This window comes from Spermophilus citellus (genome assembly GCF_964194105.1).
Source record: "Spermophilus citellus genome assembly, chromosome: 12".
NCBI classification, from domain to species: domain Eukaryota; kingdom Metazoa; phylum Chordata; class Mammalia; order Rodentia; family Sciuridae; genus Spermophilus; species Spermophilus citellus.
The window spans coordinates 115232374-115304462 of record NC_138198.1 but is presented as its reverse complement, the minus strand read 5'-3'; the positions used below and the strand labels follow the sequence as shown (position 1 = coordinate 115304462).

At 41.1% G+C, this 72089-nt stretch overlaps 1 protein-coding gene across 1 annotated transcript; it reads right to left on the bottom strand.

Annotated features, from left to right (window-relative positions):
- Positions 1–48930: 48930 nt before the first annotated feature.
- PMAIP1 (phorbol-12-myristate-13-acetate-induced protein 1) lies at positions 48931–56566 on the bottom strand. Its single transcript, XM_081262633.1, has 3 exons — positions 56327–56566; positions 54091–54255; positions 48931–50167 (listed from the first exon to the last, which is right to left on the bottom strand). The coding sequence occupies exons 1-3, from the start codon at positions 56379–56381 to the stop codon at positions 50061–50063; spliced, it is 327 nt and encodes a 108-aa protein (XP_081118759.1). The 5' UTR covers positions 56382–56566; the 3' UTR covers positions 48931–50060.
- Between the last annotated feature and the right edge of the window lie 15523 nt (positions 56567–72089).

Here is a 72089-nt window from a genome sequence, read left to right as displayed (position 1 = left end):
CCAAAGGGAATTCCCATATGCTAAAAATGAGAAGATGTACTAAGAAACAAACTAACTATAAACCCCTTGGTGATGGTTTCTCTGGATGTCTTCTTTTAAAATACTAACGAACAGTAATAAAATAAATACTTACCTAAAGGTAGGTAAAGACGGGATACCTTGATACAAATATCGTAACAGATGGAAAGGAGTCAAATGGTTACATATAAAGGCAGAATAACTAATTTGGTGGAATTTTAACTTTCCCCAAAATGTAAATATATCCTTGGTGTGCAGAGCTAAGAACTAAGCTCACATATAAAGAGTCACCTATTTTAAAGGTGCTCAAAATATCACTGTTCCAAATATAATTCATAGGTAACCCAAAATGCTGTTCAAAATATATTTTAAAACCTTGAAAATGTTAATAATCTAGCATTTTCCACACTGAAATGCCAGTTACTAGATTGGTTCTGTTCAATTTTCAAAAGCTGGCATTTAGTTAGAAACTCCTCCTTCTGAGTTGTTGCCACAAAATAAACTATCACCTGTGAGGTAAATTATTGTGTTGATATTTGATCTGCATAAACATTCATAACATCACGCACAGCAGTCACAAATTCAGAGTTCACAGGAATAGTACTAAAAAATAAAAACGTTTTTAAAAGGTGTTTAATAAAATCTGTCTCAATTAATACCCAAATCACAGCCAATTTATTACCGTTATCAATCAAAAACATGTCAGACTTCACAAATACATAATTTTTCTTTATCACATAAAATAATTACCTCTAAGAGTACTTTTATTTATAGAATTTCCACAAATACAGTGTGATCAAAATCTTAAGAAAATGCCCCTCAAAATAAATAGCACTTTTTAAGAGTGTAAAAATTTTAAATGCTATTTTTAAAATGATAATTGAATTAAAAAAATTAATCTAAGCCAGTATTCTGTTCCTCAAAGCAATAAGAAAGATGCTATTAAACTTAACAAAATCCAGTCAGCAGTTCAAAAAAAAAAATAGATGGGCTAATTTGTGACTGGTGTCTGGCGCCATCTGCTGACCAGCAATAGTAAGCTATTCTTATATGTTTCTCCTGCTGAAGTGTAAATTGTCACTTAATTTACATCAGCAATATGTTCATATGTAAAAATAATTGCTGTGTGTAAAACACTGTTCTTTTGGAATGATCTTATATTTAAGAAAATAGGCTGTTATGCCCTGTGGACACAGTGGTGCACACTTATAAACCTAGCTACTCTGGAGACTGAGGTAGGAGGATAGCAAGTTCAAGGCCAGTCTGGGCTACTTAACAAGTCTGTATCTCAAAATAAAATTTAAAAAAAGAGCTGGGGATATAGCTCAAAGATATAGTACTCTTGGATTCAATCCCCAGTATTTAAAAATAAAAGTTTTAAGACAACAATGAAAGAAAAGAAAAATGAAAAAGGTGTATTTATGGACTGCACACTACTGAGAGAATTTGCTGTAGATATTACTTAGCGAACCTACGCAATACTTGCTTCGTGTGTGAATAGTATAAATGCATCTTAATTTCTACATAAAATCATAATTTTTCTTTTCTTTTATTTATTTAAGTATTTATTTATTTATTTTGCAGCAAGACTCCTTACAAATGCATGAGTGCAAAAATGCTGCCACACCTGGTGATCAAGATGTTCAATCAGAGAAGCACACCCCACCCCACGGGAGTGATGTACACAGCATGGGATTTATTACACCAGTTGACCTGATGGGACTGCGGTGCTCACTCAATCGTTTATGGGAGCTTCTGGGATTTGGTGTGGGAAAGATGGATGTGAGTGGGAAAGAGTAAGGAAAAAAAAAACAGAAGCTGCTAGGCTGAGAAGGAACATAGCTGACAGGCTGAAACCCACCTCAGCCTCTCACAGCCCCGACTTCAGCATGGAAGATAGTTTCAAGTGAAGCTGGCACCTTGATAGCAAAGCTGAACCCACTCCCCTGGCTTGGGAGCTGGAGCCCCGGGGCCAGGCTACAGCACGACCACCACGAGCCAGCAAAGGGCAGGGCAGGGCAGCTCCGCTGAAAACAACTTGCTGCTCCTTCACTTCCCCTTTCCAATCCTGCACAGGGATGCGGTTCATGGGCCGCACCAACTATGCCGAGAACTCTGCTGCTCAAGTCATGGAACAGAGAGCGACTTCAGTCCTTGGTTGAATTCCAATCTACACATCCACAAAATAAAACAGTCACCCCATAACAACTACCAAGGGAAAAAGCAGTTGCTAGAGAACTGAAAGATGAACAATTTCCGAAGCTCATCCTGTAACAGGAATTATTTGACTCTCCAACCAGAATAAGGGGAGAGGGACCTTCTTGGATACAGAAGCCAATTTCCACTGAAGCCAGCCTCAGTGGAAATCTCAGAAAGTCCATACCTTAAAAGTGGGCCGAAAGTAGCTCTGGAGTAAGTATCACCCTAGAACTAATGTAAAATAACTTCCCAACAACCACAAAAGAATCAGCCACTGTGGAAAACAGGCTATCCTAAAAAACACTTGAATATAGAGTTATCACATGACTGAGAAATTCACTCCTGGGTATATACCCAAAAGAACCTTTCAGAGGTGTTCACACAAGAACTTGTAACTGATTTTCATGGTTGTACCTTTCACAGGAGCCAAAATGGGAAACAACCCAAGTGTCCACGACCTGCTAAATGAATTTTTTAATTAACATTTTACTTACTTGCAATATAATATTATTACACACAGTATTATATTATTACATATTAATATTACTTATATGCAATTCAATGTCATTCAACCATAAAAAAGGAATGAAGTATTGACACACACTATATCGGGCATGAATTTTGAAAACATTAGGCTGGGTGACAAAAGCCAGACACAAAGGGTCATATATTATTATATCATCCCAGATATGTAAACTATTGAGAATAATCAAATATATATAATGACAGAAAGGAAGTGTGTGGTTTCCAGGGGCTTCAGGTACTGGTTCTCTCTTGTTCTTGTTAAGATGTCAGTTTTCTTCCAGTTGATTTATATATGCAATGCTATCACAATCATAATCCCAGCAAGTTTTTTTTTAATCAGCAACAACTAGGTGCCTTCATGCATGCCTATAATGCCAGCAACTCAGAAATCTGAGGCAGGAGGATCCCAATTTCAAGGCCAGCCTCAGCAACTTAGCAAGACCCTATCTCAAAATAATTTTTTTTTTTTTTTTTGATGCTGGGGATTGAACCCAGAGCCTTGTGCATGCAAGGCAAGCACTCTACCAACTGAGCTATATCCCCTGCCCTCAAAATAAAATTTAAGAAAATACTGGAGGTGTAGCTCAGAGGTAGACTCCCAGTACTTGGGAAAAAATAAATAGCAAACAGACCTAAAGTTTATATGGAAATTCAGATGACCCAGAATAGCAAAAACAACTATGCAAAAGCAAACAGAATTTACACTTTTGAATTTTAAAATTTATTAGAAAGCTACAATAAGCACTTTTTAAGTATTTTATTTAGAGACAGGGTCTCACTGAGTTGCTAAGTGCTTCACCATTGCTGAGGCTGGCTTTGAACTCTGGATCTGCCTGTCTCAGCCTCCGGAGCCACTAGGATAACAGGAGTGTGTCACTACACCCAGCCTTAATTTCTTTTTTGGATAATTCATTGATAGTACATAGAAGCAACTGGTTTTCATATGCTGATTTTGTATTTGCAACTTTACTGAATTAGTTTATTAGTTCTGACAGTTTTATTAGTGGCATCTTTAGAGTTTTTTGTGTATAAGATTCTGTCATCTACAAGCAGAGACAACTTTAATTCTTTCTTTCTGATATGAATGTCAATTTGAATCCCAATTTGAAAAAAAAAAGTTTTATGGTTTAGATCTTAGATTTAGGTGCATGATTCATTTTGAATATTTTTGTATATAGTGTAAGGTAAGGGAGAGAGTTATTTATTAATTTATTTTCTGTCGTGCTGGAGATTGAGTGAGAGCTGCTGGCTGATTTCCCTCCTTGGGTGGAAAAATCTAGAAAGGAGACACAGGCATAATGTCACCAACTAGGGTCTGGACAATCTGAACAGACTGGAATGGGAGCCAGATTTCATACCAAAACCATTATAAGGCTAAATATAAGAGTCTCTACTTGGATACAAAATCCCAGTGACACATGTACCGAAGAGGACTCAATGAATTGGCAGCCGTGTGTTAGATGTTTTGAATTTGCTTAACCAGAATACTTACTCATTGTCAGGAAACAGTGAACTATGAGCTAAGAAAAGGAAACAGCCATGCTGGGGGTGTGGCTCAGAGGTAGACTCCGTGGAGAGTCCCTGGGTTCAATCCCCAGCACCAAAACACAAACAGAAAAGAAAAGGTGTTAGGATCTAAAAGGAGGAAAGCTTGTGCATACTAGGTCAACAGCAACCTTATCAGCCTCTGGGGCCTTGTACCTTGTTCTAGACACCATGTTTTAAAAGCTGGTGTAGCCATTTAAAACATCAGTAAAAATAATGAGGGAACTAATAGACGTTTTATGAGGAAGAATGGAAGAAACATAAAAAAGACAGCTGAAGTCCTATAGAGTAAGCAAGAAGTTAAATCAAAGAGCAGCCCTAATGTTGCTGGACACAGGAAACATCTGTGGTGACAATGCAGGGGGCTGTAGAGTACTGGGCAGCTCATAGGAAAAAGGATTTCTTCTACTGGTATTAGACCATGACCGGTTTATCTTTCTAAGATGGATTTTTTTTTCTTCAGATTCACCCACTTCATGTAAATCAAGGGCCTCAGAATAAATACAAATACAATCTCCTTTAAGATTCCATATGTAGCTGGGCATCTTGTACGCCTGTAATCCCAGTGACTCAGGAGGCTAAAGCAGGAGGATCATAAATTCAAGGTCAGCCTTGGCAATTTAGTGAAGTTCCAAGCAACTCAGGGAGACCTTGTCTCAAAATAAAAAATAAAAAGGCCTGGGAATGTAGCTCATAGTAAAGTGCCTCTGGATTCAATCCCCAGTTCAAAAAATAAAAAAATTAAAAGATTAAATATGCAAAGGGTCAGATAATAGCATTTTGGGGGATGATGGCACTTCTCTGTATTTTGGTTACACAGTTATATATTTGTCAAAATTCATAGAATCCTCCAAAAGTTTAACTCTTTATAAATTATAAAATAAACCAAATATTTTGCTTAAAACAAAGCTGGTGTTTTCCAGGCAGCTTCTTTACACCGTGGCCACACCATGCGCTAATTCCAAACTAGGAAAAAAGCATCCATGCATCTCATCTCCTTGTTGCTCCTTTGGTGGCTGATGCACATTCTGGAGGGATTGAGAGAGAAAAGTCCCTTTTAGGTCTTTGCCCATTCACCCCAGAAGGGGCTGCCAAGGAGAGGCCAGCCTCCTCTGGTCTCAGTGGAGAGCCAGATGGGAATCAACATGACTAAACTGTGACCTAAGTCACGTAGACTAGGCCTGGTTGGCCTCCCAGCCTCTCTAGCTTGTCTAAACAGGAAAATAAAACAAAAAAAAAAAATAAATAAAAAGAGAGAGAGAGAAAGGAACAGGTCCTCCTGCCTCTCCCCCCTTTAGCCATAGAGGTTAATTATTGAGTTTCTGTGATCTCAGCCTAAAAAGTACAAACATAAGACTACTTACTTGCCTAGAAAGGAAAAATAAATCTATTTATGTATTTATATGAGCTTAGATCTGTTTTTCAATGTGAAGTACTTTTATTTTGTATTTTTGTCCCAGAATCATAAGACCCTCTCTTGGGGCTGGGGTCGTGGCTCAGTGTTAGAGCACTTGCCTAGCACGTGTGAAGCACTGGGTTCGATTCTCAGCACTGCATATAAATAAATAAAGTTCCATCAACAACAAACAAAATATTTTTTAAAAAAAGACATGCTCTTGCATACCATTCCTCTCTCAGCTTTGATGCCACCTCCCACATAACCAGCATTCTATCCTAAATAGCCCTGACTCACTTCCTGTTAACCTACTTTAGTCCCCTGCATGCCCCAAGGGTAACTGGTGTTTCACGTGATTATTTATAGATTGTCTCCCCGACAATAACACACATTCTGTGAGTACCCTGACCTTGTACAACGTATTCATTGTGTCCCTTTTAGTGCCTAGATGCTGCCCTATCTAGTAGGTAAGGTGACAACAGGTCCTTGTTTGACCAAAGCTCTCCTGGCTTAATGTAGATCTCTGGTCCAAGGAGGCCCCTCAGTCCCAGGAAAACTGGAACAGATGACCACTCCATGAGTAGAAGCTCTCAATCCAGTTACAATGAATATTGGAAACTGAATGAATAGTTTTTACTCCTTAATCTAACACAACGTAGTTGAGTATTTTAGTCACAAGGTGGCAGTAGACTACTAGATTTATGAACACCAACCACCATTAAAATTAGCTTAATGGGAAAAGATATTACATCCTAATTCCTCAGATACTCAACTCTTTTTCATAGTACTCTTGGAGTCTTCATTAAGATCCAAATATAGGGGCTGGGGTTTTGGCTCAGCAATAGAGCGCTCACCTAGCACATGCGGGGTGTTGGGTTCGATCCTCAGCACCACATAAAAATAAATAAATAAATAAAGGTATTGTATCCAACTACAGCTGAAAAATAAGTTATATATATATATATATATATATATATATATATATATATATATATATATATACACCTTTGAAGAATTTTTAATTCCTGTGTGTTTTTGACCACCACTAATTTTTTCCATGTTAAAAAGAGATGAATTCATAACTACTGTGACTAATTTGCACTTTGTATGCTATTTACAGAATATTTGTCACACTACATAAGAAACCTATACTTGAATAGTTAAAACTGACTACATACAATAACATCTTGTATCCCAGGATTTAAGACATAGCATGTATCTATTTATTCATGCTGGTGACCTGAAGATTTTGATAGCAACAGAAGTCAGTTTCCAGAATAATCTCATGTCAGAAATGTTTTGAAAGCAAGCTTTCCCGTTAGGTAAGAGATAACCACAAGCCAGTGTCATTTTCTAGCTGAACTTCATAAAGTCACCAAGGCAAAAGTGTTCATCTCAGAATTCTCCTCTGTAATACAGATTTGCTGCTTGGATTGCTCCAATGATTAAAATTTACTCAAGAGAACAGTCTCCCAAACAAGGGGTTGTAATTTAAAGAATTTCCATCCTCTCCTATCCCCAGAGATCAAGTAGTTCAATCTGACCGTGACAAGATACAATGCCATTTCTATAAACTTGCAAACATGCCCAAACAGTACTTGTATGCTATTCATAAAGAATATGTTTATAGCAAAATTAAAAGCATGCACCAACATAATAAACCATCACGTGGGTGGCCTCCAGGGAAGAACAAAGGGAAACGGGACCGAGAGGAGTTCAGGGGATTTCAACACTAGCAGTCGTATTATTAATTTTATAAGAGAAATGACAAAAGGTTGATTTTTTCTGTATGTGCTGTTCCTTGCTAAATTGGTTTCCCTTTTTTTTCTTTCTTTCTCTCTTTTAACTTTTCCAATCAAAAAAGAAGGAGGAGAAGGAAGAGAAGGAGAAATAAACAGATATTACTCTCAAGGGTCATTTGACTTTCCTGAAACAAAGCTGTCAAGCCAAGGAAAGATTACATTCAATTTGTTTTGTTTTTTTTTTCCTGGTACTGGAGATTGAACCCAGGGGCGCTTTACCACTGAATTACACCGCCAGACTCTTTATATTTTGAGACAGGGCCTCACTAAGTTGCTGAGGCTGGCCTGAAACTTTCCATCCTCTCACCTCAGCCTCCCCAGTGGCTGGGATTACAGGCATGTGCCACTGTGCCCAGCGAGGCATGCAGTTTTTAATATATGGCTTTAAGGTTGCTACAAGGGGCGGGGGGTGGGGTGGGTAATGTATCTTTATATAGAAAAAGGTTTTCTTTCATATTCTTCATTATACTTATATCATTTGGTTTGGATCAATTCAGATTCTATGAAAAAATTGTCATTTGATCATCAGTGAAGCTAACATCCAGAGTGCTGAATTTGATTCAGGAAGCTAAAGCCTTTACAGAGGCAAATAAAAGATATGATACATTTTTCCAACATCTCATGAAAGGTAACCTGGAATTATTCACAAATACATGAAACTTCCATATAATTACAGTCATTACAGATAGCACCATAACTTTGTATTTATTTTCAATTCTTTAAATAAGATGCTTTTTAAAATCCCTTTTATGCTCTAGGACTGCAAGATCTAATCTAATCTTTGCTTTTCTTCACATTCAAGACCATTTCCCCTCCCCCCTTCCACACCCCCCCACCACCACCCCCCACCACCACCCCCACCCGCAGTGAGTGTGGAGTCATTTGAGATGCTGTTTGTTTACTTAAGGTCTTGAAAGTGACTTTGTTATCTGAGCAAAACAAGGGTAGTAGCACTCAAAGAGGCTTGATGGATATTCGTTTTTTTGGTCAAATGTGTTTTCTAATCGTTGTGACTGAATAAGAAAGCCAAAGAAAAGGGAAATAGTCTAACAACTAGTCTAACAAGCTCAGCCATAGACAAGTTGGGTTACAGGAAGATGGAATTCTCTACAGATGGTTACAGTTAATTAAAATCCCCTCTCTCTTAGGATCAGAAACCCAGATACCCCTCAAAAATGTCATCTTCCAAAGTATGATGGTATGTGGGTGTGGTGGCCCACACCTGTAATCAGATACTCTGGAGGCTGAGCCAGGAGGATGGCAAGTTCAAGGCTAGCCTGGGCAACTTAGTAGACCCTGTCTCAAAAATAAACAGTAAAAAGGGCTGGGGATATAGGCCAGTGGTAAAGTGGTCCTGGGTTCCAACCCAAGTATCACCTACCCACCCAGCCCCTCAAACACACACACACACACACACACACATATTTGTAGCAGAATATTATAACAAAGTGAATAGGTCTTGTCTTTATTTTACTCTTATTTCAAAGAGAAAATTTACATAGTGTTTAAAAGTACAGCCGCTCAGCCAGACTGAGTTCTGTAGAATTTGATGCAATTTATTTCAATGCCCAGTGCCTCGGTTTCCTCATCTGTAAAATGGGTATTATAATAATAGTACCTACCTGACAGAGTTTCCCCACACACACATACTCCTCAGGGTTGCTAAGAAGAGAAATATGAGTATTTGTAAAACATTCAAATTGTTTTCAATACAGACAGCAATCCTTGCCCGGTGCAGGGACACAGTGAGATGCTAAGAAGACAATGTATGTGAAGGGCTGTAGCCCTCTGCAGGGTGAGGGCCCCAGTCACAGTATCAGATAGTTCTTTCCTAGGGAAGGGTGAGCACCAGTCTGAAAATCATAGCTTCATTCCCAAGTGGAAAATTTGAGCAACAGGAACATTAAATTGCTCCATAACAGTTTCAAAGTCCGGCTAAGCAAAGGTGGGCATGTTAATGATAATGAACTGATCACTGTGGGGACAACTTCTTTGAGTCAATCACGGCAAAGGCATAGAGAAGGGAAAGGTAAGAAACGCGATGCTCTACTAAGGGCTCCTGCACTCTGCGAGAGGAAATTAAGGGTAAATGATTGTCATCCAGTATTGTAAGATTTTTCTTGCTGTTGTTTTCAGGGGATTGAACTCAGGGGTGCTTTAGCACTGAGTTACATCTCTGGCCTTTTTTTTTTTTTTTTTTTTTTTGACAGGTCTCCCTAAGTTGCTGAAGGCCTCACTAAATTGCCTTCACTGGCCTTAAACTTGCAACTCCACCTGCCGCACCCTCCCCAGTTGCTGGGATGACAGCCGCTGTGCCTGGCTGGGATTGTTAAGTGTTTTAACAAAGGAGAATGTAGAAAGTGCTGGGGCATCTCTTCTCTCTGCAGGCCTTGGGGAAGGTTTCCAAGGGAATGCCAGAAGGAGGTCACCATTTGGAAGGAGGAGGGTGTCCAGTCAGAGCAGAGGCCCAAGCTGGGGATGGAGCGTGGCCCTGGAGCTCATCCACACAGGGAATCTGTGGAAGGACCTAAAATGAGGTGGAGAGGAGACTTCTTTCTGTAGTTGGAACCTTGGTAGCCTTCTGACGTCAGCACCATTCAAGAAGATATTTCTGAACATAGTGCAGATGATGCGTTGGAGTGAGAAAGTCAAGGTGGCAGGAGAATTTATTAATAAGAAAACAATTCTCACTGCCCATCAAGTGTTGACTAGATAAACAAATGTGGTATAGATGATGAAATATTGCTTGAACATAAAAAGGAATGAAGTAAAGATGCATACTACACACGATGAACCGATGAACCTTGGAAACATGCTAAGTGAAGAAAGCTAGTCACCAGAGACCATGTGTAACTAGGTAACAGCACACCTAGAACAGGCAGATCTAGAGGGACAGAAAGCAGATTATTAATGGTTTCCAGGAGCTGGGCAAGAGGGAAGCCCAGTGACCAATAATGAGTGTGAGGTTTCTCAATGAGTATGAACAGGTTCTGAAATCAGATAGTAGTGATGACTGCACAACTGTAACTATACTAAAAGCTACAAATTGTTCATTAACATTGTCCCTTTTAAAACAGAAAACCAGGCACAGTGGTGCACACCTGTGATCCAAACTACTCAGGAAGCAGAGGCAGTAGGATCCAGAGTCCAGGTCCCACCCAAAAACAACAAAGAGAGACCTTGTTTCATAAATAAATAAAATTAGCCAGGCTTGATGGCGCACATCTGTAATCCCAGTGGCTCAGGAGGCTGAGGCAGGAGGATCCCAAGTTCAAAGCCAGCCTCAGCAACTGCAAGGTGCTAAGCAACTCAGTGAGACCCTATCACTAAATAAAATACAAAACAGGGCTGGGGATGTGGCCCAGTGGTCAAGTGCCCCTGAGTTTAATCCCAGGTATAGATAGATAGATAGATAGATAGATAGATAGATAGATAGATAGATAAAATTAAATAAAAGAGAAAGAACCTATTGTTATTGGCTGATAGAGAAATAAAGAAGAGCTGAGCAAAGTTAGCACCAGAGAAAAATAAATAAACAAGGATAGCTTCCAGAATATTTAGAAGATGCATTTAAAAAAGATACATTTACAAGAAGATACCTTTCAAAGATATGGAGATAAAATAAGAATAAGACATTCCTCAAGCCTTCTACCCAGAGGCAATAGCTAGATGGGGCTGAGATAGAGAAGAGACAAAGAGGACATATTCTTGCAAAAAAAAAAAGGGGGGGCTGGGTTTTAGATGCAACAGGACAAGATAGTAGTGGTGTTATACAAGGCTCCGTGAACTCATAGTGACCCATAGATAACAGGAATCAGCAATCAGAAATAAACAAATGACGGGGATACAGTTCAGTGGTAGAGTGCCTACCAACCACATATGAGGCCCTGGGTTCCATTCGCAGCACCACCAAAAAAAAAAAAAAAAAAAAAAAAAAAAAAAAAAAAAATCTTCTGTAGGCCTCTTAAGAAGGCCATGTTTGGCAGAAATATGTATTATTATTATTTTTGGGGGGGGTACTTGAAATTTTATCTTGGAAACACTTTACTACTAAAACACACTCTCGGTGCTTTTTATTTTTTACATTGAGACAGGCCCTGCGTTGCTTAGGGTCTTGCTAAGTTTGCTAAGTTGCTGAGGCTGGCCTCAAACTTGCCATCCTCCTGCCTCGGCCTCTGGAGTCACTGAGGTTATAGGCATGCACCATGATTCTTCTTTTGTTTTGTTCTGTTGTTTTAAAAGGAACTTGAAGCCATTTATGAAAATGCACTGTATACAAATGCTGTAAGATAAAAATAGAGAATGTGATTAAGGTAAAGGGATATTAATTATAAGAATGGTCAAAGGAAATCTGCAAGTAAATACATGCAGAAATCTATATTAAATGATGCCTTCTACTTTCTGGAAGCAGACACAAATTGGGCACCTTTTTTTGTTTTTTTGTTTTTATTGGTTCTTCAAAACATTACAAATCTCTTGACATATCATAATTCATACATTAGATTCAAGTGGGTTATGAACTCCCATTTTCACCCCAAATACAGATTGCAGAATCACATCGGTTACACATCCACATTTTTACATAATGCCATATTAGTAACTGTTGTATTCTGCTACCTTTCCTATCCTCTACTATCCCCCCTCACCATTTTTGTAACAGCAGGAACATTAAGTACAATTATCTGAGAAGCGCAAGCGGTGACTAGACTCGCTGGCCCATGGAGAGTCTGGACGACGTGACTTCCTGTGAACTGAGGTTTTGCTACAAAAGGTTTTCTGCTCTGGGGATGAAAGCACCATGCTGCCCATGCCCAGGCATGTTTTCTCAAGGGCTGTGCCTCTCGCCGAGTCAGGAGGAGCTCTGCCATCTTTCTCACTGTGAGTTGCAAGACCTTGTCTGGTTCCAGCCACACTCTCCTGCAGGACCAAGCTCTGGGAGCTTCTGCTGTTACTTTGCAACAGCGAAATCAGCCACCCCAGTATCTGATGCCCCACTTCAGTGTGTCTTCTCAGTAAAACAGGGCCTCTTGAATATCACAGTGAATTATTGAAAGTGCCTTGACCACCAGAGTTTGAGCACGAATCCAGTCAGACCTCAGGAGATGCCGAGTGCCACATCCTTGCCCACCACAACCTCAAGGCCCTCAAATACAGCAGCAGCTACGGGGGAACTAACAAAGCCAGCTGGAGACTAAAAATACATTTAAAATGCACTGGATGGCAAGCCAGGCATGGTGGTGCATGCCTGTAATCCTAGCAGCTCAGGAGGCTGAGGCAGGAGGATTGAGAGTTCAAAGCCAGCCTCAGCAACTTAGCAAGGCCCTAAGCAACTCAGTGATACACTGACTCCAAATAAAATACAGAAAAGGGCTGGGGATGTGGTTCAGTGGTTAAGCACCCTTAGGTTCAATCCCTGGTACCAAAAGGAAAAATAAATAAATAAAAGCACTGAATGGTCATACTAAATATGGAAAAAAATAACTAAGGATACCAGGGTACTGCTCTTAGTACCCAAATTCAAACAACAGCTCTGATTCTCACATGCAACCACAGAACTAAGGTTTATTTGCTTTAGTTCTTGCTTTGGGATTCTGCTTTATCTCTAGCAGGTTCAAGAAGCTCTCTGGGTTTTTCAAATGAGACAAGTCCATCATCCAAACCCAGGCATTGCCTGTAGGATGGGAGGTCTCACTACCTACAGGCAGCCTCGAGAACCAGGAGAGGCGGGAGGTGGGAGAAGACAAGGAACTCGGAGGTGGGGGGGGGGGTAATGAAAGTTCTTCTGATTGAATATAGTTGCAAAATGAACAAATGCCTTGAAATATCAAGCCATTCTTCCACCCTCTAGAAAAGGTGTGATTGTAGGATTGTCTCACCTCCCAGCATGCTCTTTGTGTTTATTTATTTATTTATGTGATGGTGTTTTTTGTTGTTGTTGTTGTTTTATTGTTGTTCCAGAGAAATTTTCTTTGCAAAGCCATTGGATATAAAGCAGTCTTCAAGAAACCACAACAGTCTCGTAGGGAGGCACGTGGGTCTTCTGTCACTAGAGACACCATGCCAGCTCTTGCCCTGCAATTAACCAGCCCAAGCGGTTCCCAGCAGGGTGGAGCGCACTCGGCCCTTCTCCAGATTTGTAAGACAAGACGTTGAACAAGATGGTTTCCAGTCGCTCTTCTGTCTTGAACCTCTTCTTGATAATCTGAATCAGTGCCGTGACCATGAAAAAGGTCACTGTCATTTCACAATGCTGGGCTTGAGCCGTGGTTCTGCTACTGATGTCGTCACCTTTGCCAGTCCTCAGTTTGCTCATTTAGAAGATGAGAATAATGAACACGATATTCCGAATTCACAGAACAGTTACAAAAACTAAGTAAAGACTTACATAAACAGTGTATTTGGGCAATGACATATACTTAGCACACACACACAAAAAAAGTTTTCTTCTGTCATTGGTATACTACTCCACAGAAGAAGAAATAGGACAGGCTCCTGCATTGAAACCCTACATAACTGTAAATTTAGCTACAAGAACAAAAGTGAGTCTTAACATTTTTCTCATTACAAAAATAACACTGTGCATTGTAAGAATTTTAGAATATATTTTTAAAGCATTAGTTCTTCAGGGGGAAGAACTCCTCTAAAACTTGACAATTTTTGAGATAAAATGACCAAACTTTAGATGGGCATGGTGGCTCAGGCCTGTCTGTAATCCCAGTGGCACAGGAGACTGAGGAAGGAGGGTCATGAGTTCAAACCAAGCCTCAGCAACTTAGCAAGGCCCTAAGTGACTCAGTGAGACCCTGTGTTTAAATAAGATACCAAAAAGGACTGGGGGTGTGGCTCAGTAGTTAAGCACCTCTGGGTTCAATCCCCAGTACCAAAAAAAAAAAAAAAAAAAAAAAAAAAAGATCAAACTTTAAATTTTCTTATTACAGAATCCAAGTCTTTCAAACTTCAAGAAGTCACCACAGCACAGAATGCCAAAGCTCTGCAAAATGCAATCATTGCCATTCTTGTTCTCTGCCATTTTTAAGGCCATTTCCTCCCAAGGAGGGAAATTATGGAATACATGACCCAAGATGTTTCTTCTCCACCCCCTGCTAGGACAGGCCCTATTTCCGGTCACAAGCAGCAGCTGCCTTGATATCCAGTTGCGTTTCCCTCTGCACCTGCCCTGTTTGGCCCAGCAGAGACCATTTGTAGCAAGAACAGCCTCGGAGTGGGGAGGCTGGCAGCCTTCCAGGTTCTTGTCTTCCTGAGCGTGTTCCTGCCTTAGCATATGATGTTCAGTGTGGCTTACAGATGATGCTAACGAAATGCCTCAAAAAGAATTCACACAGAATAATTTTGTGCTTAGGGACAATGGAAAATATTGAAGAAAAAGAGGATGTCACCATGTGTTTGGGGTCCTTGGCACTCCTGTACCTATGCTGTGACCATTGTAAGTTTTTATGATCCTTAAAGACTGGGACAAATATCATCCTGCCATAAAAAAAGGAATAAAATGGCTATGTATTCAGCAACATAAACAGACCTGGAAAATGTTACGCTGAATTTAAAAAGCTAGAGAACAAGAAGGACAAAGAGATTGCTTGATTCCATTTATTGAAGTAAGCAAATTCATGGAGACCAAAAGTAGAAGAGGTTGCCAAGGATTGGTGAGGGAAGCCTAGTTATTGTCTCATGGGTGCAGCATTTGTTAGGAGATGATGAAATTCTGAGCATCGGCAGCAATGATGGTTACATGACATTGAATGTATGCAATGCACTCATACACTTACAAATGATACATACTACATTCTGTATGTTTTACCTTTTTAAAAAAAGCAATTAAAGCATGAGTGGGAATCTATTAAATTCAATTTCTCAGAGATATAAGCAGTTTCAAATCCTATTTATTTTTAGGCCCAAGGATTGAACCCAGGGGCATTTAACCACTGAGCCACATACTCAGCTCTTTTTATTTCTTGTTTTGAGACAGGGTCTCCCTAAGTGGCTTAAGGCCTCACTAAATTACTGAGACTGGCTTGGAACTTGCAATCCTCCTGCCTCAGCCTCCCAAGTCACTGGATTATAGGTGTGTGCCATTGTGCCTAGCTCAAATCCAATTGGAGCTGTCATGTACTCCCACCTCAAGAGAGTGTACACCAGTGTTGTGGAGGGGAGAGGGGTAAATGATGAGTGGAAAGTTACTTTGACTATTTATGTAGCTCTTTATTTTAAAAAATATATATATATATATGAACAAAATGTGGCAAAATGTCCCTTTAGTCTCGGTGGATATTTATGAGAGCTACATCATTTCCTGTACTAAAGAAAATTTTCACACCTTGAGTTTCTCTAACACCTCTTACCCCTCTTCACTTTCCACTGACCACCTTTCCTTTTACCCCCAGAGAATACTGATGCCATCAGAGCTCCCTGGCCACCTCACCATATCTACCCAGCCACCAGGCGACTAAACTCACGTATTCTGTCTTCCAGCCCACTTTCAAAGAGCAGCTAAACTCCACCCCTTGTCTGTGCACAGGGTCCTGCAGTCTATTGGAGACTTCAATAATTCTTTGTTGCCTGTCTTTTCTGCTAGAACATTTTCTCCATAAAGCCAGAAATTTTGCCTGTGTGGTTCGCTGATGTTTCACAAACGTGGAGATCACTGACTGGCAAGGAGTAGACTCTGCACACATATTTCTTAAATGGATAGAGGTGTTCCTTCTCCACGTTTTTTAAACAGTTCACTATTTTAAAAAAATTAAATATTAGAATAGAAAAACAGAACTGGAATGCACAAAGTGTTTGTGATAAAGGCTTCTGCCCTGTTATTCCCATAAACCATTTAAATATCTTACAAGTGCCAGTATTTCAACATTGGAACTGCACCTCTTCCCTTTTTGAGGGGAGACTGGGGATTGAACCCGGGAGTGCTTAACCCCTGAGCCACATCCCCAGCCCATTTTTATATTTTATTTAGAGACAGAGTCTCGCTAAGTTGCTTAGGGCTTCCATAAGTTGTTGAGGCTGGCCTTGAACTTGCAATCCTCCTGCCTCAGCCACTGGAGTGACTAGGATTACAGGCCTACGCCACTACACTCAGCTCCCATTATTATTATTTTGTTGTTGTTGTTGTTGTTTTGGGGGGGTGCTGGGTATTGAACTCAGGGCCTTGTGCATGTGAGACAAGCACTCTACCAACTGAGCTATATCCCCAGCCCCTCCCATTATTTTTTTAGAAATAAGTCTGTCCTCCTTTCCATGACACGGTATCTCTGAACCTCTGGACCTCCTTTGTCTAGGAGGCCCATGTTTTAACGCCCAAGAAATGTGAAAGTAATTTTAGCACAGGCAAAATCAGAATACAGTGGGTTAAAAGTCAAATGCACTTTTTTAGACAGCAGAAATTTTCAAAGTAAGTTCTCTATGACTCATTGTAAAAGTTAATATGTTCATTCTGAATTACACGCATGTACCGTGTTTCTTAAAAACAGTAAAGGAAGTAAACAGTAAAGGACTGAACTGACTTTTCTCAGCTCAGCATCTCCACTCTGTCATCAAAGTAGGGGACAAGCAGCATCACAGAATGGTTTTAGACTTCTGACTTGAGAACATTCTGAAACAATTCCTTGAAAAACATTTTAGAAACTTGTTAAAGAATCAGTCACCATGAATTACAAAAGATGATTGTGTGTTTTCTGGAAGTCTCAACTAAATTATATAGGTACAGGGCTGGGGATGTGGCTCAAGCGGTAGCGCGCTCGCCTGGCGTGCGTGCGGCCCGGGTTCAATCCTCAGCACCACATACCAACAAAGATGTTGTGTCCGCCGAGAACTAAAAAATAAATAAATAAATAAATTCTCTCTCTCTCTCTCTCCCTCTCCTCTCTCTTTATGAAAAAAATAAATAAATAATAAATAAATAAATAAATAAATAAATAAATAAATTATATAGGTACATTTTTTTATTTTTAAAATTCCTACTCTTACTAGAGTGACTTGGCTAAAGTGTGAGACTTGGTAGTCTTTTAGGACACACTCTAAATTACTAGTAAGAGCCTTTGTGCCTGAACAGGAACTAAAAACTATTTAACTTCACTTTTAAATACGAAACATTTTAGCTCTAGAGCTAGTGATTGCATTGTACCTTAAATCCAATAAGATTAGTATTTGGGAAAAATTTTTTAAACATTTTCCCTTTGGCACATGGTACTTTGATACTATAAAAAATTATTTGTGTGCATTTTTGAGGTAGAGGATAAACTTTAAAGAATAAGATTTCTCTTCCAGTCAAAATTATGTTCTATGATCTAATTTAGGGGAAAACCAGACCTAGGGGCCATAATAGCTTGTTAAGGACTCAAGAATTCTAATCATTTCTCTGGGCATGTTCTTGATCTCAGACATTAATGACTGCCTTCACTTCCCTGGGCTCGATTTCTGCATCTAGAGTGGACTATTTGGTCCTGCAAATGAAGTCCAGAGTTTGTCAGGCAACAGACTCAGTGACACCCTGGTGTTTCTGCAGCCGAACATAAACATCCAGGATTGACGTCAGAAGTTGAAGTCTGTCATTGCCGTGCCACCAAATGATTTATGTTCACGACTTCCTTGTTCTTAGTACAAGAATGAGTAATTTTTTTTATTTATCTTTTATTTGAACAAGTAAATATTTACAAAGGAGACTCAGGTATGGTATTCATTGAAAACCAATTATTGTACAAGATGTTATCTCTCAGCAAGTTTCAGTCCAAACCACCTGAACATTTAATCAGTGCTCATTTTTATAGATCAACTCGAATCAATGAGTCATAATAAGCTTCTTAAAAGTTAGTTTAGAGCCGGGAACAGTGGCTCAGAAGGCTGAGGCAGAAGAATCACAAGTTCAAAGCCAGCCTCAGCAACAGTGAGGCACGAAGCAACTCAGTGAGACCCTGTGTCTAAATAAAGTACAAAATAGGGCTGGGGATGTGGCCCAGTGGCCTAGTGCACCTGAGTTCAAACCCAGTACCAACAGTACCAAAAAAAAAAAAAAAAAGTTTTGTCAGCTACCACTAAAATACAAAAATATCTCATGTTTTCATTGATAAAGATGAGCTCTTTTAATAGAGTTGACATCAGAGTGTTATACATTAACAACTTAATGTCGACTGTTACATTGAATACCAATATAGATGGATAGATGATCTGTCTTAATGTTTCAGTATGAGGACACTAAAAGTCTTAAATACATCTAATGCTTAAGATCTTATTCATAAACCAACTTTGAGTTTGCTCTACAGTGACATATTTTCAAAAGAATGCTTTTTTAAAGATTACTCAAATGTCCTTTATTATTTTGTTTCTCTTCTTGGCATCTGACTCATTTTTATATTTCTAAAAATTAAGAAGGGCCTGGGGACATATTTATCAATAATAAGTATTTATTGGGTGAAATCTTATCACTAGACTTTGACAAGTAATATTCAGAAATGTGTCCGACTCTTTAACATGTAAGTTTTTGATGTGCACAAACTACCAATTTGATTTGGAAAACTTGCTGCTTAATGTATTTCTTTTAAAATTGATCTGTGGGCTCTCTGCTTCCAGGCCACCATGATCAGAACATCTTACCTCTGCCACACTCCTCCGCTATGATATTCCGCCTCATATTGGGCCCAGAGCAATGAAATTGGCCAGCCTTGGGCTGAACCTTGGAAACTTCTAGATGTTTCCCAGCCAGCGTTTTATTATGCAAAGCTGTTCTAGGGTTCACAACCCCCTCACCCTAGAGAATGACAATAGACTCAGGTTTTTGGATGCTGAATGACAAGATAGAGCAAAACAACAGAATGACCTTCTCTACTGTGAAACATGGTGACAGATCAGAAATTAGAGAAAGTAGGAAAAAAGGGTAAAGCTTTGAAAGCTATTAGTGTTATTGCCTTCTTTCACTTTCTTTTTTTAAAAGCTGGAAGTGAAGTTTTGTTTTAATCTCTTGACTTTTGTTTAAGTTACATAGAGAGGTGCTGTCAAGCAGATTCAATTTTCTTACCTTTTTCTTCTTCCCCTGGGTCTGTCTTTCTGGAGGGCCATTCTTTAAGGTGGTGTCCTACTCTCTGCGGTGATTCTTTCCATCCACAGAGATGTCCTGAAAGCCCTCTAACAGCAGCCATGGCTCACAGGTTGTCATCCACAAAGGGAAAGACAGGCTCAGTCCTCTGCTAAACAGGAATTATCTTCCACCTGGGGAAAGACTGATTCCTTGGAATGAAGTGAAATTGTGGAAACTGTCTGAAAACTGTAGAAACACAGAAATCTTCTGACTGAGCAATAAAGTGCAACTCTATTTTCTCTACAACCAGAGAAAATGAATAAAGTGAGTTCTGATATCTATTGCCAGTGCTTAAAAGAAACACCTTTGAGAGTAATCATTAACAAGCCCGGAAGTCCTCGTGGCTCTCCTTGAGCTTAAAACTAACCGCTTAACACTGTCTGCAAATCTCCCTAGAAGCAAGAGCCTTTATGATTTTTAATGTCTCACTAATCAGGGAATAATTTAGAGATGGCTATCCTGGAAACATTTTGCTCAAAAGAATGAATGATGATGGAAATTTAGGCTTGGAAATTTAAGCCAGGTGTTTTATTCATTATTGTTTTAAAAGAACATAAGGAATGAGGGCAAGAGAGTCCCAGATTAAAACCATGGACCTGGGTCATTTCACGGAGGGTGTTTTGGTAGCAGATACTCAAAGGCTATACCCTTCTTGGCACCTCCAGTTTCTGAAATTCCAGTTAAGGTTAATTCCCTCTCCCAGTGCTGAGGGATCTAACCCAAGGCATCATTCATGCTGGGCAGAGACTGCCCCAATTTTATTTTTTACTAATCTCATGAACCCTCAAGATTGCATCTCAAACAAACCTGCCCTCCTACTCTGCCTAGAGAGCACAGCGTGGGCTTCAGAAGGACAGACATGGTACTCCTTGAGACGCCCGTCTAATGCAGAACATGTATCTGGACCTTCTCTTACTTTTGTGTCTTAGCGTTGGCTAAGATATACTCCCTTTACCCCAGCTCCTGTTAATATCCTTCCTGAAAGCATGATGTATGAAGAGACACTGGAATCTGCCAGGTCAAACTTCAGTTTCAATGAAGGAAAAACAAGCATATTGAGATGTACCTGTTTGTAAGAAGAGTATTTAAAATCAGCCTCTGGAGAGGTCTGGGGATATAGCCCAGTGGCAGAATGTGGTTTATCCCTAACACCAAAAAAAAAAAAAAAAAAAAGAAAAGAAAAGAAAGAAAATCAATGTCCTGGGGAAACTGACAGTGTTCTGTTATCTCATTCCTTTCCACATGTGGTTCAACGCACCCGTGGTGGTTTCGATTTGAGAAAACCAAATTCATTTGAAAGAGTGTTCTTCTTTAGAAGTCTGAGTGACTCAATCTAAGAATTGCCAGTCATATCTTCTAAATATAATTAACTGGTGTTGAACTTTACTTGAAGTTGCAAATGCTGGATCATTTTCTGCAAGCCAGGGGTTCACCTTGACATCCTTCAGTGAACTCCTATATAAAAGATAAGTAAGCACAGATAGTTTTTTGTTGTTGTTTTTGTTTTTAAAGTTGTAGATAGACACAATACCTTTCTTTTATTTATTTATTTTTATGTGGTACTGATGATTGAACCCAATGCTTCACACGTGCCAGGTAAGCACTCTACCACTGACCTGCAACCCCAGACCCACCACAGATAGTTTTGTGGGAATAACCTCCTTGCCTAAAATATCTGGCTGAGCATCATCCCACCTGTTCATACCCATCCTGCACACGTTCACCCCCCTCAAGAAGCCTCTTCCTTTACAAAAAAAAAGGGCGTTCCTCAGTGCTGCTGCATGGCTCCAAGGACTAACAACCTCAATTAAAGTTACAGGTGTTGAAGAAGCTTTCTGTAATGATCAATCAATTTACTCTAACACAACACACGACTAATTACACTTATTTCAATTATGACGAGTGTCACTTTAGCACCAGGATATTTGGGCTGAAGTCCAGATGATCTGAATTCAGACAGATAGTAGAACACAGTGGTGAGAGTGACTTCCTTTTTCATACCCTCACTTTTCAAATAATACCTAACTCTTTGAGGAAGAACACTGTGAGCAAAACAAAGAAGGCTTCCTACTGACAAGAACTTTCCTGAAGAATTTAAGGGCAATCTAATGAGATACTTAAGGGTTACGACATGGGGCTCCTATTCATGGATTGAACTTGACTTTTTAACAGCATATGTTCTAATCTTTCTTTCTGCTTTGGAGCCATTGTGCTTTTGGTATATTAATACTTAGATCACATACAATTTTGAGTTTCTGGAAAGATAACTGCTTTCTTAGTAACTGGGTAAACCATTAACAGCTCCAAAGAGTCTCTTTAATTATATGTAATCAGGAGCCCCATTTATTTCTCTTCAAAAATCAATGCTACCTTACATTTATACTATAATTTATAATTTTTAAGAACTTTGCTACAATCCCCAGCACCACAGAGAAACAAAAAGAATTTTTACTCTATCTAATTTTATCTAAAACTTATTTTTCATGATAAGCAAGGTCTTATTTCATCAAAAAGATTGAGGTTCATATTAGAAAATATGGAGCTCAGACTAAGCCCAGGTCTTCCAAATCTTGGCGCAGTAATCTCTATATTCTATCAATCTGATTCTCAAAATTAGATGTAGCCAGGTGTGGTGGCACACACCTATAATCCCAGGGGCTCAGGAGGCTGAGGCAGGAGGATTGTGAGTTCAAAACCAGCCTCAGAAAATTGGCAAGGCACTAAGCAACTCAGTAAGACTCTGTCTCTAAATAAAAATATAAAAAAGGGCTGGGGATGTGGCCCAGTGGTTAAACACCCCTAGGTTCATTCAATCCCTGGTACAAAAAAAAAAAAAAAAAAAAAAGTGAGGCCCCACATATAAAAGCCTACAATACTTTTTCCTTTCTAGGTAGCTTATTTGAGGCCTGTGCCTTAATCCTTATTAACAAATAAATTGGGTAGCTTGAGTTGTAGCTCAGTGGTAGAGCCTTCCTAGCATGTGTGAGGTACTGGGTTCAATCCTCAGCACCACATAAAAATAAAATAAAGGCATTGTGTCCATATACATCTAAAAAAATATCTTTTTAAAAAAATGGGCAGAATGCTATGTACAAAAATGTATGAATTAATAATGAAATGTGATTGATTATTAAAATTGGATAATGAAAAATCTGAAGCCAATTGGGAGTAGTTTTAACCTATTATTAAAGTATAAATTTTAGTAAGTAATTTGAGAATTTAACAATTGGGTTGTCTTCTGATGTACTGATGATATTATCCTGTTCTTTGAGATTGACAACAATATGTAGTTCTAAAATGGGATTGCAGTGAGGTTGGCAAGGTCAAGTACAATTACCAAGACTCATCAAGCTCAAGACAAGTAAAATTCATAACTCACAAATTATGCTGTTAAAGCCATCTACACAATTTTATAAGATGAATTTTGTCACCTTCAAATGCACATGTTGAGGCCCTAACCCCCAATACTTCAGAAACTGTGTACTTGGAATAGGGCTTTTAAAGAGATGATAAAATAAAAATGAGGTCATCAGGGTTCATCCTCAGCCAATATGACTGCTGTCCTCATGAGAAAGTACTCAGACACAGGTATATACAAAGGAAAGACTAAATAGAGACATGGGGAGAAGACCACCATCCACAAGTCAAGGAGAAAGGCCCAGAAGACCCCAATCCTGCCAGGTGCAGTGGCTCACACCTGTAATCCCAGTGGCTCAGGAGGCTGAGGCAAGAGGATCACAAATTCAAAGCCAGCCTCAGCAAAAGCAAGGTGCTAAGCAACTCAGTGAGAGCCTGTCTCTAAATAAAATATAAAATAGGGCTGGGGATGTGGTTCAGTGGTCAAGTGCCCCTGATTCAAACCCTGATACCCCTACCACACACACACACACAAAAAAGATACCAACCCTGTCAACAACTTGCTGTCAAACTTCTGGCCTCTAGAACTGTGATAAAACAAGTGTCCGTTGCTTAAGCCACTAAGTCTATAATTAATACCCACACTCAAACATCCATGTACACACACATTACACACACACTCAGATAATACTAGGCTACCTAACACAAGATATATAAAATCTCCTTTTGAGTAGCTGTTGTATTTTCTCCTCTGGGCTACTTTTTTATTCATCAAAATTTTTGTGCTTGGGGCTGGGGCTGTAGCTCAGTGGTAAAGTGCTTGCCTCGAATGCATGAGGCACTGGGTTCAATTCTCAGCACCACATTAAAATAAATAAAGATATTGGGTGTCCATCTACAACTAAAAAAATTTAAAAATGAAAGATTTTTGTGCTTAATATCTAGATTACTTCTATTTATTATCAATTACTATAAACCTCAATAATGAACTATGAAAATTTGACACACAACATATAACATAGAAAACCTACATAGTTTTATTAATTACATAACTCAAATCTATAAAAATAGAAAGAAGCCATGTTCCCTAGTGAGGAGTGACTGACCCACAGTGCCCACTCTCCTTGGTGGATATTGTGAATACTGAGTCCATGTCAAGGCATCTGTCTCTCTATTAAACACTTACGATATCCTGATAGTCATAGTGGTGATTGCCCAAAAAGCTGAGCCAAAGAAAGGGAAAAGGAAATCCTTGCTATTATGTCCCTATGAATTGTGTAGAGCTCATGTGATCAGAAAGCATCGAAATCATAAAATAAAGCAAGCACTATTTCTTATTATATTTCTTAACAGTAAAAATTTCCCTTGTTTCAAATCCTTTCTTCATGTTATACCACAGTGACATGTTGTGACTCAATGATGTCCCTAAATGACAGAAAAACCTGGGCGCTAAGTATCGCTTTTATATAGACAAGTTTTGAGTTGGGCAGCATCACTGCATCAAGAGGATGTTTCCTCCACGCATCTCTCCCCACACCGTGTTGACAAGTAGGGATGCAAATACGTGTTTTCTGGGGTTCTACTTGTTAAATTTTTTCAGGAACTTTTTAAAAAAAAAAATCACAAAATTGCAAATGAACATGACATGCTTATATCTAACAAAATCTGAAGAAAGTATAAAAAGCTAGAACCTTAGATCTTAAAATCACAACTACCATCTCCCTGTTCTGACATAAATTATTGGTTTCCTATGGATGTTATGGAAGAAAACTCACCAATAGTTGGAACTGTGGGCTTTGCAGAGAAAAGATAATGGCTAATCCAGTGAAATGTTGGGTAGAATTCTATAGTAGCCCTGTTATCCGCTTTGCTTCTTGATGCCTATATTTTGACTACCCACCCTATACTCTTTCACAGAGTCTATAGAATTGGTGACCTAAGAGGCCATCTGTCTCTCATGATAATCACTAACTAGAACATTCCCCAAATGCTTAAAGACACCAAATCACAGTAGTAGCATCCAAAAGTCAGACCTCTTTCTTCTTCTTTTCTCTCAATTTGCAATATTTAATGGCTACCTATGGGAGTTGCCATTAAGAAAAGTGTATATATAAGACCCCGACTCTCGAATTCTAAAATCCTTGCTCGTCAGTCTAATGTATATCCTATGTTGGCTGGCCATAAATTTAAATGTACTACTGATCACCATGAAAGCTACTTCCTAGAACCACAGGTACTTCCTAGAACCACAGGTATTTGCTTCATAGGCAAAGTCTCAGTTCATGTGATTCAGCAGCATAGTTTATATAATTCCCTCACCTCTCCAAAGCTTTCTCGAATACTGTGGTCATCTAGGTAAACAAGTAGCAATTACCAACTCAACATTTACAAGATTAGACCACAGCATAGAAAAATCGAAACATCAAATCAGGTATTAGACTAAACTTGACTGTGCTTTAGGGTAAATCTCACTAATGGACAAGTATCTATGCTGTTATGACTATGTAGGTTAATGGCCAGACTAAGCCAATAATCTCTAGTTTCCATTGTGGCTGCAAAGCAGTGCAAGTCAAGGGCCTTGCCTGGTCCCTGTGCCTTATTTCCCCCTATTTAACATCAAGGGGACTTGCTATGGTCTGACTCTGGAGTGTTCCCCAAAGGTTGATTTGTAGAATGTTTGGCCTCCAATGCAGCAGCGTTCCGAGGTGGGGCTTTAGGGACAGTGACTGGATCATGAGGTCTCTGATCACATCAATGGATTAATCCACTGATGGCTTTATAATTGAATGTGCTGGAAACTGCAGAAAATGGCAACCCGTTGGAGGAAGCAGGTGAGTGGGGGCATGTCTTGTCCCCAGCCCTTCCTTATTTCTCCTCCCTCTTTCTCTCCCTCCCCCTCTGCATGCCGACTGCCATAAGGTGATCAGCTCTGCTCTGCCACATGCTCCTGCCATGATGTTCTTATTGACCCCAGGACCTCAGCCATGGGGCCGAGAAGCCAGGGACTGAAACCTCTGAAACTGTGAACCAAAAGAAATCTCTCTTCCTCTAAGTTGATTTTCTGAAGTATTTTAGCACAACTTCAGAAAGCTAATTAATAAGGAGCCCATTACCAAGGGGATGTTGGTTTGTCGTTTCAGAAAACATACTTATGAACAGGGAATTTATTTCTAAGGTAAAAAGAAATCAAGACTGTCAGAAGATGGGATTTGGGCTGAGACAAAGAGAAACAGCAGGTAGTAATCCAGTTACAAACCTACATATTAATAGGAGAAACTTCACTCCTTAAATGAGGTCTCTGGGTAAGGAGGGCTGCAATAATTCTTAACACTCAGAAGAACAATACTCTGTATCTGTAAGGGCAAAACAGGGAACAGCCTGGGGGTGTAGCTCAGGGGTAGAGTGTCTCCTTAGCATGTGTGATGCCCTGGGCTCCATCCCTAGCAGAGGGAAGAAAAGAAAAAAAAGAAAGTAGGGAGGAAGGAACAAAGGAAGAAGGGCTGGAGCTGGGTGCCTGGCACGTGTGAGGCCCTGGGGTCCATCCTCAACACTCAGAAATAAAGAAAGGTATTGTGTCCATCTACAACTAAAAAATATTTAAAAAAAAAAAAAAAAAAAGAAGGAAAGAAAGAAACAGAAAATGGAGACTGTTGATATAGTAGGGAAGAACCATTAGTAAAATGATTAATTAAATTGCTGTTCACGTTTCTATCATGATAGATCATCAGTTATTGAAGCAATCCCCATGGTTTGATTATAGGTGAATGCATATAGAAATATTATTTATTCCTAAAAACAGTCACAAAAAGGATTCATAGCCTTATTAGGTTGAGTAAATAAACATCAGAGTCATTTGGAGAACAATCATAGGGCAAAGAAATGCAGTATTGATAACTGTTAGCTGAAAGTAAAATTACATATTGTGCCTCTATGAAGCTGACCTTGGAGATGAAGGAAAATATAAATAACAAATTATGAAAAGTAATACTTTCAGGGACTGCAACCCAGGATTCAGTTTACCAAAATCAAAGATACCACGGAGCTGGGTGTGGTGGTGCACCCTTGTAATCCCAGCAACTCCGAAGGCTGAAGCAAAAGGATTGCAGGTTCAAGGCCAGCCTGGGCAATTTAGCAAGACACTATCTAAAAATAATTAAAAAAAAAAAAAAAAAAGTCTGAGGGGTGTAGCTCAGTGATAGAGAATTCCTGGGTTAAATCCTCAGTACCAGAAAAAAAAAAAGCGGGGGAGGTGGGGAAGAATTCTTTGTGGGAAGCTGAGGGTGTAACTCAGTGGTAGAGGACCCCTGGTTAAATCCCCACTACTAGAAAAAAAACATAAAAAGAGAGAATTCCTTGTCGAGGGACGGGGTGTGGCTCAGTGGTACAGGCCTGGAATACAGGAGTTCCTGGGGTCTATCCTCAGCACTAGGGGAAAAAAGTCTTATAGAAAGACAAGGAAACAAGGCTCACAGGTAAAGAGCTTTGTCTGCTCTGCCCCTAGTCGCAGTCACCTCTCTCCAGAAACAAGCTTGACACTGACTCAGCCTGAGCACCAGAGTCATAGACACTCCCACGCACAGTTGGCAAGTCTTGGCTTCCAGATTTATCAGTTTGGAGATTAAGCTTGGTCTTTCTTGCCAATTGTAGCTTCCTTTCTCTGGTCAAAACAATCCTCATGCTCTGACAGCATGCCCAGTCTTTCCCATTCGGCACGTCTGCGGTACTGGGCAAGGGGATGGGTAGGGACGATGTGACACTGGTTTTAAGTATCCTTCCTGAAGGAATACAATTCTGGGGCATCTGTAGGAAGTGTGCCTGGAATTGTGAATCCCAAGACAGGTGCTCGTTTTCTCATTTTGGCCTCTTGTGCATCTATCCATTTTTGTTTTGTTTTGTTTTTTATAATAATTTTTTAATGTTTTTTTCATAATGCATTGCTGAGGATCAAACCTAATGCCCCATACATGATAGGCAAGCGTTCTAACCCTGAGCCACAAACCTAGGCCCAATTATTTTTTTCTTTAACATATTACCTTTCTTTGCAAGAGTTTCTACCATTACTGAAAACTATGATGCTAAAATAGAAAAACATGGGCAACTGTATGTGCATGGAAGAGGATAATATTTTGCTAGGAATTAATAACAATAATATCCAACACTGAAGTAGCACTTATTGTGTACCAGGCATTGCCTGAAGTTCCTTCCATGTGTTACCTCTTTGCACCACCCAGCAATTCTATGAGGTTAGTTCTGTGACCACACCTAGGAGGCAAACCCCTGAGTGGGCAAACCAAGCCGCGGAAGGGTTAGGTAGGTAGCACTCCTAGCTATGAAGTTTGGCCCTTAACACCCCAGATTGTACACTTCTGAACAGGACTCAGTGACAGCAATCGTCTCACGCATCAGTGGAAACCATAGTTCAGACCTTGCTCTCCAAAAGATATGGCAGCCCCCAATAGAAACACAAAAATATGGAAAAAGCTTTTGATCAACTACGCATTTCCAATCATCTTTATTGTTGTCCTCTTTTGCAAGAAAAAAAAGATGAAGGAAATGCATGCACATATGTGCATATAGTAAAACATGAATTTTGAAAAATTGTAAGAAAAAATGTGATTAGGTTAAAGAAATGCAGTTGGTTATTTTCAGAGAAGTCTTATAAAAAAACAAAACAACTGGGCTGGGGATATAGCTCAGTCAGTAGAGTGCTTGCCTCACTCGTATGCACTCGTATATTCAATCCCCAGCACTACCAAAAAAAACCCAAAAAACCTAAGTCTCTTCTAAAAACCATTTAACATACTTTAATAACAAGAAAGAGCCAGGCCAGCACGTAATCCTAGCAGCTTGGGAGGCTGAGACAGGAGGACCTTGAGTTCAAAGCCAGCCTCAGCAACGGTGAGGCACTAAGCAAATCAGTGAGACCCTGTCTCTAAATAAAATACAAAATAGGGTTGGGGATGTGGCTCAGTGGTTGAGTGCCCCTGAGTTTAATCCCTAGTACTGAAAATATAAAATAAAAAAATAAAAGGATTGAGAATGTAGCTCAGTGATAAAGTGACTCTCAGTTCAATACTCAGTACCTAATAGTACTACTAACAATTATAAAACAAAATAATTTATAAGTGTGCATCATTTATTTTTATGAAAACAGTTCTATTAATCATTGTTTAATTAAAATGCAAATATGAAATTATACATATATAATTTATATGCATATATATAATTATATTAATACATATAAAAGTACTGCATAAATGTCAAACCACAGATTTACCTGAAATAAAGTAAAAGGATTGTTTTCCCCCTCTTGACTCTCTAATCTAGTATTTCTAATATAATGAAAAAGGGATAATTAACCTGTCTACTAAATTTTTGATGTGCCAGAGTACGGTTTTTATTTGTTTTGGGGGTTTGGGGGAGGGTTGTTTTTGGTTTTGCATCATCTATATCAAAGTGTTAGAAATAGACACAAATAACTTAAAAAATAATTATGACTGGACACTTGTGAAACTGTCCCCACTTGTACCACAGACTAGATTCTGGGTCAGGGGACATATTAGGAAAGGAGATATAAAAGCTCCCAGATGAGATTCCCTGTCCCCTCATCTGTTGTTTGGATAAAAAAAAAATGTACAAGGTGACTTTATTGCTGTGGCTATCATAGCAACATACCATATACTGGGCAGCTTAAATGATGGATCTTTCTTTTCTCACAGTTTTGCAGGTGCGAAGTCCAAGATCAAGGTGCCAGAGGTTGGTGTCTCCTGAGGCCTCCTCCCTCCCTGGCTGGCAGATGGCTGCCTTCTCTCTGTGTCCTTGCATGGTCTTTCCTTGGTGTGCCCACATCCCGGGCATCCTTTTGTATGTCCACATTTCCTCTTCTTCTTAGGAAGACACCAGAAAGTTTGGGTTAGGGGCATCCTGAAGCTTCATTTTAACTTAAGCACATCTTTAAAGGAACTGTCTCCAAACAGTCACCTTCTGACGTACTGCAGGTAAGGTTTCAACATCTCAATTTAGGGAAGACAAAAATTAAATGCCTAACAGTAACCTTGACACCAAAATATGGTGGAGCCTCAGGATGAAAGGACTGTGGATCCCAAATGGCCCCTTGGGAGAGAGCAGGGTAGAAAGCCTCTCACTGGAAGTATCATATTGGACTTTTCACCAGCAGGAAATGAACTTTTAAATTTTATGAAGCCATTTACATTTTGAGATGGTTTCTAGAATTCTGAATCAAGTCAAGCTAAAGAAGATCCTTACCGACTCCATTCGTGTAATTAATCAGGTTTAATATAGTAGCTTCAGGAGATAAGAAGAGAATACAGATAAAGAGCAATGATGCTCGAGTCTCATCCTCTGAGACTGATTGGGTGAAATTGACCATGCATGTTAGGTTCTGTAATGAATTGTCACCTTAATTAATGTTGAGTGGTATGAATAATTTGAATCAAGCTTTCTTTAAGTGGACTAAACAGTTCTGATTCTTATATGTGCCTGAAAGGATTACAGAATGAACACATCTGAATTATTTCATTTGTAGCTATTTGGTAAAGTGATCAAGCCCCATACCCTCAGGGCTCTATGATCTCTCCTAGGTCTGTCTCTGTGTAGCTACTAGAAAAGAGGCCTGCAGCACCCAATATTCTTGTTTGTTAAACTAGGGAGGAACAAAAAACAATCATAAAGGCACCAAAGGCACCTGATGGCACAGGCTAGGTTGCTAAGGGAACCCCCCAGGAGCAGTGAGAAGATGCTGAGTGGAGATTTGGGCTTCCAGCAAGTGTTGCCCGCGGCAACCTCTAGCAAGGGGCTGAACAGAGCCTGCAGTCTGGAGAGTCCCACGGAGGGTCCCACCCAGCTTCCTGGTGTTTGGAACTAACAGTGCTTGTTCCAACAGACCACCTGGTCCACATGTCCCCAGAGTCACACTGAACTTCCCCTTTTTCAAGTCTTCTGGGTCTTGGACAACATTATCTAATGTTCAGTGGTGGTAAAACTGAGTCGGCTTGATCACCTCCTCTTTCAAATCTTTCACATCGTACATCTGACTGTTGGCTTTTGAAACTAAGAACCAAAAGTTTTGATTCCTGATTCTCTGATTCTGCTGTGTCAGTTCTCCCTGGAGGCAACAGAGCTTGGTTTCTATCTGCGCAACAGAAGGAGGTTCATGAAGTTACAGGGAACATCTCACACACACCAAAAACTCAGTTAATGTATCAGAGCATCATCCTGCCACACTATCAAAATAAAGAGCTGGAAAAATGTCACCTGGCGTATGTTTGGTTGAAGGAGGAAACAATCAAAATACTGCATGTTATCTGAGAAACATTTCTAGCCAAAGGCAATCATCTGTCCTCCTGTGGGAATCCTTGGCAGAGAATCAGATGGGTTGATATGGTCATACTGTACTTGACAGAGAGGTTGCCCGCTATCAGGTGAAATGAAACTCCCCTCAGAGACAAACAAAGCTTATGGTCACCAGGCAGGCACTGGTGTCCTCTTACAAAGGATGGTCATGTTTGGTGGCATTCCAAAGGCATATGTCATCTGGGGTGTTCGGGTCAGAGCTAAAGCTGTGGAGGATTCTGCTGTTTAGATAACAAGGTAACATAGAGCAAGGTTTAGAAATACATTTGACATAGAATTAAATATTACCCAGTCCAGAGTGGTTCATTTCCCTATTTCATAGAATGTTAAAAAGTTAACCTTATGGTTCTCATTTTGCTTTGCTTTGTTTTGTTTTGGTGCTAGAGAATGAATCCAGGACCTCATGGGTGCTAAGCATGCACTCTGCCACTGAGCTACACCCTCAGTTACCTCGTGGTATGTTTATTTAGTTATTTTTTTAATATTTACCTTTTAGTTATAGGTGGACACAATATCTTTATTTTATTTTTTTAATGTGGTGCTGAGGATCCAAGCCAGTGCTCTCATGCATGCTAGGCAAGCACTCTACCTCTGAGCCACAACCCTAGCCCCTCGTGGTATGTTTAAAGCATGAAAAATATGACATACAGCTGACAGTCATTGATTAAGCTTCAAGAACAGAATACTCTAAAAGCTCTCATCATTTAAAGACATTTTGCATTTGACACGTTAGGAAGCCACCAGATAACTATTAATATTTTACCCTAGCTCAGAGTATTATTAGGGTAGGTCAAATCCTCAAGAGTTTTACCCTTCTCAGGGCTGGCGAAGTATCTCAGTAGGTAATGTGACATTCATGAGGCACTGGGTTCAATCCCCAGCACACAAAAAGATCGTTACTCTTCTCTGCAGATGGAAACCTCATTAAAAGACCAAGATAATCATCCTTCAGTTCAGAACTCATCAGAGATTGACATGAGCAAACAAAGCAGTACGAAGAGCAATTTTTCACCGCTGGAATACCAGGGAATATGAGCAGGGGACGGGAAATGTCGCTGAAACAAGAGTTTGGTGGTTGGACTGATTGGGCTGGTCCATAGGCAGGAGGTTCGGTTTAGTTTTCTCCTGCATTCAATGTATAGAAACAGTGGCAAATCATAAGAAAATTAGCAAAGATGTGAATTATTAATGGGAGTCAAGGAGTTATACCCCACAGCTACCCTGACATTTTCTACAGGTAGAAATTGGCATCTGGAGGAGAGTGACTTTCCAAGGCATCTCAGAAAGTGTATTAATCAGGTTTGTTTTATTATACTACAACAAAATACCTGAGGCAACTTATGAAAAAAAAACAAAATTTATTTAGTTCATGGTTGTGGAGATTCAAGTCTAAGATTGGGTGGCCTCATGGCCTTGGGCCTCTGGCCAGGGTATAAGAAGACAATGGTGGGGAACATGTGTTGGCACAACTGCTCACTTCAGGAAGCAAAGAGAGACCAAGAGACTGGTTCCCACAATAACCTAAGGACCCCCACTAGGCCCCATCTCTTAAAGGTCCACAACGTCTCCCAACACCACCACCTGGAGACCAAGCTTTCACACATAGGCCTTGTGGGTGTGTGTGGCGGGTCTCATCCAAGCCTAACAGCAAGTTAATTGCAACATTTGAACAAGAACCTGGTTCTCCTGTTTCTGAGTCTAAGGCTTTTTCCACTCAAAATATTGACTCCTTGGCTTTCTCAGAAAAGCTATCCACCAACCGTGAGCTGAGCCAACCTCCCCACCCATTACCACTAGTTAGGCTTCTGCACCACAGCCCTAGAATCAGCACAATGGTGAGAATGATTGCCCTGTGCTGCTCAAGGCCCTAACTGGGTGAGGGAACTGGATAGACAGCTCGCGGCCAGGGCTGGGTAAGGGTCTTATGAATGAGTATGTGGATAAGGTGTGATGTGTTCTTCAGCATCATACACACAGTGAGAAGTCCACAGTGTATGGTGGGCTTCCTCCAGATCTATCATTCTCAAAATATCTGGCTACGGGGCTGGGGTTGTGGCTCAGCAGTAGAGCACTTGCCTACCATGTGTGAGGCCCTGAATTGGATCCTCAGCACCACATAAAAATAAATAAATAAAATAAAGATATTGTGTCTAACTACAACTAAAATATAAATATATTTTTTAAAAAATCTGGCTACGCCTGGCACAGGTGGTGCATGCCTGAAATCCCAAAGTCTTGGGAGGCTGAGACAGGTGGATCACAAGTTCAAAGGCAGCCTCAGCAAAAAGTGAGGCACTAAGCAACTCAGTGAGACCCTGTCTCTAAATAAGATTCAAAAGAGGGCTGGGGATGAGCCTCAGTGGCTGAGTGTCCCTAAGTTCAATCCCTGATACCCACAAAAAACAACCTGGCTGAGTTTTGGCTGATGATACTAAACATATTCATGATAATAAGGATAGACCCCCAGTTAGGGTCATACCAGTGTTCAGCTGTTTCAAGGAAAATGTAAAAATTCAAAACATATGAGATGAAATGAGGGTTAGTTAATCTATGTAATTAAAATACTCTTGAAATTATGTTAATATATCAGAATGTTTTAAAATGTGTTAACAGTGATTTTTTTTTCTGTGACTGCCATTATAGATGATTTCTCCTCTTTTTTCCCCACCATTGTCTGTATTTTGAATGTTTTCATATGAAAAATTTAATTTTAGAAGGGCAGACTGGGTTGAGAATGAACTGCAGAAAATCAAGTGTGGGGTAGCCCGTGTCATCTGCCAGGTTCTTGATCCTTGGAGTACAGCAGTGCATGGGAGTGCCAACGTTCCTGGCCTTGGGGACCCACATTATAGAGGGAGAGATCAGGCAGCAAATCTATGTGTCAAGTGGTGAGTTAGAATAAAGCCGGGCTGGGGTTCAGTGAGTGATGAAGGGGGTACAATTTCTTTAGGACTCAGAGTAGGCTCCTCTGATGGAATTGGTGTTTGCACCAAGCCTGAGGTCAGGGCAGAGCAGAGGGCCAGGTGGGAGGCTGATATCCAATCCAGGTGAGGGGCGATGGTGGCTGTGATTGAACAAAACAGACAAGGGTCATGTTCCACCCACACTGGAAAGGTAAAGTTGCCAGGATTTGCTGGTAGAGTGACAGGATACAAGATGTCCAGAAAAAGAGGTGTCATGGCCTACATTGCTCTAGAACCCATTCTGCTAAAATCCAGAAAGGCAAATGAAGTTTTGCTTTGGCAGCACCTGCCACTCTTCAACACCCTGACCCTATCCCTTCTCTTATATGGATTCACAACAGTCTTGTTATCTTCACTTTATAACTGAAAAAAAAAAAAAAAAAAACGTATCTCAGACTACATAAACCTGTCACAATTCCAGCACTGGGAAGGGAGAGGACTGAGATGAACAGGAACATTTTCCAATTTATCTGAGTAATTCTAGAGGCTTTGACCTCGAGATAACATGAGCCACGTGTCCCAGCATTGTATTCTCCAGGAGCCCAGCACCTGGCATATTGTGGGCCCTCAACACATGCTCGATGAATAAAGTCCCCACGGGCAGCTGTGTTGTGAAGCTTGAGGACACAGGCTCTAGACCCAGACCAATCTGAGCTCTGTCCCTATCTCTGCATTTAGAACCCTGCCTTTGAGCAGCTTCCACATCTCCCAATGTTAAATTTCCCACCTTGTTAAAATAGGAAGAGGAAGAAAGGGAAGGGGGGAAAGGAGGGGAGAAAAGAAACAGGGATAATCCTCCTTAGCCCTCAGAACTGTCAGTCGAATGGACTGAAATCCTAGTCACAAAGCACTTAGTTCAGGAGCTGGCCCACATCAACTCATCAGAAAGTGTGAACTGTTATTAAAACAAGAACCAGAAACTATTTAATCTCCCAACACTTTATTTCCTACCAAACCGGTTAGAGACCCTGTAGCTTAAAATAGAAACACTGGGGAGGTCTCTTCTGCTCAATTGCACTGGACCCCACCCTGCCAGGCCTGCGAAGTTGGCAGAGGAACGCAGCTGAGTCATCCCCAGCTGCTGGCAGGCCAATTTTAAGTCCCACGGGGCCATGTCCCTGACCGGACCCACTGCACACCCACATCCAGCTTTCCTGTCTGTAGACAGATAAATGGCAAGTGGGAGGCCATGTGTGTTTGGGCATCTGGGCAATCAGCTGTGACATGACCATCTCGTCTGGGTCCCTCCAAGCCTGGGCTTGTGTATTGGTGTCAGAAAGACACCTGGCTTCTACATCAGTCTGCAGAGAAAAGCAGAGGTGCCCTGTGAGTCACTAGGTCACCTTCATGCTAGTCAGTTAAACAATGGGGCTATTTCCATCTCTGACAAAAGAAACTAAAATGTTTTTCAGTCCTATGGACTTACCCAGTCCCTCGATCCCCTTCACTGAGTCATTAAAAAAAAAGACAAAACACTTCCTAAAAATGAACCTGAGTCATGCTGCGAAGGCAACTATGCCCATCCTCAGGGACGGGCGCACTCTTCGGATTCGCATTAGAGGGCCCCGTCCTCAGCACCTCCCCATCCTGGTCCTTCTTCCTACATCATCTGTCCAGCTGATCCTTCCTGAACACACAGTGGTCTAGGACATGGAAAAGAGACCCCTCAGGAGCCAGTCACCCACCCCAGAGCACATAAAGGTCCACCAGAAGCCAAAGGAGGTGTCTCCAAATGTCAGCTGGAAGTGACCTCAATCATAATAGCATGGGTCTGACAAGCCCTCGCCCATGGCCCTGATGATGGCTTCCATGGATACGTCATGTTGTTCAGCCAAACGGGCACCCATCAGAAGCTGAACTTGAGTGCCTGCTGGGTTCCTAGCCAGCTGCACACCATGATCTCCTGGGGAGCTTAAAAAACACTGATGCTCAAGGCTGACGTCAAACCAACTGAGTAAGAATCTCTGAGGCAGAAATGAGGCATTTTCAATCTCTGAGGTGATTCTAATGTGCAACTATAGGTTGGTCATCCAGGCCAGTGGCTCTTAAATATTACTGAGTCACACACTTCCTTGACAATACAAAGCCTTTCTGAAGAAAAAAGAAAATTAAAACAAAACAAAACTTTTTATAAGCAATTTCAGGGGAGACCCTGACAGCCTAACGTCACCCTGCCTCATCAGTCTCTTCTCCAGGCAAATCCTGAGGGAGGCTGGGAGCAGCTAACTAATAAGGATCAGGAGCTAACATAAATAAATAAATAAAACAGGCCAGTGTTCTTTCTCCTCTCTAAGTGGGGAGCTCCAGGCAGAAACACAAGTAAGGAGAAAGGTAGCTATTACTGTTGATCTTACCAAACGCATTTCCTGAGCAGATCTCAGATTATATAACACTACTAAGATTCATCAGTCTACTGAAACTGTCCCTAGTGCAGTCTAACTATCCCAAATAACTCCTATTATGGGTTAAATCGTCCCCCAAAAAAAAGATATATTGAAGTCCTAACCCCCAATACTTGTGAATTTGACCTTAATTGGAAATAGGGTGTAGGAATAATCCAGTTAATGTGGGGTTATTAGGATAATCCTAATCATTTGAGTGAAGTCCTTATAAGAAAAGGACGTGACCCTATGAAGGAGAGATGGCTGTGTGACAACAGAAGCAGAGACTGAAGTGATGTGTCTGTAAACCCAGGAATGCCAAGCACTGGCGGCTGAAGCTGGAGGAGGTGGAGGGTCAGAGGGAGCCTGGCCCTACTGACGCCTTGATGTCAGACGCTGGAGAGATTCCTGTTGTTTTAAGCTCCTTAGCTTATGGCACTTTGTATGCTACCTTTGGAAACTAATCAACTTCCTAATCATTCCACAGATCTAACCACCATGCTGGGATGCAGGAGCCACAGAGGAAGGCCTTAAGCCTGGTGGAGAGATTTCCTTGATGGGACCCCCCTAAAGCTGTCTCCAACTCTGCTTTTCAGGAAGATTCTACTTGCATATTTTGTTCCCTACCCACTTTCACTCAAGCACTCTATTTCCTTTGGGCACCTATAACTGTTTCTAAAGGCCATCTCCCCAGCTGCCTTGTAACTCCTGCAGGGGTGAGCAAAATGTATGCCTTGTTCCCCGCATGTGCCTATCTCAACACCTACCTTGGGGCCTGGCATGAGGCGGCCTCTGAATGAAGGCTTGAGTGAATGAAGGACTGTGTGGGTATTCACATGATACTCGGTATTTATCTCTCTCTTTTTTAATCATCCACTAGTTTTATTTTTTTAAATTTTTTTAAATTTGCTCTTTCTAGATATACATGACAGTAGAGTATATTTTGACACATTATACATACATAGAATAAGTATAACTTGTTCCAATTAGGATCCCATTATTATGGTTGTGTGTGATGTGGAGTTACATTGGTCATGTATTCATATATAATGATAGGAAAAATATGTCCGATTCATTCTACTATCTTTGCTATTCCCACCCTGCCTCCTTTACCTTCGTTTCCCTTTGTCTAGTCCAATGAACTTCAAATCTTCCCCTCCCTTGTCTCAATGGATTTCTATTGCATCTGACCCTGTTAACACCACCTTTTCTCCTTTAACTTGAGAGACACAGGATATTCTCTGGGCCATTTCTGATTGCTCTTTCTTATTCCCTTTTACAGGTCTTTCTTTCTCTACACATATCTCAAGTCTTTGGGTTCCCTGGGTTCGATTTTCATCTCATTCTCCAACCAATTCTGTTACCTGTAATTTCCACTGATGTCCATGAATCCCAAACTTTGGGCTAAGTCCCTTCCTGAGCTTCATAGTTATACATGCACGTTATCTGCTAGATGTTCCTCCCTGAGAGTTCACAGACATAGTAAATAAAAGTCAACCAATATTACCTCCTTTGTATCTCAAGCTTACCCTCCCCCACCCCACCAACAACTGCCCACACTGATACCATCATCTTTCTACAAAAAAATCTCTCTGGAGGGCTGGGGGTGAGGCTCAGTGGTAGAGCAGTTGCCTAGCATGTGAGAGGCTCTGGGTTTGATCCCTAGCATGGCAAAAACAAAAGCAAGAATCTCTTTGGTTTTCCAGATTTTAGAATTGTCCCCCTCAAACCCATTGTCCATAGGCATTAGAGTGAGACAGGAAGATTTACAGTTACTCTTTTTTTTTTTTCTTTTTTTTTTAAAGAGAGAGGAAAGGGAGAGAGAGAGAGAGAGAGAGAGAGAGAGAGAGAGAGAGAGAGAGAGAGAGAGAGAATTTATTTATTTATTTTAGTTCTCGGCGGACACAACATCTTTGTTGGTATGTGGTGCTGAGGATCGAACCCGGGCCGCACGCATGCCAGGCGAGCGCGCTACCGCTTGAGCCACATCCCCAGCCCTACAGTTACTCTTGACTGACACTAGCACAACAATCCTACAAGATAAAGTCAACACGATAAGCCATACCCACTCATCTTGCCAGCCTCCAGTAATACCTGTCCTGCCTGAAACCTTAAGGTCCAGCAGCACCAAGACATCTCCCATGTGTGCTCTTCTCTAGTGCATTTGCTCACACTGGTTGCTGAGAAAAATGAACCAATTAATTTCTCATTCCTTGAGATTCATCAAGGTGGTGGAAAGCTTTCAAAAATGGACCTCCATAATTCTTAATTCCTAGAATTCCCATCCTTGAGCATGGATTGGGTTAGTCACTTGTTTCTACCAAGTAGAACACAGTGAGAGTGATCAGATAGCAGCCCTCGCATGATCAGGTTATAAAAGACTATGATTTCTGTCTTCTCTCTCTCTCTCTCTCTCTCTCTCTCTCTCTCTCTCTCTGCCCCCTTCCTTTCTCTTTCTGTCTTTTGAATGCTTGCTTTTATGAAGCAAGCTAAAGAGGCTCGGGTGGCAAGAAATCGAGGGTGGCCTCTATCCAACCACCATTTTAGGAACTGAGGCCTCAGGCCCATGATATTATAGGAACTGAGTCTTTCCAGCAACCACAGAAAAGCTTGGGCGTGGATCCTTCTCCATCAGAACCCTTCAGGTGAGACACTGCCCAGCCAACACCTTGATTGCAGCTTTGTTGAAAGACTCTGAAGCAGAAGATCCAGGTAACCCATGGCTGGAATCCTGACTCACAGAAACTATGGATAACCAACGCATGTTGTTGTAAGCTATTAAATTTAGGAGAAACTTGGTACAGTAACATAAAACTAATCAGTCATCTCAGGGAGCATCTATGTCAACACACACATACACACACACACACACACACACACACACTCACACACACACTCACACACAGTGAGCCTCTTCACAGCTCCCCCCATGCTTTGGGTTTGCCTCCAAACACTGTACTTAAACACTTTGTTGTAATTATCTTTTTTTGAGTGGGTAACACCACCAGACTTTGAGACCTTTGAAAATATAGTATCTCTTCTTGATTATTCTTTTTTAAAAATATTTGTTTTAGTTGTAGGTGGACACAATACCTTTATTTTATTTTTATGTGATGCTGAGGATCGAACCCAGTGCCTCAGACATGCTAGGCAAGCACTCTATCACTGAGCCACAGCCCTAGCCCTGATTATTCTCTTTTTATCTCTAATGCCAAATAATTCTTGGCACACATAGTTAAAGTTTACTTTATAGATGAATGAATGAGTGAATGGATGGATGAGTGAATAAGTGAATGAAAGTCTTTTTGCCAAGTGAAGCAGGGGGTAAAAATAAATAAATAAGTTATATGTATGTTATGCCTGTAGAAACTTATATCCAGTTGAAGAGGCAGGCATAAAACACATTAAGTGCTAGATCTTCATAACATGTGCTATAGAACTATAAAAGATAGAATGTCCTTTCTGATGAGGGCAATCTGAAAAGACTTCTCAGAGGAAATGGATTTTGACACAGGCCTTCAAGGGTAATAGTGTTTCGGCTGGAGAGAGAGAGAGAGAGAGAGAGAGAGAGAGAAAGGAAGAAATCCAAAACTGATGAAAAGTATAAACAAAACCTAGAAAGAAATAGAAGAAATCTAGCAGGGAGACAGGCCAGATGGAGATACAAAATGGGAATCAATTAGCTTAAAGAGGCAGGACACATGAGGTCATTTCTCCTGAATAGCATGGTTGAAAGCAGAACCTGGTGCAACTGACATTTAAAGAACCAGAGGGAAGAGGAACTTGCTAAGAAGAGTAAGAGGACCAGCGCACATGGAGTCATGTGCTAATTACATAAGTTTGAAAGAGTGGTGATGCTTAGAGGGTAAACATGATGCAATTAAAAAAAAAAAAAAAAAAAAACATAAAGGCCTTGGGATGTGGCAATGAGACCACCAGTGACTGACCTTTAAGAAAGCAGTAACTATGGGGAACAAATGGAGATGGCTGGTAGATTGCAAGATGATAAAAATAAAGTACATTTGAGGAAGTCAACCAGGAAAACCAGTGCTGAGAAACAGTACCGCTGATAACTTGGTAGCTTTTCTTGCCAAGACTTCTGAGTCACTGGTGATTGTGATCAGGAAATAACTTAGGTGATAGAGAAAGCAACACGTTTCTTTATTTTTGAAATAAAACAGACAGGACCCTACCTGACCTGATTCTTACTTCCAGTGAACACCCCCTTGGTTGGTAACTGTTCTGGACCCTCTCCAGCTGTTTCCTCTGGCTGTGCTCATTGGTTTCCCTCCACCGTCAAGGCCTTGCGTGAGAAGGTCGCTTTCTTCATCTCTTCACTCAGTAGGAACCCAATAATCCCAGAACAACCACGACAACATTTGGTTTTTAGAAACTCTGTCATCTTCCCAAGTGGTTTTTTCAGCAACCTTTTACTGGGAACTCACTAACTGCCAGGCCCTATAAACCTTGGGGTAGGAACAGTGCTAAGAAATTATCCCTTTCTCACCAATGAGTCAAAGTGGAAAAAGCCAGGCACTGAGCACACGCCTGAAATCCCAGCAGCTCAGGAGGCAGAGACAGGAGGATGGCAAGTTCAAAGCCAGCCTCAGCAAAAGTGAGGCGCTAAACAACTCAGTGAGACCCTGTCTCTAAATAAAATACAGAATAGGGCTGGGGATGTGGCTCAGTGGTCAAGTGTTCCTAAGTACAATCTCCTATATCCCCCACCCTCCAAAAAAAAAAAAACACAGTGGAGAAAAAAAGAGAAATGGGGTAAAGTTTATTTAGATGAAGATTCTCAGAATTTTAAAAAAAATCTGCTGAAAAACACATGTGAAATCACTTTACAACCATCCAAGAGTGGCCAGCAACCGTGATTTCCCTGTAACTGAGAGCATGTTCAGGACACAGGACTTTCAATTTTAAAACCAAGGTCATCCTATGAGACCAGGACCAAAGAACTTTCCAGATTCTTTAGAGGTCAAACCATAAAATGCTGCCATAGAGCCAAGGGCCCAAATATATGACCCACATGGAATATTTTTCAAGAAAATTCCAGTGTAACTGTAAAATAATGGGGTGAAAAATTAAAACAGAGTGTGTTTCTAAACAGGTACATACACTTCTTAATCTAGGCATCCAATTCTAACATTGGTGTGGTTTGCAGTAGTGTACACACATGCCTTGCTACTGCCCTTCTTCCTCATTTAAGTTAATTTAAAGATGCATCATCCCGGCTGGGTACTTTCCAAGGCCCCACGGGAGGTCACTGGTCCCACAGCTGCTAAGGACTCATCTGTAAAGAATTAGCTGACTTCCTTACATCTTTTTATAACTTCATATAGAAAGCTAACATTTTAGTCATGATTGGATAGTTCTCAGAAATCTCTTCTTTTTAATGTGACATTAGTAAAGTATACAAAAGGAGTCTTTCTCATTTCTGTGGCCAGTACTATTTTGTGTAGCATGTCATCTTTTGTCAGATAGAAAATCAGGTTGTTTTTTGTCTTTTTTGTGTGTGTGTCTGTGTGTGTGTGTGTGTGCATGTGTGTGAGGTTTTGTTTTGTTTGGGGTTTTGTGGGGAGTTTTGGTTTGATTTGGTTTGGGGGTTTGTGGGTTTTGTTGTTGTTGTTTGTTTTCTGAAACTGGGGCTTAAACACAGGGGCACTCCACCACTGAGCTACATCCCCAGCCCAAGGGGGTGTTTTCCTGAGGAACTGATAAATGGGTATGTTTCTGGAAGACAGAGCATCTGGAAATCCCTTACTAAAAAGTAACCTTTGTAAAACCAGAGGATTTCATAATTCAACCACCTGTTGATCCTTGCCCCTCCCTCAACACTTGTGCATAATGACTCATCAGCTTGGACTGGTTGACTTAGATGTACTCTATTGGTTTTTTTTTTTAATATATATTTTGGGGTTTTGTTGTTGTTGTTTGTTTGTTTTCTAATAATGGCAACAAGTTTTTCTCCCTTCCTAACTTCTGCCTGGACTTCATGGAATCAGGCAGATTTGCTGAGGCAGAGATAAGGTCACAAAATGACTGTTGTGACTGACTGGGCCCTTCAATCCCTCTCTTTGTCACTTACAAATAGCTCCAACAAGTCTGTCTCAGTAGGTGTTCTTTTGGCTTTAGCTGATAAAAGCCAGCCAGTGAGCATTGCATCTTTCAGAATTAATTCTCTCCTCCTCCACCACAAATCCCTCCCAGGAATGGGAAGAGGCATTACCTTCCCTTGGCTGGCTCCCTCTGGTTTCTTAGAATGGAATAATGTGAGAGGGATAATCTAGGTCCTCCTTATTTTATTTACTTATTTAGCAGTACTGGGAATTGAACCCACGGGTACTTTACCACCGAGCTACATTCCCAGCCTTTTTTATTCTTTATTTTGAGACACGATCTTGCTAAATTGCTGAGGCTGGCCTCGCACTTGCAATCCTCCTGCCTCAGTTTCCCTGTTCTCTGGGATTACAGGCATACTAGAGGGGTCAATGGGTCCCCTCTAGGTCCCGTTGATGGCTGGAGACTGGAAAGGCTCCCTTTATTGGAAGAATGTGAATGGGTGCTACATTTTTAAAATATGTATGTGTGTGTATATATATATATATTTATTTTCTAGTTGTAAATGGACACAATACATTGTTTGTTTGTTTTTGTACCAGGTATTGAACTCAGGGGTACTTGACCACTGAGCCACATCCCCAGCCCTATTTCGTATTTTATTTAGAGACAGGGTCTCAGGGAGTTGCTTAGTGCCTCACCGTTGCTGAGGCTGGCTTTGAACTGTCTCAGCCTCCCTAGCCGCTGGGGTTACAGGCATGCGCCATCACGCCTGGCTCTTTTATTTTATTTTTATGTGGTGCTGAGAATCGAACCCAGTGCCCTAGGCAGGCTAGGCGAGTGCTCTTCCTATGAGCCACAGTCCCAGCCTCTGGGTGCTACGTTGATTGATCTTTTTTCATGTATCAGCTAAACTTAATAATCAGCTTTCCACCCTCAGAAAACCTAGGGATATAAAACTTGGCTGCATTTAATGAGGTGCTGGGTGACAAACACACCAGCCTCTCTCTGGGTGAGGAAACTTTCCTCCTGCTCCACAGCGGGTGGGAGGCGGATGTTTTGTAATAAGGAGAGAAGACAATTTTGAGCACCGAGAAGCCCCGAATTAAAATCCTGTTTGTTTTGCTCATTTGAAAATTGACTTTGGTAAAATGGCAGATTCTCTGAGGCACCTTCCTCAAGCGAGAACAATGCCAGTGTGGTGGCACATTCCTGTAATCCTAATGATTCGAAAGGATGAGGCAGGAAGATCACAAGAAGTTCCAGGCCAGCCCCAGCAACTTAGTGGAACCCTGACTCAAAATACAAAATAAAGAGGTTTGAGGATGTAGTTCAATGGTAAAGCACCTCTGAGTTCAATCCCAAGTTCAATAAAAAAAAAAAAAATGTTTAAATGAGAAAGATAACTAGCCATACCTTTTGAATATGAGTGTTTTGAGGACAACTAAAATAATAAAACTAAGATTCTAAAGTAACTGGCACGTCACAGGTGATCAGTAAGTAGCATTTATCTTGTGAAAGTTTTGTTTTTATGAATACAAACATAAAGAAGCAGTGGCAACACCCTGCAGAGCAATATAACAATGGTTCCCAAGGCCAAAAACCAAAAGCAGTTTGGATGTGACCTTTGTACTCCAAATTAACAAATTCTCACAGTCTTTTCTGGTGGGGGTGGGGGGGCCAAGGAGGGGGAGGGGGAGGGCTTCAAAAGTCTCTGCTGAAAAACTAGCCTTACTCAAATCCAAATTTACCAGATAGTGCCTTTCTCCCTTTTCTTGAGGAGGTATTATGTAAATCCAGACCCCAGGACTTTTATGTGCATACCTGCAAAGGTCTTTGGTCATTTAAATGTTATACACGGGATAAAAATAAAGGGTTTGGCATTACTAAGAGTTTACAAATTAAAAGCAGACGTCCTCATAAAGGGAAAACTGCCACTTCCCCTCCGGCTTCATCACCACCCTATCAAAATCCTTTGAAGTGTTTCATTTTAACCTAATTGTATTTGCTGGGTGAGATCCTCCATTGCTTTATAAGAAAGCTAATCTCCACCTTCCTCCATCTTCAAGGTAAAGCTGGCTGACATTTTCTGGACACAGACTATTAGTTGGACACATTCTCATCTCATTGGATTTTCATGATGGCTTGAAATAGATATAGTTAACATTTTATAAGAAAACAGAGATCAGGTCTGGGGTTGTGGCTCAGTAGTAGAGTGCTCGCCTAGTACACGTGAGGCACTGGGTTCAAAGCTCAGCACCACATAAAAATGAAATAAAGATATCATGTCCACCTACAACTAAAAAAATAAATATTAAAAAAGAAAACAGAGATCAAGCATTTATCCAGAGTCACACAGAGAGTACGTAGCAACATGACAGACTGATTCCAAAGCCAGAAGCAATGACAATTGTGAAAAGACAAACCTTGTGGTTTTGAAAACAGCTGAGTGAAGATATGGGGTTGGAAATGGGCAAAACTCATAAGCTTTATTTGAGATCATAGTGAGAGAGCATGATGAAAAGAATAGAAGCTTCTTCCTAAACCACAAGAATTATGAAGGGGCTATTTGCACATTGTATACTCTTCTACTCTCTATTCTATTCTATTCTATTGCTCAATCCAATCCCAAGCTCAGGTTCCTTGCACTGTGTAGTTTTCAATCACAGAGAGCATAGAATACACTGTATCCATGGGTTGGGTGGACTAGAACATGCCAATAATAAATTGGTTAGTAAAGGATCTATAGTGTTCTTGTCAACTTCCTCTTTTCTCTGGGGTTTTGAAGAATAGCATATTTGGGGGAAAGTCCATAAAAGAACTTCACTTTGAATTTGTCAAAGTGATTTCTGAAAGCCTTTAAAAGGGAACCTAAAGTTAGTGCCTGAGTTGTATTGACAAAGGTTTGGCTCTTTAACTGTGAGATATTACTAGAGAATATTCAACTGATTACACAGTAGGGTGTGTCCTGTCAGGTGACCCTCATCTATTTTCAGCCACCTATAAGTAGCTCTCCTGGTATCACCACTGCCCACTGCCAAGTTTACCAGAAATTCTCACTTGCAAGAAAACACCTAGGAATCCAAGCAGTCTCCACTCAATGCAAATTTAGAATCAATGTCTCTAGGTTGTGGTAGTAGGTCAGTGGTAGAGCACTTGCTGAGCCCTGAGTTTGATGCTCCAGCACTAAAGAAAAAGAAAAGAGTCTGCACATTGGGAGAAGAATCCAGAAATTATTTTTTTTTCCTTTTCATACCCCACTCTCCTTCTTTTTGCACTCTTCCTTCTTACGATATCTGAACTGAGAACAGGAGCAGGGGCTCATGAGGGAGTGGGGATTCAGACTCCTTTGCCATGTACCACTTTCTGACTCCAACTACAAAGGACCTGAAGGATGATCTGGGTCTCTTGATTTCAGAGAAACTCTGATTCAGAGTTACTCATTGCCAATGTCACATAGCTCACCAATGGCTTTGTATTAAAAGTCCAGCTTCAGGATTCCAAAGTATAAATAATAATGCTTTTTGCATGACATGGCTCCCAGTCTTCACTGTTTTTAGGGTGTCTTTTATCTTCCTGATGCTTTGCCCCCTCTGACAAAGGGTTTAGAAGTAGAACAAGATTCTCACCATTTTTGCTGTGCCTTCCCAAGGATTGGGGGAGAAGAGGTTGCAGTCATTAGGAGGAAGGCTAGACCCCAAATCACTGCAGAAGGATCTTTCAACTTAAGAACAACTAATTATGAGTAGATACACACATAACTTTTCAAGTATACAGAAGAGGTTGTTATTAAAATATGAATGCTAGCTGGCACACAAGCCTATAATCCCAACCATGCCCGCCGGGAGGCTGAAGCAGGAGGATTGCAAGTTTGAGGCCAGCCTCAGCAATTTAGCCAAACCCTGTCTCAAAATAAAAGGGCTGGGGCTGGGGCTCAGTGTACAGCGCCCCAGGGTTCAATCCCCCTCTATCGCAAAAATAAAAAATAAGTCTGTGAAATCCATGCCTAAGTCTTCATGTGTTAACTCCTGTATTTTAGCAAAACAGTTCTGTTTATTCGGAGAGGCTACTACTCTCGCAATATCCCTCAAATGCAATCAGGCAGATTGCCCCACCCTTTCTGAAGCCGAACGCTCCCTCCCCTCCTCCTCCCGAACTACACAACCCTCCCCACTTCATCGAAGGGAAGCAATTTACATTCCACGACGTCTGCCAACGACTTCGGAGAGCAGGCAGGGGTGGAGTAGAGATGTGGCTCCTAGATCTGAGCTACAAACCAGCGGTGTCTTCCAGTTCTCACACTCGGAACAGGAAGGCCGCCGAGCTGCACCTACTTCTGCATGACCAGCTCCTGATGAAGCAATCCTTGCTGCGCTCGCGCTGGGCACCGGAGAAGCGTGGTCACCAGGACCGAAACTGCACGACGGCTCCACTCGCCAGGCAGAGGGGTCCGGGTCCGACCGAGGCAGTGTGCACGATGCAGTCATTAGACCCCCAATCAGACCGTGATCTTAGGTGGTTTTAATCTCCACTCAGCATCCCTCCATCTACACCTGGCATTAATGTCCATTTATTTTACTATTTCCCCTCAATGAAAGCGCAAGTCCCTTGACGGCAGAGAAGAGACCAAATGCACCTTAGTCTCTATTCCTACCTCAAAGCTGCAGAGAGGCGGTGTGCCTCCAGGTGAAGCCGGCTGCTGCAAGTCAGGCCGTTTAAATATTTTGGATTGACAATGAACACTCAGTAGCTCACACGTTGAAAAAATAAAATAAATGCACAAAGAAGAATGGTGATTCAATTTTAATTGTTTATTGACACAGTATCAACTTTCATATGTACATATAAATAGTTACAGACCTTAAATACCCACATGGCAAAACATTTGCCTCTAGGCAAAAAAACCAAAAAAACAAAACAAAACAAAAAAAAACACGAATTTTTGTGATAAACAAGCTTTAATACTGAAGACAGATGCTGAGACAATTTTGCATCTAAGGTTACTACAGTCTACATTGCTATTCTCACTCTAAGAACTCAAGTAATTAAGGAACCCTTGCCTCACCACAAAAATGAAATACATGTTTTCAAACCAAATGGAAAATAATTATAAATAGGTAAGATAAATAAAATTTCTGACAAATTTAATCACAGCATCATTCCCTTTTTTAATTTTTTTAGTTTTATTTTTAATTGATAAGTCATATATACAATGTGTTTAATATATGGATACATTGTAGAATGATAAAATCAGAATATTTATCCTTTCCATATGGTAAGAACACACAAAATTCCTTTAGTTCTTTTGAAATGTACATTAACTATTTAATTACACAACAGAACATCATAACTCATTTCCAACTTTGTAGTCTTTTCCCCACCCCACCCCCACTTCTCCAACCAAATTCAGGTTATCTGGTAATCACCATCCTAAGGTCAGAATTTGATTTTGATCAGATTAAATGAGATCAAAGGGCATTTAATCTCTGTGCATGTCCTCTAGATTCACCGAATTCACTTTAACAAATGGTAGCATCTCCTTTGTTAAGGCTCAATAATACTCTGTGTTTACATACTACTTCAGTCATCTCTTGGACACAGGCTGTTTCCATGTCTTGCCTGTTGTAAATAACACTGCAGCAAACCCAGGAGTGTGCATAACCCCTCACCATACTGACTTCAATTTCTTTGGATATATATCCCAGTAGTGGGGTTGCTGGATCATACTATAGTTCTGTTTCTTAAGGAATTTTCATACTGTTTTCCAAAATGGCTGTACTAACTTACAAAACCAGAAAAGGTAGATCAAGTTTCCTTTTCCCCTCCACATGTCTCCTGCACTTGTTATCTTTCATCTTTTTGAAAATAACCAATCTAGCAGGTATAAGGTTCTTGTGGTTTTCATTTGCATTTCTCAGACTCTTCTGCTGTATAAGTACCAACGTGTTAACCGGTTGCACCACTGGAGCATCCACTCGGAATCTTCTATCTGTTGAACATTTGTATGTCTTCCTTCGAGACATGTCTCTTCAAATCCCTTGACCAAGTTTAATAGGATTGTTCGTTTTGCTATTGAATACTTAGTTTCATGTCTACAGCTCATTTAAAAAACACTGATGAAACTCTTCAAAGAGCCTTCATATTACTCTAATGTAAATTATACAGATATCCATATATATAGATATCTCTTCATATCTGTATGAAATTTTTATTTTGAATGAGAAATATCTGTTCCTCTTCTTTTTTGATAATATCCCAATTATGAAAATGTTCTAATTTCTTTTAAAAGATCACTTTTTGCAGGATGCACACACTAACTACTGTGAGAAGGGTATCTTCAATTTTTTTAGAAACTTTCTGTGAATATTTGTTTTACTAAGTTTTAATTCTACTAATTTAAAAGTCAGTCCCAGAAATTCATGAGGCTGAGCCAGGGGTACTGCCAAGTTAGAAGTCAGTCTCAGCAACTTAGCAAGATTCACCTCAAGAATAAAATGAAAATCAGGGCTCAGTGATGAGAGACCATGAATTCAATCCCAGTACTAGGGGGTGAGAGAGAGGACATTTGGTTCCTTTTTTATTATCCTTGGTCATATGAAATCACCAAACTCTTTAATCATTTAATATTCAATTGGCTAGAGTTTTACTGACACTATATAATCAAATGTTTTCAAATTTACTTTCTAATTTTCCACACTCGCAGTTAATGCTCACAGGAAAACACTTAAAGGTCACCTGAACAGAAACAATACAGTCTGAATTGAAAAAAAAAAAAAAAAAAAAAGAATTAAACTATGTTACATTTTGTAGTGACCTATGCAATCAATGTTCCCTGTGAACTTTACTTTTTCTTAAATGATATTTTTTAAATAACATCCAGTGTTATCAGAACGAAATGTTTTCTTTTACCATAATTAAATGTATAAAACAAACTGAAAAAGCAAAAACACAGAGCTACTTCTTCCCCACTGCCCAATATGATCATTTGTCAACTCTTGTTACACCAGGCTGGGCAGCAACATTCAACAAAAATACTAGAATAATCTCTAAGCAAAAAAAGAAATGCATTAACAATAATTTCCCTATTTTTAAAGCTTTTCCATTCATGTTTTAAAATAAAACATGGTTCCACAAAGGTCTCACGTCCCAAAGAATGATTTCTGGGAAGCCTCCTACAGAAATTCATCTTTTGACTTGTTATGTTTTCCCTTTCCAAAGACTTCCAAAAGGAAGTGAATGCTCTTTCACATTCCTTTCAATTATAATGCAGTCTCTCCTCTGATGAAATTGGACCTACTGGGGATACTTCCTTTTTAAAGGACTCCCTTCACCCAAAAGCTTTTGAAGCAGTCAGGTTACTAAACTGAAGAGTTTGGAAATCAAATTCAGAAATTTCTGACGGAAATTTACTTTGTCTCCAAATCTCCTGAGTTGAATGCCAGACTCAAGTTCCACCTCTGAAAAGGAAAGGAAATCAAAATTAACACTGACAATAGTCTGGACTGTAAACTAGCAAGAGTTAACAGGACGGCTGGGGATGTGGCTCAAGCCGTAGCTAGCGCGCTCGCCTAGCATTTGGCCCAGGTTCGATCCTCAGCACCACATACAAACAAAGATGTTGTGTCCACTGGAATAAATAAATAAATACTAAAAATTCTCTCTCTCTCTCTTTAAAAAAAAAAAAAGAGTTAACAGGACCATTCAGGTGACAAACTGAGCACCCACCCCAGGAAACAGTTCTTAAATTTTAGCTTTATCTGTGGCTATTTTCTTTTTTTTTTTCTTTTTAGTTTTATTGATTTTATTATTTTAAATACGACAGCAGAATGCATTATATATTTTTAAAAAATATTTATTCTTAAGTTTTAGGTGGACACAACATCTTTATTTTACATTTACATGGTGCTGAGGATCGAACCCAGTGCCTCATTCGTGCATGCTGGCGAGCGCTCTACCCCTGAGCCACAGCCCTAGCCCTACAATTCTTATTACACATATAGAGTACAGTTTTTCATATCTTTGTATATAGAGTAGGTTCATGCCAATTCATGCCTTTATACATCTACTTTTTTGTTTGTTTGTTTGTTTTGTTTTTTGCATTATGTTTCTGTTTTCCTAATGTGAGAGTAACAACTTGGAATATGCGTGTAGACACTGACCCACTTCAACTCACAAAAATTGTTTAAGGTGAGAATACAGACAACTATCCTTTATCATTTCAAACTTGTGATCTTCTTGCTTCAGTCTCCCCACCCACTGGAATTACAAGCACTGTCACTGGTGGCCAGCTGAAATCTTTTTTTTTTTAAGCATTCTGGATGAGGCAAGTATTTTCTTTCAAATATAGAAATATTGCATATCAAATACCACAAATGGTATCATTTGTCAGCCTCCATCAGATTTAAGTGATGTCATCCTCTTTTCTCATTTAAAGAGAACATAAGTCAAATTCTAAATACTGGGTGTTATTTCCAAATGGCAATATTTCAGAGCTCAAATTCCACTTCATTAGAAATCTTTTCCTCTAAAAAAACTGATATTTTCTTCTCATAAAATCTTATTCCAATATTAAGTCTACTTTAAAAATAATTTGAAAATCTAAATTTAATCTAAACCAGCCTTTTTTTTTTTTTTTTTTTTTTTTTGAGGGGTACTTGGGATTTAACCCAGGGCACTTAACCACTGAGCCACATTCCCAGCTCTTTTTTTGTTTAGAGACAGGGCCCTGCCAAATTGCTGAGGCTGGTTTTGAACTCACAATCCTCCTGCCTCAACCTCCTGAGCACTGAGATTACAGGCATGCGCCACTGTGCCCAGCCTAAATCAATTTCTTATAAATCCAACCTGTACCAGTCTGTTGCCTTTACAAAAAGTGAAGCAGAAAATAGTTTAATTCACATGTTTATTACTTTTAGAATTGAGATACTGTAATTAGTCTGCTATAATAAAGAAAAATGATGCTTACATATAACCTAACTTCCAAGTAAACTTTTTACTACCTAAAATTAACATTAAATCTAAACTGCTCACAATTTCAATTTTTTAATATTTCAAAGAGAAATCAGGGTTTTTTTGTTGTTGTTGTTGTTCACTTTGGTTCATACTTTCTAAGACAATGACCATGAACAGGGTAAGTGGCATACTCCTATAATCCCAGAGACTCAGGAGATTAGGCAGGAGGATCATAAGTTTGAGGCCAGCCTCAGCAATTTAGTCAGGCCCTAAGTAACTAGGAAGACCTTGTCTCCAAAAAAAAAAAAAAAAAAAATTCAAATGTAAATATACTCTAAATATTTAAACCTAGATTTCAATGAACAAAAGTAAAATCTTTCTTAACTCCTACCAAGAGACCTAATAAATCTTCCAAGATGCCATTCTTCATGGGCTACAGAATCAAATGTTGAGAAGTATTTACATTTCAGTAAGTGGGATATGTTAACATATAGTTCTTTAAAAAACTATCATCCAGGGCTGGGGATGTAGCTCAGTGGTAGAATGCTTGCCTGGCATACTCGAGCCCTTGGTTCCCTTCCAGGCAAGGGGATTAAGAAAAACATCATCCAATATACAACTTTGGAAGTCCTCAATCTACCAGAAAAAAAAATCATCTTTTTCACAAGAAAAAAAAATGGAAATAGTTCTGTTATCTTTTTTAATTTTAAAATTGCTATCGAAGAGGCTGGGGTTGTGGCTCAGTGGCAGAGTGCTCGCCTACCATGCATGAAGCACTGGGTTCAATCCTCAGCACCATATAAATATAAAAAATAAAGAAATTGTGTCTACCTAAAACTAAAAAATAAATATTAAAAGAAAAATTGCTATTGCAGAATTACTGTCTTTTAGGGGGGATTTTCTGCTGTCTCTTGTTCTTAGGAATTAGAAGTCAATCCAGAGCATGTTGAGAAACATGGTCAGAACTCTTTTGAGTATCACAGAAAAGGACAAAGCTTCTCCATCCCAAGAAAGGGCCAGAGAGAGCAGCCTGCTGCCAATTTAGCCATGGTCACATTTGCAATGTCCCATTTCCTCTGCATGCCCTACAATTGTCTGATGATAACAGCTGCAGGACCCATTGGGAATTCTAGCCCTAAGAGCCCTCCTTTTTACAACCCTTTACAGCAGGTAGGTGATTGCTGCCTTTGATAAGATTTACAAGAAGCGGTGGGATGAGATGGGGCTGGTGGGATGAGATGGGGCTGGTGGGATGAGATGGGGCTGGTGGGATGAGATGGGGCTGGTGGGATGAGATGGGGCTGGTGGGATGAGATGCGGCTGGCAGACCTGAAAATCTGTGAAGGAGATGGGGGTGGGGGTGGATGTATAAGACTGGAGACCAGCTCCTCCTCCCCTGATATGCCCACCCCTTTCAATATGAATGGTTAAAATGTTAACTAAGGAGAAGACCCCCTAGGCTCTTCAACTCTGGAGTCAGTCCAGGTGGGACAGTATCCAGCTTAAATACTACTTTTGTTCTTCTTAGGGTGGGGGCAGTGGCAAGATAAAGGTTTCCACAGGTGGAGTCTGAATGAAAGGAGAGAGAAGGTAGCTTCCAGAGCCCTCTCCTGCTCAAGACAGTGACAGTCTTCTGGGCTGCCATTGCTGCTTGGGCTTGCACTTGTCTTCCCTGAGGCCCCTTAGAAGGGTGAGTGGAGGGAAAGGGAAAACAGCTTGCTGGCCTGACTAAAACACAGCTGCAGCCACCTGTCATCCCAGCGACTGGCGAGGCTGAGGCAGGAGGATTGCAAGTTCAAGACCAGCCTCAGCAACTGAGACCCTGTCTCAAAAAATAAGCTGGGTTTTAAGACACGTGCCTGTAATCCCAGCAGCTCGGCAGGTTGAGGCAAAAGGATCAAAAACCAACCTCAACAATTCCCTATCTCTAAATGCATCATGAAAAAGGGCTGGGGATGTGACTCAGTGGTTAAAGCATCCCTGAGTTCAATACCCAGCACTAAAAAATAAAAATAAAAAAAAATAAAAAGAACGAGGGATATGGCTCCGTGGTTAAGTGACTCTGGGTTCAATTCTTGGTACCAAATAAATAAATAAATAAAAAGAGACCAGCCTCAGCAACTTAGTGAGACCCTGTCTCAAAATAAAAAATAAAAGGGGCTGGGAATGTGGCTCAGTGGTAAAGCACTCCTGGGCTAAATCCTCAGTACCAAAAATTTAAAATTAAAAAAAAAATACAGCTCTGTCAGAATACCAAGCTAGGCTCCCTCCCTTGCTGTCCTGGGAGAACCCCCTGAAGAACTAAAGAGAAGCATCCCAAAGGCAGCTCAGAGGGGCAGACCTGGCCGGATCCTGACCCTGAGGTCCCCGAGGATCTTACAGTTTGAGGGCCAGGCCCCAAGTCTCCAAGGCCCCAGCTGACAGGTACCTGTTAATGCTGATGCTGGGGTCGCTGGGGTCGCTTGGGGCAGCTGCTCATTCTTCCACCCCTTCTTTCCAGGCATCTCCATAGGTGTGACCTCTGCTACAGAACCCAGAGAATTCAGTCTATTTTCAATTTTCCTGAGCTGAGTGACACACTCAACTTCCAGTTCTGAAAAGGAAAGCAAAACATGAAATTAACATTGACAGTTGTTAGACCAAAGGGTACCCAGAAAGTTAACAAAAGTGAGAAGTTGTACATCCCAAGAAGCATTTCTCTTCAATTTCCTTTATGTGCACCTGTCCCCCAAAATGTGAGAAAGACTTAGAACATACACACACACACACACACACACACACACACACACTACACACTAACACACGGTGGCTCTCAAACAAAAAAGTTTAGAATATACTTAACTTTCTAATCTTAAAAAAAAAAAAAATCCAGGATGAGACAGTGTTATCTTACTTTCAGATTTGGAAATTTTGGCTCTGGCAGTCAACTGTGGTTATCCTTTTTGTCTCTCATTTAAAGTTGGCCAGAAAACATATATCATATTCAAAACAATTGCATTCTTTATAAATACATTTGTTTTTCAAATATTAATTATTTCATAGCTCATTATGCACTCCTTTAAAAACTCCTTGACATTTTCTCATAAAACACTTCAAAAAATCTTATTCCAAAATTCTGCCCACACTTGCTAAAATAATTTAAAATTTACCTGTTAACCTAAACCACCCTCTTCCTACAAGTTAATCTGTAACAATTCATTGGCTTTACTGGAAAGAATGAAGTAGAAAATAAGTTTAATTCACATGTTCACAACTTTTTAGATTTTAGGTGCTGTAATTAACTTATTTTCATAAAAAAATTCTAGTAACAATTTCCAATTAAACTGCCATCAATAAAAATAACATAGTTATTAACATATTAACATATGATTTTGGAAGCCTTGAACTCTATTGAGGAAAAATTATTCCTTTCACTGGATGGGGGTGGGGGACAAAAAACTTTTCCCCCTTTTTTAAAAAAACTATTCTGGGATTAACCCAGGGCCTCTCCATACTAGGTCAGCACTCCTACCACTGAGTTAAACTCCCAGGCCTGTTTCCTACATTTTTTTTTTTTTTGTATTGTAGTTACACACCAATAAATTTATTAATATATAATTAGGCTAGAGAGAATTATTGTCGTCCCTTATTACTGAGAACTAGGTTAGTCTACTACGAATTAGTTAGATTTTTCAGAAACACGGTCAACACCACAAAAGGTGAGAAAACTTCTATCTCAAGGAAGATGCAAAGAAACAACCTAGTGACTGCGAACTTCGCCATGGTCACATTTGTATCACTTCCTCTTAATGCCCCACAGGTGCCATAAAATTAATGAAAATGGTGGCCTATAGTTGTCTGATGTAATAGCAAGACGACCCTTATTGTTCTCCTTGTTACAACTCCTTAGTAGGTAACTGCCGCCTTTAGTAAAATTTATAAAGATTTATAAGTGGGGGAGGGGAGGGCCGATCCAAACAGGACGGGGCTGCAAGTGTTTGGCCAGACAGAGAGGGGGTTTGGGTACCCAGAAAGAGGGTCAACTCCTTCCTGCTCCCCCACCCCAATCCACTCCTTTCAATACCGATTGTTAAAACGTTAACTAACCCCCTAAGTTCCTTAGCTCTGATTCCTAGCAGGGCCTCCATCCATCCCCTGTCAGTCCTCCTGTGTGGGACAGTGTCAACCTTAAACACTGCTTTTGTTCCTGCCGGGTGGGGACGGTGGGAACAGATCCTCTCAGAAGTGGGGTCCAGAGGAAGAGGGGCCATCTAGGGAGGCGGTGGGAGGCCTGGTGGCTCCAGGAGCCCTCTCCCGCCCTCGCTTGTCTTGACAATGACCTCCTTTGGGGCGCCGCCTACACTTGCACTTTTTCTCCCCGCGGCCCCGAGGAAGGCCAGGTGGAGAAAAGGGAAAACCAGAGTGGACGCAGCAGGTCGGCCTGGCTAAGATGCGGCTGCATCCCAATCCCAAGCTAGGCTCCCTCCCTCGCGGGTCCCGCTTCCTTGGAAGAAACGCCGGAAGAACTTCCCGGGGGCGTCCCGAGGGCACGCGCCAGGGCGCTGAGATGGCCGGACCTTGGAGTCCCTGGCATTCTTCGCTCAGCCCCTGAGGGCACACCCGCCCCGACTTCGACCTCGACTCCAGCCCCGCCAGGGTCTCCGATTGCCCCAGCTGCTGGGTACCTGGCGCCCGTGCGGGGTTCGGTGGCGCGCGCTTACGCGCCTTCTTTCCAGGCATCTCCCCGAGCGCCGCCGCGATCTCCGCTGCAAACCCGGGGAACTCTGTCCCCCGACTCAAGAGCTCAGGCTTCCGCAGGACGCGAGCTGCACGCCGGGCCGGCCAGCGGGACAGGAACACCGGGCGCGCCGAGTTCCTGATGGCACTCTGTGCCGGGATCCTCAGAGCTCCCGCGCGGAGGCCACTCGCGAGTCATATGGGGACTTCCCCGGTGACGTAATGATACTTGAGGCGGGCCCGCCTCTGCTCGTCCCCGCCGTTGCGGGAGCGCGCGTCATTCTGGAAAAGGGCTGCGGAGCGCAACTTGTCCGGACCCGCACTGGCGCCGACCTGAGGCGGGGGGCGCTGGGCTCTGGGCCGGAGGGACCCAGCTCGGCCCCACAATTACTTCCTTTAAAAAGGGGATGGGAGAAAAAGGTCGGTTTTGAGAATCTACGAACACCCCAGGTAGAGACGGCTGCTGTCGACGGGGGCTAGGGGTGGCGAGAGAGGCCAGGGTTTCCTAGGAGGAAAGTTGGGGGTTGGGGAGAGGCCAGGCGCCTCCTCCTTATCATAAATTGGCAATTAGAGACTTACGTAATAACAAACCCCGGGAAGGGTTAGGACCAGGAAACTTAGAATTCAGCGTGGATAGTACCTGGGAAGTGAAAAGAAAACTTTACCAACAGTAGAAAAGGTGCCCGAAGCCAGGTGAAAAAAGTATCAGGTCCTAGAACAAAATAAAGCATTGGGAGTGTTGGGGAATTCTGCACACTGGAACCCCGCACGTGGTGCGTGCGTTGGGAAGGGGTGAGAGTGCGGGTAGGTGGTGGGAGGGGCCTGGTTCTCTGCCCAGGGTAGGAATGTGATTTTTAAAAGCTGTGCAACGTTCTCCTTGGATATGTCGGTATTGCATATTCCTGGATGTTCGGTGATAAAAAGAGTGGGTCATCATCATAAGAAAACATTCAAATCTTTTGTAGAGGGAGGGATGAGATACCTGGGAACGTGATATTGCTATCGCAGTATTTGATTGGTACCTGAATATTATTGTATAAAGGAGTGCTAGAGTTAGGAATAGTTAAGAGATATAATAGGGGGTCAGTTCTACTAAGAGCTTTGGCTTGCATTTTTCTCATTCTGCCCCCCAAACAAGTATTGAAAGCTGTCCTTCTTAGCATCGTGGCCACTTAACAGGTGCAGAAACTATAAGTTTATGGATATTGAGTAAATTGCCCGACCTTCACATGGGCAGAGAGTCATGTCTTGCCTGATCACACACAGGGAGCAAGACCTCTTATCCAACTAGGCCTTCCTAGCAATCACAACCTCTTAGAAAATGAGTGTTTCTACATCAACTTAATTGAATGCAGAGCTTCCAAGTCGGTTGCATACAGCTGCGTGGACCTCCTAGAAGAGTTTGCTTTGGTTCACAGTGTTGCTCTGCAAAATGTCACAAGTAAAGGTTTGAATAGATTCCCAACTTAAAAATTGAATGACTGAACAAATTTTAAAAATGAAAGGCTGAATTAAAAACGCAGATGTCCAGCATCTCTAGGGAAACCAGAAGCTCTGACACTTTCATTTTGCAAAAAGTGCAGAGTAGGCTAGAAGTGGAAGTCACCCCCTTCAGAGGGACCTGGAGGCTCCCATTCACCAACATTCCCTGCTGTTTGCTTTTCTCATTTACATTATCTGGCCCCAGTAGGCATCTGAGCTTGTTTATTTATCTTAAATCATTCAGTCAACACAAACCAGCAAATATTTATTTATTGCTTGACCCTGCATAAGGTATAGACAATATTATAAGCATAGGACAAAACTACTCTTGAGTTTAAACAACTTTGTTTTGAGGCTGATGTTGGGTGTTTTTGAGTATGGTAAATGCTAGGGACAAAAGCAGATCAAATTCAGGATGTGAATATCAACACGTGACGCAGGAAGCCAAATGGAGATGCTGCCCTAAAATCTGTTATCTTAAACCTAACTCAAAACCTCTGTGACCCTCTGAAGGGTCATTTCTACTTCCTTAATTCATAAGAATAAAGTTGATTTCTTAATTGCATAAACTGGTAAACTTCTGTGCAAACCATGCATTCTGAAATGCAATGAATACACACATACAGGAGAAAAACAAATTATAACACTGTTTATCTACAAAGGGTGTATCAATTCTGTCCTCTAACATTATCATTATAGAATGTTTTTGACCCATACTGGACACAAACTGTAGGCATTTCTACCTTTAAAAGAATTGCAAATTCAATTGGCTTGGAATAAGAAGTAGGGGAGGGGAGGGAAGGGGAGTCTCAGAAGTGTCTCAAAAGCAGCTGATGGAGGGCATTTTCATTGGGGAAAAAATGGTCCATAAATTCTTTCTGGAACTAACATTTTAATAAGGGAATTAGAAGAAGAGTTTGAAAACTGGCGAATCATTTAATGTTGGACTTGTAAGAAAAATAATGATATTATGGCCACTGAAGCTAACAAGATAATGATTAAAAATTTATCATGAGCTGGGCAGGGTGGCACATGCCTGTAATCCCAGAGGCTCGGAAGACTTAGGAGGACTGCAAAGTCAAAACCAGCCTCAGCAATTTAGTGAAGCTCCTAGCAATTTAGCAAGACCCTGTCTCAAAAAGTGAAATGGGTTGGGGATATGGCTCAGTGGTTAAATGCCCTGGATCAATGCCTGATCCAAAAAAAAAAAAAAAAAAAAAAAAAAAAGATTTATCATGAAGCATTATAATTCCCTACAATTTGTTTTTTTAAAAAATTAGGACTGGTGAGGGTAACTATTTTAAAAAATATTACCGGAGGGCTGAGAATAAAGCTCAGTTAGTAGAGTGCTTGCCTTGCCTTGCATGCACACGGCCCTGGGTTCAATCCCTGGCACCACAAAATAATAATAATAACAATAATAATTACCAGATAATTCATTTTCATGGACCAAGTTCAAAAATGACAGAGAAAGCATACCTATAATTCCAGTGGCTAAGGAGGCTGAGGCAGGTGGATTGCAAGTCTAAATCAGCCAGCCTCAGCAACTTAGCGGAAACCCTTTCTCAGAAAATTAAAAGGACTGTAGATGTGGCACAGTGTTTACGTCCCACTGGGTTCAATCTCCAGTACAAGAAAAGAAAGAAAGAAAAGAAAAAGACAGTAAAAATCTGGAAGATCTGGTAATCTGTGTTGTCATTTAGAGTGTTTGTTTAAAAAGGTGTCTGTAGATGCTGGGCGCAGTAGTGCCCCCCTGTAATCCCAGCAGCAGCTTGGGAGCCTGAGGCAGGAGGATGAGAGTTCAAAGCCAGCCTCAGCAACTTCGAGGCGCTAAGCAACTCAGTGAGACTCTGTCTCTAAATAAAATACAAAATAGGGCTGGGGATGTGGCTCAGTGGTTGAGTGCCCCTGAGTTCATTCCCTGGTACCAAAAAAAAAAAAAAAAAAAGGTGTCTGTAGATACATATGTGTGTGTGTTTAAACTGACAGCAATAAACATGATTAGTAATAGAACAGTCATCCATATATTTCAAGCAGAAAATAGGATTTGACAGCTGAACAAGAAGATATGAGAGATGCATAAAGGAGTATTTAGAGGAAGCATGTGATGAAACATACAAGCTGTAGACCTGATTCTGTTTGTTCCAATAAAAGGGACTTTTTTTCTTCTTCTTCTTGTGTAGCATGTTTATTAACAGAAAATTCATCTGAATTTCCCGCTTTGATCAATTAAATCTCTGTTGCAGTTCAGATGCTGTGCTAGGCTATGGAAAGATAGAGACTCACAAATATCATGTGAAATAAGAGTCACTTGAGCACCTGGTCAGAAAACACATCTGATGATAGAGCTCTGGCTGGACGTAAGATTCTGCAACTTTTACACACTCTGGTGATTCTAGTCTGTGGACAAGGTTGAGCAGCAAGACTACAGCCTGTATGTTTTGTTACAGGGATAGTGACTGGCAGGTGCAGTAAGTTGTGCCAGGGAAATTGAGACAGATGACAGGACTGCTTGGGAAGGAAGCTAAGCAGCCAGAAGGAGCTTTGGGAGACCTTTTACCCAAACAAAGAGTTGGCCCAGCAGTGAGGCCAAGGGGAAGAAGTGTGACTGTGCTGACCATGTTGCTGCCCGAGGCTGGGAGTAATACCACCAGGGGAATTTCGGTATTATTGTGGGGACTCTGCAGGAACCACTGAATGTTTGAAGCAGATGATCAGATTCTAGGAAGCTCACTCTGGCCACAGTGTGACTAGTTTGGTTGTGGCAAGACCTGAAACTAACTTGCAAAGGTATATGACAATTTTCATACAAGAGGGTAGTGCCAGCAAAGACGGTCACCATTTCAACGTGTTTTATTAAAATTCCTCATATTTCCTCATCCAGGTAGCACATGTCTGGTTCCCCCCTCCCCCGCCCCCAGCTTAAATGTACATTTTATCCTGTATTAGCATCCTAGGGCTGTGGTAAGAAATTCCCACAAACTGGGTGGTTTAAAACAACAAGGAGAAAAAAAAAATTCTCTTGCACTTCTAGAAGAGATCAGTCCAACATGGAGATGTTGGCAGGGTCTCATGCTCTCTCTGAAGTCCCCTGGGAAGGAATCCTGCCTTCCCTGGCTTCTGGTGGTTGCCTGCAATCCTTGAATTCCTTGGCTTGGAGATGAGACACTGCAGTGTCTGCCTCAGCCTTTATGTGGGTCCAAATAAATTTCCCTCTTCTTGTAAAGACATTAGTCATTAGCTTAGGGCTGGGTTAGGGCCTACCCCAGACCAAAATGACATCATTTTTACTTTTTTATTTTATTTTATTTATTTTTGGTACTGGGGATGGAACCCAAAGGCGCTTTTATCACTGAGCTATTATTCCCCATCCCTTTTGCTTTTTATTTTGAGACAGGATCTCATTAAATTGCCCAAGCTGGCCTTAAACTTGTGATCCTCCTGCCTTAACTTCCTGAGTCACTGGGATTACAGGTGTGTGCCCCTGCACCTGTTTTCCACCCCTCCCCACACCTGGTTTTTGAGTCTCCTTTATTCTCAGCACCTTAACACAACCATTATGCAAATTTTGTTATCTTTACTTACACTCCTGTCTTCAGTGAATGTTTCTGAACATTGTAACTGCATGCAGTGTGTGTAAAATTCTATGGAGTATATTTCTTTTAATGATGTATCCACAGTAAATTCTCTATCTTTGGGTCCATTGTTTTCCTTCCTTCCTAATAAGGTGATCAAATGGACAGCTCACAACAGACTGGGCCATTCAGCTGCTGGTAAAACTTTGGGGTTTGTCTTTCTCTTCTCTCCTATTCCCCTCACTTCCACCAGCCCTGCTACTACCCCCTTCTTTGTTACTTACAAATTATTTTCAGTTTAACTTCTGTTGAAGCCCAGATATGGCATAATTTATTTTTAAATTTTTTTTCTTTGTTGTAGCTGGATACAATACCTTAGTTTTATTTATTTATTTTTATGTGGTGCTGAGGATTGAACTCAGGGCCTCACACGTGCTAGGCAAGTGCTCTGCCGCTGAGCCACAACCCCAGCCCATGGCATAATTTTTTATTTATGCTTCTGATCTAAGGGGGAAAAAAAGTAACAAAACTTTGATCCCCTAGGGCCAGTTTGGTCTAGCTCTTCATTGCTGCTTCTGATTTTCTCATTGGCTGATTCTGCACATACAACACCCAGAGTGTATATTCTTCATTTTATTCAAACTTGTTCCTAATCTTTCTGTTTTGTGGATTATCACAGATAATGACTATCAAGCATGTTTGTGTTCTCTTTTTTTTTTTTTTTTTTTTTTTTTTTGAACCAGGGATTGAGCCCAGGGGTGCTTAGCCACTGAGCCACATCCCTAGTCCCTTTTTATATTTCATTTAGAGACAGGGTCTCACTAAGTTGCTTCGAGCTTTGCTAAATTGCTGAGGCTGGCTCTGACCTCACAATCCTTTGTCAGCTTCCTGAGTCGCTGGGATTATAGGTGTAGGCCACTGTGCCTGGCATTTGTGCTCTTGTCTGTGTATTTTCATTTAAATACAAAGGTTCCAGAAGAGAAATAAACAATAGTATGTTTCAGAAATTTCCAGTGAGAGGCTGGGAGTGTAGCTCAGTGGTAGAGGGCTTGCTTATCATGGAAGAGGCCCTGAATTTGATCATAAACACTGGGAGAAATTAAAAAAAAAAAAAAAAAAAAAACAGCCAGTACAATGATGGGAGTAGGTCAGGGTATTTAGCGTATTTATCAATTTTCTTTTTTTATATATTTATCAATTTTTAATAAGAGAATAAATCCAATTAGTTTAGAGATTTCATTGAAAAGAGACCATTAACAAATGCTAGTCTATCAAAACCCCAAATGTCTGGTGATACAATTATGTTTACATGGTTATTGACTAATTACTAGTTATGTAATTCATTCTTGTGGGAGAGTAGAAAACAATTGTCCAAGTGCAGTCAGTGTACAACCTCAGGATTGATTGATGAGCTCATGTAAAATGCAGTCCTGACCTCAGACTAGAAATACTCACTTGGCACAGTGCAAGCCCCAGCCAAGCCCTGTAAATGCCAGCGACTCCAGAGGCTGAGGCAAGAGGATCACAATTCAAGGCCAACCTCAGCAACTTAGTGAGAAGTTAAACTAAAATAAAAAATAAAAAGGGTTGGGGGTGTGGCTCAGTGGTAGCAGGTACAAGGCCCTCGTGTCAATCCCCAGTACTGAAGAAAAAAGAAGATATGTTGCCTGTCTGGAAACTTCAAATATTTCCACTTGTGTGAAAAATTATGACCCATCTGTGAGGATAATCAGTGGCTACTGCCTTTATTAGGAGATACAATTTCATTCTGGCAGATAGACTTGGAGATTGAGAGAGGCTGAAATCTTTTTTTTTTTTAGGTGGAGGGGACGAAGTGGGGATTACACCCAGGATGCTTAACCACTGAGCTACATCCCCAGCCCTTTCTTAGACGTTATTTAGAGACAGGGTATTGCTAAGTTGCTTCCAGCCTCACTAAGTGGCTGAGGCTGTCTTTGAATTTGGATCCTCCTACCCCAGCCTCCTAGCTGCTGGGATTGCAGGCTATGTTACCATGCTCTGCTGAGGCTGAATTCTTGGTATCTATCATTCATGCTCATTTTAATCTATCAACAGCACCCACAGTGAGATTGAGTATCACTAATAGAGAGCCGCTGGGGGCTTTGAAAGTGATGGAGACCAAGATCTCTCACACCAACCTCCCCTTGGCCTTCTTCCTCAAACCCACTGAGCTCCTTCCCTCCTCCAAGCCCTTGTCCTTGCTGGTCCCTCTGCCTAGGATGCTCTTCCTCCTCGTCTTTACATGTCTGCACTCTGCTGGTCCACTCAGGACTCAGAATAAATGCTACTTTCTAAGATTCCGCCTTTCAGGTCCCCTTCTTCCTCTGGGGGGAAGTCTTTTCTGCTATCCTTTAAGAAAGCCTTCCACTTTCCACTCTAAAAAAATAAAAAGAAAGAAAGAAAGAAAGAAAGAAAGAAAGAAAGAAAGAAAGAAAGAAAGAAAGAAGAAAGGAAAGAAAAGAAAAGAAAAGAAAAAAAAAAACAAACAAACAAATGCTACTTTCTTAGGTCTTCCAGACTATCTTGTCCAAAATCTCCCATCTCTACCCTACAAATGGCTGTCTATCATGAGATTTGTTTTATTAAACTATTAAACTGACTATAACTTGTTAATATTCTACTTCCTTTTTTTTTTTTTGGTACCCAGAGATTGAACCCAGGGGCACTCGACCACCACTGAGCCACATCCCCAGCCCTGTTTTCCTGTTTTGTATTTTATTTAGACACAGGGTCTCACTGAGTTGCTCAGCACCTTGCTAAGTTTCGGAGGCTGGCTTTGAACTTGTGAGCCTCCTGTCTCAGCCTCCCCAGCCGCTGGATTGCATCATGCACCACCGCACCCAGTTTACCGTTTCCTTTTGAATTGAAGCCAAGGAAGTCAGACTTTGTATATTTTGGTTCCTGCTATTCCAGGCACATGGCAAAAACTGAATGACTCCACGTTAAATAGAAACAAGGCCACGTGGGGCCCGTTGAAAAGGACTTTCTACTAGTAAGATAGTTTGTGGACTAGTTTTTTACTTTCCCACATTCAGATAGTGGAAAACCAAAACTGGAGGAGGTTAAATCATTTGTGTACATGCACAGCACAAGTAAACAAATGAGTAGCCATTGTGCGTCTTACCCTTCCCCTAGTTCATTACAGTTTTTGATTGAGAGGAAAGGAAGACAATGATCAAAAGAGATTGCAGACACTGAGCATTTAAAATATGCCTTTTTAAAATTTTTCTCTACAAAGTTATTTCCTTTTAACAATAAGCCCCCAGGTTTTAGAAGTTTCAAGCACAGAGAGAGAGGAAATAGTTTACTGCCTTTGGGAATGAATACCAAACATATAAAAAAGTACTTGAAGCAATCATAGGTGAGAATTTTCATAATCTTGGGGCTTGTGAAAACCAAGTCTCAAGGGCACACTTGACTTCCTAGAAATGTAAAAGTTTGATGGGTAAAATAACCCCATGAACAGAGTCAGAAGACATCAAGAGCAGAACTTCTAAAGAACAAAGGCCATACAGGTTCAGGCCCTCTGCCAGCCACTCTGTTGACCCCTTGCCAGCGCTAGATGCCACACAGCCTGAAGGACAGCTGCCCCAGGGAGGACGCTGAGGTCCCCAGGAATGCCAGACCCCAGGGGCAGAGCAGGCTGCCGGGGCAGCCACGGCACTTGGCCTTCAGCTCCTGCCAGTTTGGGGGTGTGTGGAGGCACCCTGATTCTGGCAGTACCCTCTCCCCACTCATTTCTCTGTCTCCTCACTTCTCTCCCTTGCGCTTCTCTCTATGGGGTCTCTATGGGGGACACTAGGCATGCAGAAGTCATGCAGAAAGACCCTAGAGAAGGAGCATGGAGCCCCTGGCAATAGCATTGGCGCTTCCAAGTCTACTTCTGCAGAAACCTGAGGCTTAATTATTCCAGCCCCCAAACTAGAACACCTGAGATGGCTATTCACCCTTGACCTTGCACTTTTCTGTACCCCGCCCTGAAGTTGTCATCGGCTCTTGCATATCTTCCTTTAAAGTGACCTTTGGTTTTGGCCTTCCTTCTCAAATCCCTCTGCCAACAGTGCGTGTTACCTGGTGTTTCTGCAAAGTCCACCTGGATGCCTTCCTTCTCAGCCAGTGGCACCCTTCAAACTTCCCCAACCCATGACTCCGGTTCCATGGCCTTCAGGCCCTGGCTGAGGAATGCATAGCCATCTCCCAACTGTCCACCCAGACAGGTCTGATCTCCACCTTGGGAATACCATACCGCCTCCTTGGGAATAGCATACCACTAACTGATTGATGGGCTCCCTAAAATAAGCCACACTCTCCTGGAAGGCAGGAACCCCATTTATCCCTCATGGCTACCTCCCCTCCAAACTATTTCAGCTGCTTCTATTCCTTGTGGTATTGTATTGGTTTTATTATTTCAGCTTTGATGTCTTTGAAATTAATAATCACCTGAAATAATGATCCAAGTCTCAAAAGAATTACATTATATAGACAGAAGTCCGACTCACGGAAGAGATTTAGAAATGGTTCTCTATTTTAACTGGTATTTCAGTTTTACTATTTGCTGAATTTGTGAACTTAAAACAAACTTCTTATCTTCTCAGCCTGTTTCCCAATTTGGAAAGGTAGAAGAATGATCTTACCTTTCTTAAAGGGCCTTTTTGATACTATAAAGGCCAATCAGCACCCAGGGTGTCACATCAGGGAGGCTCAAGCCCAGGGGACTCTGCTCTACCTACCTGCCACCCACCCTGTGCCCAGAGGGGAGCAGGACAAGTGGGTGGGGGAGAGCTGCACCTTGAAAGTCCCTGGAATAAATGTTAACGTGGGTGCACATCTCAGCCCCACTCAGGGAAGCTCCCAGCCATTGCACTTGTGTGGAGACATAACCGGCCAAACTGTCACTGGATTTTTTGAGATTAGAATCAGGAGCATTTTTGTTACAGTCCTCAGAAAAAGGAAAGAGGTGACAGGCAGAGAAAGGAAACTAAAAGAAAAAGAGGAAATGATTCACTTTCTGAGCCTTAGACCTCAAGCTCACAAACAGGCTGGGAAGGTGGTGGGGGTGGGTCAGCTGGGAAGCATCAGTAGGTGATTTTTTTTTCTTTTGGTACCAGGGATTGAACCCAGGGACGCTATACCACCGAGCCATGTCCCCCGCCCTTTTTGTTTTTTATTTAGCCACAGGATCTTGCTGAGTTGCTTAGGTCCTCACTAAATTGTTGAGGCTGGCTTTGAACTCACAATCCTCCTGCTTCAGCCTCTTTCTTGAGCTGCTAGGATTACATGCGTCCACCATGGCAACCAGCTTTATTTATTTATTTATTTATTTTTTAAGATGTCTCTTGGGAGGGCTGGGGATGTGGCTCAAGCGGTAGCGCGCTCGCCTGGCATGCGTGTGGCCCGGGTTCGATCCTCAGCACCACATGCCAACAAAGATGTTGTGTCCGCCAACTAAAAAATAAATATTAAAAAAAATCCTCTCTCTCTCTCTCTCCTCTCTCACTCTCTCTTTAAAACAAAACAAAACAAACAAACAAACAAAAGATGTCTCTTGGGAAACATACAAGGCCAAATACTCAAATTTATCTTATTGAATAGGATTTTGGCAGAAAGGAGCATGGGATCTCAAGTCTTGGGGGGGGGGGGGATGAAAGCTTCACTCTCTCTTTTTAAGGTGGCAAGAATTCTGTGCCATGGAGCTTGGTGGGCGCCGACATAGGCCTGGGCTCAGGAACCTGTGGTTCTCAGGAGACAGAGCAACCCCTGAGGCTTTCAACTTTGCCACTACCTGATAACGTCTCTGATTCCTTAATTCAGGAAGAGAACCTTCTTTTAGGATCCGAAATCCAGACTTACTCCCAACTGTCCAACTTAAAACATGTTCATAAGCAAGAGATTGACCTCCCCGGGGCCCTTATCCTGCCTGTTAGGTGGTTCTTAACTCTGGACCTACCTTCTTAGTTGGAAGAAGATCAATCGGTGAGAGAGTGGATTATAGAAGGCTGCCATGAGCTGTATGGTATAATGCACACATGTGATTTCTTGGCATTATTATGGGAGAGGTTCACAGGATACGGTTGTAAAGCTGTGACTGATGAAACTTGGTAGTTCCAGAAAAGAAAAGAAAAAAAAAAGCGATCCTCACAAAAAACCAGTAACATGATCCAAGTCGCAAATAATTACATTATATAGACAGAAGTCTGACTCATGGAAGAAATTTAGAAATGGTTTTCTATTTTGTGCTTTAGAAGGAGAATGCCAGTTACAGTGGTGCATATCTGTAATCCCAGGAACTCAGGAGGCTGAGGAAGGAGGATGGAAAGTCTGAGGCCAGCCTGGGTAACTTAGCATAACCTTGTATGAAGAAGAAGAAGAAGAAGAAGAAGAAGAAGAAGAAGAAGAGGAAGAGGAAGAGGAAGAGGAAGAGGAAGAAGAAAGAAGAAGGAGGAGGAGGAGGAGAGAAAAGAAAAGAGAGAGGAAGAAGAAAAGAAGGAGGAGGAGGAGGAGGAGGGGGAAAGAAAAGAAAAGAGAGGAAGGAGGAGGAGGGGGGGAAGAAAGGAAAAGAGAGAGGAAGAAGAAGAAGGAGAAGAAGGAGGAGAAGGAGGAGGAGAAAAAGAAAGAAAGAAAGAAAGAAAGAAAGAAAGAAAGAAAGAAAGAAAGAAAGAAAGAAAGAAAGAAAGAAAGGAAAGAAAAGAAAAAAGAGAGAATGAAGCAATAGGCAGACGGGAGAAGGAGAAACAACTATTTTTTATTGTACACTCTTTTGTAACCTTTGAATCCTTAAATGCACACACAAAGTTCAAATGTCTGTGGACCAAGAAATTTCCCTCTCAGGTATCACTATTTAGAAATGTATGTACATTTTCATTAAAGACATGTACAAGAACATTCATAGCAGCATCATGTGTAGTGATCTCAAACTGGAAGCTGTCTAAATGCCAAGCTGTAGAATAGAAAAATAAATTGCTGTTCATTCCCACCATGAAATATCAAACAGCAACTGCAATAAGTGATCTTCAATACCAGGCAACAGCCTGATGAGTGTGGCAAGCCACGTAAAGAGAGAGAAGCCAGACAGGAAAGAGCACACACTGCGTGTCTGCAAAGGCAGATACAGCCAACTTATGGAGTTAGAGGACATCAGAATGGCTCCCCTTAGCATTGCTAGTAACTAAAGGTCCTAGACAGGCTTTTAGGGGTATTAATAATACTCATTTATTAATTTATTTTTTATTTTTTTTTAATTTTATGTATGTCTGTTTTTTGTAGTGGGGATTGAACCCAGAGATGCTTTACCACTGAGCCACATCCTTAGCACTTTTTTGTTTTCTATTTTGAGACAGCGTCTTACTAAATTGCTTAGGGCCTCACTAAGTTGCTAAATCTAGCCTCGAACTTTCAATCTTCCTGTCTCAGCCTTCTCAGTCACTGAGATTATAGGCATGTGACACTGTACCCAACAAGGCCAAATTTTTAAACTGCCACTAACAGATGGAATGAAATGGATACCTTTTAGAGATCTCTGGAAAAGCTTGAATCAAAATTTATTTTGTTATTGTATTGTTTCTCTGTGGGTCTCGTCAGGATGACACTTTCCTACCCTTATGCGATCTTTTTTTCTTATTTGTCTACCCATTTATCTTAACCCTAAGTTAACATGCAACACACATACAGAAAAGAGCGTGATAAATTTTCAAATTGACTTCACCTACACAAAAAGTACCAAGACATTAATACTCCCAGTCACAGTAATTGTACATGCCTGTAATCCCAGTGACTGGGAAGACTGAATCATGAGGGTGATAATTCCACTCATTTTATTAATTTCTTTTTTAAAGAGAACATTTTTTAAAGTTTGAGGCCAGCCTCAGCAACTTAGTGAGACCCTATCTTAAAATAAAAAGAAAAGGGACTGGAGATGTTGTTCAGTGTTAAAGTGCCCCTTGAGCCCAATCCCTAGTACCAAAAATAAATAAATAAATAAACAAATTCAAAGTCTAACAGTTGTTAGGGACAGCAGAAATTAAAATTCAGAACAAAATGTGCTATCAAAATGAAAGTCAGGTGACTTGGTCTCTTTTTCAGTATTATCAAGTAGCAGAACAATGACATAAAGATATGATATATGACTGGGAACCATATCAAGATCTTGAAATAAAGTCACAGAGGTAACAATATTCAAGTATAAGAGTTCAGAGAGTAAAAGACATTTTTGTATGTCTTAGAACTGAAAACTGTCAGTAAAATGTAAATTGATGAGTTCTAATTTCCAGGGCTATCAGATGGAGACAATAAATAACCCCTGTACCTTAGGACCTCAAAATCCCAGGGGAACTGGGTGCGGTGGCATACGCCTGTAAGCCCAGCAGCTCTGGTGGCTGAGACAGGAGGGTTGCGAGTTCAAAGCCATCCTCAGCAACAACGAGGCACTAAGAAACTTAGTGAGACCTTGACTCTAAATAAAATACAAAATAGGTCTGGGGATGTGGCTCTGTGGTCAAGCGCCCTTGAGTTCAACCCCAGTACCCCACCCTCACCAAAAAAAAAAAAAAAAAAAAAAAAAAACAGGGATAAGGCTCATAGGCAACAAAACTGGTAGGTGTCAGAGCTTGGTTTGAATGCAGGTCTGGAGTCTCAGAGCTTGGTTTGAATACAGGTCTCGAGCCTGAGTTCCAACACTGTGACCTTTCGTTGGTTACTGGATCATCTGCTCCTTTCTTCCTCAAGCTTTAACACTTACTCCTTCATGTCCCAGACTCCGGAGAGGCTGATCCTTCTCACCCGTCTCCCAGCTGAAATGCCCGAGGCCTTATCTGCCATCTAATCTAAAATAGTTTCCCCTCTGGTTCTCTGTTCTTTGTTTTCTTTCTTCATAACCTACAGAAACTGCTATCACTTCATTTGGGGGGTACAGGTTCTTGGTTCTGTATTCATCTACCAGCCTCCCCAGCTAAATATAACCTCGGTGAGGTCATGTCCATTTTATCTCTTGCTCTTCCTCCTGCATTTGGCAGGCAGGAGATGCTCGATAGATGCCTGTGTTAAACAAGGCAGTCTCAGTGAGATCCAGAAGAACTTGAATGGTCTGAGCACACAGGTGACCAGAGTGGTAGCTGCAGCTTCGCTCAGGCCTTGTGCCTTCTCTGTGTCCTCTGAACCAGCTCCTCATGTGTGAAACGAAGGCTGGACTGATTACTGTTGTCCACTCTAATTCCCATTTGCTAAATTAAATTAGTTCACAATCAGGTGTGAATGGCTGATGGTTTATTACAGTTCCCAGAGGGGATTGCATTTTTAAAAGATAATGCTCATTAATCCCTATTTTTAGGTTCTCAGATAACAGGAAATGAGAAAATAGTGGAACTGATTGTAGAGAGACAATTCTGTGTACAGGGCAGTTGAACCTGAGTTTCCTTGCTGCTGAGTCACCTCCTCCAATAGTTCCTTCTTTTCTCAGCTTCTTCCTCTCTCCTTCTTTCAGCTCAGACTTCAAAAGAATCACAATTTGCTTTTTAACTTTCCCCCATCCACCTTCTCCCCAACTGCTGCAGTAAGCATGGCCAAAGGGGCTCTGCAGCCTTCATCGTGAGAGATTTGCAAGTTGTCCCAGGAGGGCAGCAGCCCCATCTGAAGCTGCATGATCCCAGTGTGGTTTAGTTTCTAGAAACTTCAGGATTTAGGGTTGGGGTTATGGCTCAGGGGTAGAACACTTGCCTAGCATGTGTGAGGCACTGGTTTGATCCCTAGCACTGCATAAAAATAAAAACAAATAAATAAAGGTATTGTGTCCATCTACAACTAAAAAAAAAAAAAAAAAAAGAAAGAAACTTCAGGATTTCAAGTTTCTGTTTCCAATCGTGGGCTCTAGTCAGCAGCTAGACACTGTGGTTTTGCCTGTGGGGTAGTAATCATCTCTCCCTGAGCCTTTAGTTCCTCCTCTTGTTATCCTTCTGGAACTCAAAGTATCCTACCAGGAAAATTAGTGTCTGAGCAGCAGGACAAAGGTTACAAAGTCAGACAGGAAGCACTCGGTCATAATAACAACTGGTTACAGCAGAGAAAAGCCCTGGTGGCCAAGGTTTTCAGAACGGCTCTGCACATGAGGCTTTCCTTAGCTGTTTTGAGATGGCTGTTATAAAATCTGCAGGGGCTCTTGTTTCCACTCCTATCCTTCTCTCCCCACCCCCCTTACACTCACACACACACTCTCTCTCTCATACACACACTCACACACTCAAACACACCCCTACCTCTCTCTCTCTTTTTTTTTTTTTTTACACACAGGACTATTTCTTTTATTATATACATGAAAAAGACCTTACAGTTATGGAGAAATTTCACTCGTAATTACCCCTACCTCTCTAATCTGAATCCTCCAGAACTCCAGTCAAGGGCTCAGTCATCTGCTCAGCTGATCCTAGGTCCTGATGAAAGTGAGGGTACATTTTGTCTCTTTGCAGAAGCCCCACCCTTGTTTTTCCCTTCGGCTATCTTCTTCCTCCTGGCAGCGGGGTAGTGAGGTGGCCTTCTTTGATGCCTAGGTCATAACTAACCCTGAAGGATGTTGCTGTCAGGCCTTGCTGGGCACCTGCACCCACACTTACAAAACTGAAGTGACAATTGATTGACTTTGACCATT

Coding starts and splice junctions, on each gene's coding strand:
- PMAIP1 (XM_081262633.1), bottom strand. CDS start 56,381: ATGCCTGGAAAGAAGGCGCGTAAGCGCGCGCCACCGAACCCCGCACGG. Junction 54,256..56,326: donor GAACCCCGCACGGGCGCCAG/GTACCCAGCAGC, acceptor TTTCCTTTTCAG/AACTGGAAGTTGAGTGTGTC. Junction 50,168..54,090: donor CCCAGCATCAGCATTAACAG/GTACCTGTCAGC, acceptor TTTCCTTTTCAG/AGGTGGAACTTGAGTCTGGC.